This window comes from Vicugna pacos, chromosome 35 (assembly GCF_048564905.1).
Source record: "Vicugna pacos chromosome 35, VicPac4, whole genome shotgun sequence".
In the NCBI taxonomy this organism is placed as follows: domain Eukaryota; kingdom Metazoa; phylum Chordata; class Mammalia; order Artiodactyla; family Camelidae; genus Vicugna; species Vicugna pacos.
In genome coordinates this window covers 19,823,106-19,895,194 of record NC_133021.1, presented here as the reverse complement: position 1 = coordinate 19,895,194, position 72,089 = coordinate 19,823,106, and the positions used below count along the sequence as shown (strand labels likewise).

The following is a 72,089-nucleotide window of genomic DNA, read 5'->3' as shown; positions in this document are numbered from 1 at the left end:
TAAAATTTCATAAGTGACAATCTGTACATATCGTTTTGCAACTAATTTTGTTATCACTTAACATTATGCTTTTGAAACTACTATGTGATGATTCACTCATTTTAATTAATATATCAATTTCATTGAATGATTATACCAGATTTATATATTTCTTTATTGACATATATATATTTTTTAAGTTCTTAAAACAGCTTTATTGAGCATAATTGACATGGGAAAATATACAATTTGATAACTTTTCCCCACTTTTTCATTAATACAATGTGCATTGAACAACATATCTCTTGTGCTTATTAAAGTTTCTTTAGATTGCATATCTGGAAGTGAAATTACTGGATATGCACATCCTCAACTTTACTGGGAATTATTGTCAAATTGCTCTCTAAGGAGTTGCATCAAAATATATTTCCACCACCAAAATATAGGCATCTTACTCCCACATATTCATGTCAATGTTTGATGTTATCAGGACTTTAAATTTTTGCCTATTTGGTGAATGCAAAACTGTATCTGATTGTTTCTTCAAATTACATTTGCATGGATCCTGTTAAGATTAATCATCTTTTCATGTATTTATTGGCTATTTAGCATTTCTTTTCCATAACTGACTAAATTTATCACTTCGTTATTTTTCCGTTGAGTTACTTTGCTATTCTTATTTACTTGTAAGATTTATTAAACATTCTGTATATCAATGTTATTTTTGTTAAATGTTAACAAAATGTTAAATACATTTGTATAAATTTTTTCATATATAAAATGGCTTGTGGCTTCCTTTGTTGTGTGGAAAGTATTAACTTTAGTGAGACCAGATTCCCCAGTTTTTCTTTACGTTGAGTTTTTGAGCTTTGTTTAAGAAATCTTTTTCTATCTAAACATAGCCTACTTTACTTTTTAAAAATTTTTTAATTTTTTCTGTTCTTCAACACTTCTTTGCAATGCCCTCTTTGCCATATATGTATAATATGCATGTGTGTATGATAGGTCTTGACATCCAGTAATTTACATCTTTCAGTTGTATTTTCATCTATAAAATTTCTCTGTCTATTCTAGGACTATTGGTGAAGCCATTTCTCTGGTTATAAAATGCAAATTTCATAATTAGCTTGTTAATTTCCACACAAAAATAGTCATATTCTCATTGTTATTGCATTAAACTTATGGAACATTTCAGGGACAGCCAATATCTTTGCCATGTTGAAACTTTGGATCCATAAGCATGGCTTATTCCTCCATTATTTATTCCTCTCACAATAATGTTTTGTAGTTTTTAGTGTAGTAATATAATGTTTTGACATCATTTGTTAGATTTATTCCTAATTGATATTTTACGTGCTACTATAAATGATAACATTTTTGTAAATATTTTTGTCAGTGGTATATAAAAATATAACTGATTCTTGTGTTTTAACCTTATATCTAATGATTTTTGTAGGTTTGTTTATTAATGCCAGTAGATCGTCTATAAGCACAAAAATTTTATCTGTAAATAATAGCCTTTTTTTCCTTCTTTATAACCCTTGTAATTATTTGTCTTATCTTACTTATCTTGGCTAAGATGTCCAGTATAATGTTACAATCAACTGATAATAGCAGGTAACTTTGAGTCTTCATTTCAGGAGAAAATCTTCGAATAATTCCTTATTAAACATGAAATTTTCTATTGGTTTTATTTATAGTTACTCTTTATTGAAATAGAAATTTTACTATTATTCTTGGTTTATCAAGAATTTTTATCTTGAATAAGCTTTGAAGTTTGTCACATAGTTTTTCATCATCTAGCAAGCTGATCATATTCTCCTTTTGACATTTAAGGTGATCAACTAAATAATTTATCAAAAGGAAAGCTACCTTATATTCCTGAAGTGAGTCTTGGTATTCTTGTATTATCTTTATCTATACCTCTGTATTAAAGCTACTAATATTACATTTCAGAATTTTGCATCTAATGTCATGATAGGGATTAACCTTTACTTTCACTTTTTTGTAATGTCCTTGTCAAGTTTTACTATGAAGTTTATTCTGACTTCATAAAAAGAATTCGTAAATGTTCCTCCTTTTTGCATTCTCCAAAAGTCAGTATGTGATGATGTGATTTCTTCCTTAAATTTGTGAAATAATTCACCAGTAAAGCCATCTGGATGTGGAGTTTCCCTTATGAGATGGTTTTTATTTAATTTAATGTCTTCAACATAAGTAGAATTACTCAAAATTTCTATTTCTTTTGTTTCTTTAGAAATTTCTCAATATCCAAATTATTAAATAATTATAAATAAAAGATTCCTCATATCTTTCCATTACACTTCTAATGAAAAATTGTTATCTGGAAATAATGTCCAGCTTTTCATTCCTGATGTGGTAATTTGTGATTTTACTTCTCGTTAATATTTCCAAGGAGTCAACTTTAGGTTTGCTGAATTTTTTTAATATTTTCTATTTTTTAATTTCTGTTGTTATTTTTATTTGCCTCTTTCTGCTTTGGGTTTGTTTGTAGGGTTCTTTTTTCCTATCTTCTGGAGCTAGAAGCTGAATTAACTCACTTTTAGTCTTATTCTTTCCAGGAAATGAATTTAAGATTGTAAATTTCCCTCCAGGCACCCATATCCCACAGTTTGAAAATCATTTATTTCAATTATTTTCTAAATTTCACTTTTATTTCCTTTTCTGTCCTTGGGTTATTTAAAATAGCTTGATTTTTTTAGTCATTTTGACATTAATTTCTAGCTTACCTTCTCTGTCATCAAATAACATGCTATAAACTATTTCAATTAAAAATTGTCTTAGGATTTCCGTTCTGGGCCGCTCCGGAGCCCGGCCGGCCGCCGAGCTGCGGCTTCCGGGCAGCAGCGCCACGGCGAGGCTCGGGGCGCGACCCGGCGGCCCGGCAGGACCCCTGCACGGGCGACCGGGAGGATGGAGGCGCTCGGCTTCCCGGTGCGTCGCGCTCCGTGCCTGTGTGGTGCTGCCGCTGCTCCCTGGCCGCTCATTTCAGAAACTATAGCGACACTGAAACTGAACCTATAATCATTGTGAAATATCCCTATTTATTTCTGGGTTTGCCTCAGTCTTCCATGACAGTTATTAGTATGGTTGTTGGAACTTCCCTTTGGTTTGTGTTTGCATTGTTTACCTTTTTCCGTTACTTTTTCCCAACATTTTTGTGTTCTTGTACTTAGGATATGTTTCTTATGTGCAGCTTAGATTTGTTTTTTATAACCAGTCTATCGATCTTAGTCTTCAACTTTGGATTATATAGCCCATGTAGACTTAACGTATTACAACATAATTTGTGTTTAAAACCACAGTCTAAAAAGTGTTCTCTGTTTGTCCCACTTTATATTCTTTCTGTTTTACTGACCAGTAAATGTCTTATTATTTAATTTTCCCCTTTATTAACTAGTTAGCTCTACATTATTTTTCTCTTCTTTTCATGGTTGCCTTACAACTCACATTATGAATACTATACTTAATAAAATCTTTTGCAAATTGTTATCTGACCACTTTCAAGATGATACTAGTGTTTTAGACCACATCAGCTCCATTTACCCTCTCACATCTTTGTATTATCGTTGTAATACAGTTTAGTTCCACACATATTTTTCCAGTTTTATTGAGAAATAATTACATACATCATTATATAAGTTTAAGGTGTACAGCATCATGATTTCATTACATATATTGTGAAATGGTTGCCACAGTAGGTTTAGCTAACATTGTCATCTTATACAGATACAATAAAAAGACAAAAGCTCTCTTTGTGATGAGGACTCTTAGAATTTACTCTCTTAATAATTTTCCTATACATCATACAGCAATGTTAACCATAGTCATCATGTTGTACATCACATCCTTAGTACTTATTTATCTGGAACTGGAGGTGTGTACCTTTTAACCACCTTCCTCCAGTTCCTCCTCTCCCTACCCTCCACCTCTGGCAACCACAAATCTGATCTCCTTTTCTTTGAGTTTGATGGGGTTTTTTCTGTTTCATTTTAGACTCCTGATGTAAGTGAAATCATATAGTATTTGTCTTTCTCTGTCTGACTTGTTTCACTTAACATGATGACCTCAAAGTCCATCTATATTTTTACAAATGGTAAGATTTCCTTTTTATAACTGACATTTCCTTATCCATTCATCCATCAATGAACACAGGTTGCTTCCATGACTTGGTTATTATAAATAATACTGCCATGAACATGGAATTGTGTTAGTTTGACTAATGTTCTTCCGAATGGTTTCCTTTATATTTTTCCTACCTGAGGCTTGCAGAACTTATTGAATCTATGGACTGATGTTTTTCATCAGCACTGGAAAATACTGGACATTATATCTTCAAAAACTTCTCAGCCATAATCTCTATTTTCTCCACTTTGGGACTCCAGTTAGATAATTTGAAAGAAATTTATCCTTTACCTCATGTTCTTTTTTTTCCTTTCCTTTTCTTTTTATTTCTGTGTCTCAGTATATTTTCTACTGATCTGTCTTACAGTTTGTTAATTTTACCCTTCATATCTGTTTTTTTTTTAAGTGTTTTTTCAAAGTCTTTTATCTATTTTTAATTGGGTTGATTATTTTTCATAACTGAATTTGGGGAGATCTCTTTGATGCTAAATAGATGATCTTTATAAAAAAAGTGTTTTGAAAATATTTTCTCCCAGTTTCTGGCTTGTCTTTTCATTCTCTGACAGTGACTTACGAAGTGCAGAAATTCTTCCTTTGCTGAAAGCCAATTTACTATTTTTTATATTGTGTTTTACTATCATACCCAAAAAAAATCAAAACTAAAGCCACAAAGATTTATTCCCATCTTTACTTCTTTAGCTTTTATAATTTTATACCTTACATTTTAAGTTTATGATATATTTTTAAGTATTATAATATAAGGAGCAAGATATGGATCAAGATTTACTTCTATCCATTCGAATAATCAATTGTTTCAGGACCGTTTATTACCTTAAATATCCTTTCTTCATTGAATTGCTGTTTTCCTTTTGATGAAAATCAGTTGACCAGGTATGTGTTATTCTGTTCTTCTCCACTGATTGATGTATCTATTCTTTCATCACTACCACAATGTCTTGATTTCTGTATCTTTACAGTTAAATTTTGGAATCAGGTATTTGGATGTTTTCTAGTATTTTTCTCTTAGCAATTACTGATTTCATTTTTTGTGGTTAAAGAAAATACTTCGCATGATTTCTCTTCTTTTAAATTTTCCATTTTCATTCATGGTCCAGAATAGTTTGTATAAAGTTTTATGTGCGCTCTCAAGCCTGTTTATTCTGTTCTTATTCAGGGGAGCACGCTATGAATGTCAGTTAGATCAGATTGGTTCATACTGTTGTTTGCATCTTCTATATTTTTGCTGATTCCTTGCCTACTAGTTTTATTGAGAGAGAAACATAAAGTTTCCCAGTATAATTGTGGTCTTATCTATTTCTCTGATCAGTCTTAAGTATTTACCTCAGGTGTTTTTAAGCACTGCTTTTAGGTGCATATACATTTTGAATTTGTATATCTTCTTGATACATTTGTCTTGTAATGTTGTGTAATACTCTTCATTATCCTTCAAAAGATTTCTTGTTATGAAATCAGCTTTCTCTTTTTATTATGATTACTTTGGTTTTACTTTCTTATTGTTTAAATGGTTCATTTTATACCATTCTTTCCACTTTTACCTATCTGTGTCTTTATAGTTTTAGTAGGTTTCTTGTAGATAGTATGTAGTTAGGTCATTGAATTTTTAAACCAGTGAGACAATCTGTCTTTAATGGATGTACTCATACTACTTATATTTAACGTAATAATTGATATTAATTTAAATGGACCATCCTCTTAGTTACTTTCTATCTGTTTTGTCTTTTCTTTTGTTTTCTTCCTGTTTTTCCGCCTCCTATTAGGTTGATTACTTTATGATTCTACTTTTATCTCCACTATTATCTTACCATTTATAGCTTCCAAAAAAGACATTTATTGCTTCCCTAGAGTTCATATACACATATTTAATCACAGCCTACCTTCAGATACTGTATAATTTCACATGTAATGTAATGCCCTTACAGTAGTCCCAATTACTCATTTCAATCTTTTGTGCTATGATTGATGTATACATTTTTTAAGTTTGCTATGCACAATACACACAATGCTAATACACAATACATTACTACTATTTTTGTTTTCAACAATTTTCTATTAGAGCAATTTCAATAAGCAAAAAATAAATTATATATATATATTTACATATATATACATTCATTCAGTATTTTTTCTTTATGTAGGTTCCAGTTTCTGTCTGGTGACATAACCTTCTGCTTGAATAAATTTCTTTAACATATTTTGTAGCATGTGTATTCTGGTTCTGAGTTATTTCTGTTTTGGTTTGTCTTCAGACTTCATTTCCCTTCCATTATTGAAAGTTATTTTTATTGGATATAGAAATTGAGATTGACTATTTATTTTTGTTTCTAATACATCAAAGATCTCAGTAAACTGTTTCCTGCCTTTCATTATTTCTAAGGATAAGCCTGATGTAATTCTTAGCTTTGTTTCTCTGGGTGTAATCTGTCTTTATTTGAGATGCTTTTAAATCTTTGATTTTCAGCAGTTTGACTGTTTGGGTATATTTCTTGGGTATTTATCCTGCTTGGTTTCCTCTAAGCTTTTTGCAATTGTGTTTTGGTGTCTTTGATTCATCCTGGAAAATTCTCAGCCATTATTTCCTCAAATATTTTTTTTGCCCCATTCTCTTATCTGTTTCTTCTTGAATTCCTATTACATGTATGTTAGATTGTTTGATATTGTCTTACAGCTATTGGATGTTATAATTCATTTTTCACTTTTTTTGGTTTTGTGCTTTGTTTAAATAATTTATATTGACCAATATACATTTCACAAAGCCTTTCCTCAACCTGTATCATATTCTTTCCTTCTGATGAGCCCATCACAAAAGAATTTTTCATTTCTGTCATTGTGTATTTGGTTTCTATATTTTCACTTAATTTTTTTCTTTAGACTTTTCTCCCCCTGTAAATTCCCATCTATTCACATATATTATCTATCTTTTCCACCATAATGCATTAATCACAGTTATTTTAAATCCCCTGTGTGACAGCGCAAATACCTGGATCATACTGGAGTCTGGTTCTGTTGATTCCCCTGACAACATGTTATTTTTTTTCTTGTCTCTTTTTCTCATAATTCCTGTTTGAATGCTAGAAATCTTGTATTGCACAGTAGTGTGTGAGCTAAGCAGTATTTGTGTCTGCAAATGGCACACATTTTCATTTGGTACATTATTAGTATGGGGGTTGAATCAGTGTAGCCATGATTTGACTTTAATTTGGGTTATTTCAGCTGTGGTCACCTTTAGTGTACCTTAAGATTCAAATTCCTCTAGTGGTACTTTGAGTTTAGAGTACTGGCTGCATTTCTGGAGTATTTATTATTAATGTTTCTGTTCTACCATTAGCCTTACGCTTTCCTTATGATCTCAGCTCTAATTCATTCAAGAAAGGTCAGGATTTTGTAGACTAGCCATATTTTTCTTATTATAAAGGTGGTAACAATATTCTTTTCAGCTTTCTTCATTTTAAATATAATCCCTAAGTACTTGATTTTTAAGTATTTCTCAGACTACAAGATTCTGACACAATGTCAAGACCAGGACATCTCAGAAAGAGATTGTCCAGAACCCTTCAAGAGAAACTGGACAATGAATTGATAGAAGGTGTTTTGCAAAGGTTTTCTGGGTGACTACAATTTTAACATGTGACCATAATTTATGGGCATCTGGTAAGAAAATCCAACTATAAATTAAAACTAATAATAATAGTATTTATCAAGTGCTTAAAATATATTAAGCACAACAAAAGGTGTTTTACATCTCTCATATCATTTAATTTTCTTACCACCACTAAAAGACAGGAAATGATACGATCTCTACCTTATACCAGAGGAAACTGAGGTTCAGAAAGCAAGTGACCTGCTCAATACTACAGCACTACTAAGTGCTCTGTCGAGTTACAGAAGTCCCAGTCGTGATCACTATGCTGTATTCTTTCCTTTTGGTATTATCAGGTTATTTTTTTTCTCTTGTGAAAGTACTTTCCTTATCTGTTTTTATGTATTCCTTTTTTGATATTTTTAAAAGAAGAAAATGCTTATGAGTTGGGCAAAATATCATATCTATCACTGGTTTTGACTTTATTTTTCTGTTACAAAAGATTGATGAGTTGCCTACCTTTTATACCTTGTGCATTATTTACTGTATGATATAAAATTGGTAAAAGTTTTGAGAATGGGGTACAGAAAAAAAATCTCTATTTTTATTCTGAAACTATCATGTTTAGCTCTCAGTTTTAGGAGAGTTGGTCTTCTCATAAATTCCATCACTCTCTTGCTGCTATTTCTGTCTAGCAAATTATTCCTTATTCACGAGGCAATGAAAGGTCACTGGAAAGAAGAATATAATATTCACTCTCATAAAATAAAGTTAAACAGTATTTAGCATTTATATCTTTCCAGTATAGTAAACAAAATATGGTTTATTTGACTCAATGAAGACCTATGATACCAAAAAAGATAAATCTAATGATTTGTTTGAACACAGGAAGATAAATCTTGCACAGCATGCCCTCAGTGATGACATGTTACTATTGTCCTAGTTCTCTGTAAAATTAGATAGAAAGGCAAAGCAGGCCTTCTTTCTTGTTCCCAAACATCCAGAGCCTAGTCTAGGGGTACAGTCTAAGGAGATCAGCTGAATGGTATAATTAATTTCTTTGTTTACTTGCTGTACTTTTTATGCTACTTACTGAAATAAGATTGACATTGTGTTCTATATTTACAAGAGAGGGTAGAAAAAGAAAAGGTCAATTATTCTTTTTAATTTGCTTTATTTTTCACTGAGTGTCTGAGAAAATGTAAAATTTTCTGACCTTTCTTCACAGATGTCGCAAGATAATTATTTCCATTTTTATGGACATTCATATCTGTGGTTAAAAATTTTCACAGGTGCATTATTAAAACTGATCTGGAAATTTCATATAAATGCAAATGCATTAGTTTTATAAAGTGTCTGTAAATTTTATTTATAAAAATATATTGTACAAAACTTGGCTTCAGAAAATGTTTCTTTATAGTCCCAACCACTTTTTTGCCATAATTTAAATAATATAACCAAAATATAGTCAGTTAGTGTCTTTGAAAAATACAGAAATCAAAATAATGCATTTATCCTTGTAAACTACATGGCTTTAAATATTTTTACACAGAGTTCTATTCAGTAAGAAAACAGTAATAAAAAAAACTGGAAAAGCAAAGGAAAGAAAAGCAATAGAAGTAAATGTTTAACACTATAAAGGGGCTGGCTTTGGTACCCTATTTATCAATCTAGGCATTTCCAAAAGGTTTTGATGCTTTTCTATACAGTAAAAGTAAATCTACCTTCAAAATATGCCAATTTCCTCTAAAGTTATTTACAAAAAAAAATCAATCTTTTTAAGTCTTTTTTCCAATTTCTTTTTTACACATTTTGTTTCTCATTATCAAATAAAAATCTGTCTCATGGTTTTATAAGGCTTTTACAAAGGACTCCCTTCACTGAATCGCAGAATGTGGCCTTTTCTTTTTATCTCTCTAATTAAAACATAGCAACCTGGGGAATCTATCAGTTAGTTCTCAGTGAATGGCACTTATTTTGATCTCCTTTGGTAGAACAGGAAAAATGGTGAAGTGAACAGAAATGTCCTGGTCCCTAAAATTAGATATAAACCCACTAATATGCAACCTACAGACTCTTCTGGGTCTACAGAAATGGCACCCAGTAATTTATTTTGACATAAATCAACTTGCTTTCACTCTATAGTTCAGCTGTGCTGAGATCATTTTTCAAAGGAACTTAACAGTTCAAGATTGTTCATGCCTTCTGGAATCCTACATCTATATTTTCCTTCTTAACTGATTCTCTGAAGTTTGAATCAAAGACCATATATCATGATATAATTCTAGTACTTAGTAGATTCATCTTTCTGGCTACGATTTTGTATTGCTTCCCCCTAAGTCTTATAGTAGTTGGTCAACATGGTTGTCTGGGATTATTAGAATTTTGGGGAGTTGGGGGGATTGTTGTTTGTTTTTTGCTTTCAACTGAAAAGTCTTATGCTCTATTGTCAAAGGCATAGGCAAAATCTTAATTATTGTATGAACCAATGCCTCTACACCTTTTCCTGGGGCAAGCATGACAAGGGTATCAATAAGGTCATATGTAATGGACATACTGACCTGGTAATGGTTGCCTATAAAAAGATTTCTTTTGAGGTAAATTAATTCTAATAAAGAATACCAAGCAAGTGGCATAATCAAATTGTGTTTGAGTGTTTACAGGATAATTAAGAAGCAATTTCCTAAGAAAATTAGTTTCTAGGATAAAGGGGCCAGGGCAGGTTTTCAGAGAGGCAATATATGTTTGGATGGTTCGTGTATGCAATTCGTATCAAAATATTTACTAGAATACACGATGAAGTATATCTAACCACATGTGTGAGAAAACTAGTGTAACTGGATGTTGTGTTGGAAGTACTCAATTCATAAAAGTTGCTTACATAGAAGAAAAGGGGCCAAATTGATTTAATACAACAAAATTTAAGCTCTAGTTCAGAAAGGAAAGCATTGGATTTAGGTAGGAATCTTAAATGTCATTCCTAAACTTGGTCACTAAAAACTAAGAAGCATTGATAAAAAGAATTAAAGAAGGCAAAAATATATAGAAAGACATTCCAAGGTCATGCATTGAAAGATCTAGTATTGTTAAAATATCTATATTTATCAACACAGTCTACAGATTCAGTGCAATCCTTATCAAAATCAAATGACATTTTTCAAAGAAATAGAAAATACAAATATAAAATTTATATGGAACCACAATGCACTCTAGAGAGCCAAAGCAATCTTAAGAAAGAACAATAAATGGAGGCATCACATTTCCTCACTTCAAAATAAATCACACAGCTACAGGAATTAAAACAATTTGGTCTAACTTACCAGCTAAGAGAATTACAAAAAGGAGAGCAAAAACCCCCAAAAGTCAACAGAAGGAAGGAAATAATAAAGATCAGGGAGGAGATAAATAAACAGAGATTAAAAAAAAAACACAAAAATCAATCAAACCAAGAGCTGGTTTTTTAAAAGAGTAAACAAAGTTGACAAATCTCTGGCCAAACTCACAAAGAAGAGAAAAAAGAGAGCACAAATGAACAAAATAAGAAAGGAAAATGGAGAAATTACAACAATACCACAAAAATACAAAATGTAATATGAGAATACTATGAACAACTATATTGAAACAAAATGGACAACCTAGAAGAAATGGACAAGTTTCTGGAAACATACAGTCCACCAAGACTGAATCAAGAAGAAACTGACCACTTGAACAAACTGATCAGTAGAAATGAAATCAAACTAGCAATAAAAAAAAAAACCTCCCTACAAATAAAAGTTCAGGACTGAATGGTTTCACTGGGGAATTCTACCATACAAAGAAGAACTCATACCGGTCCTTCTCAAACTCTTCCAGATGATTGAAAAGAGGGGAGTACTCCCAAACTCATCACTGTCACCCTGATACCAAAACCAGACAAAGACACTACCAAAAAAGAAAATTACAGACCAATATCACTGATGGACATAGATGCAAAAATCCTCACCAAAATATTAGCAAACAGAATCCAACAGCACATAAAAAATATCATGCAACATGATCAAGTTGGGTTCATGCCAGGAACACAAGGATTGTTCAACATTTACAAATCAGTCAATGTAATACACCACACAACAAGAGAAAGGACAAAAACCACATGATCATCTCAATAGATGCAGATAAAGCATTTGAAAAAAGTCAACATCCATTTATGATAAAAAACCCTCACCAAAGTGGGTACAGAGGGAACCTACCTCAACATAATAAAAGCTATATATGACAGACCTACAGCCAGCATAGTATTCAGTGGTGAAAAACTGAAAACCTTCCCACTAAAATCTGGGAGAAGACAAGGTTGTCCACTCTCACCACTCCTAGTCAACAAGTCTTGGAAGCCCTAGCCACAGCAATCAGATAAGAGAGAGAAATAAAGGGATCCAAATTGGAAAAGAAGAGGTAAACTTTTCACTATATGCAAATGACATGATGCTATATGTAGAAAACCCTAAAAGTTCCACACAAAAACTACCAGAACTAATAGAAGAATTCAGCAAGGTAGCAGGATATAAAATTAACTGCATTTTGTATTGATGCATTAATACAAAATTAATGTACAAAAATTAGTTGCATTTCTTTACACTAATGATGAATTAACAGGAAAATAAAGCAAACAAAAATCCCTTTTAAAATAGCACCCAAAGTAATAAAATACCCAGGAATAAATCCAACCAAGGAGGTGAAATACTTATACATGGAGACTACAAAACATTGATTAAGGAAATTAAAGAAGACTTTAAAAAAAAAAAAAAAGGAAACATATCCCATGCTTCTGGATTCGATTTGCATTAAATCCCTATCAAATTACCCAGGACATATTTCACAGAACTAGAACAAATCATAATAAAATTTATATGAAATCACAAAAGACCCAGAATTGCCAAAGCATTACTGAAGAACAGGAATAAGGCTGGAGGAATAACCCTCCCAGACTTCAGACAATACTGCCGAGCTACAGTAATCAAAACAGCATGGCATTGATACAAAAACAGACATATGGATCAATGTAACAGAACAGAGAGCCCAGAGATGAACCTACAAACTTTTGGTCAATTAAACTTTGACAAAGGAGGCAAGAATATACAATGGAATAAAGACAGTCTCTTCAGCAAATGATGTTGGGAAAACTGGACAGCAGCATGTAAATCAATAAAGCTAGAACACTCCTTTACACCATACACAAAAATAAATTCAAAATGAATCAGAGACTTAAACATAGGACAAGACACTATAAACCTCCTAGAAGAAAATATAGGCAAAACATTATCTCACATACATCTCAAAAATGTTCTCCTAGGGCAGTCTACCCAAGCAATAGAAATAAAAGCAAGAATAAACAAATGGGACCTAATGAAATGTACAAGCTTCTGCACAGCAAAGAAAACCATAAGCAAAACAAAAAGACAACCTACGGAATGGGAAAAATTTTTGCAAGTGAAACTGACAAAGGGTTGATCGTCAGAATATATAAGCAGCTCATATGACTTAATAAGAAAAAGCAAACAACCCAATCCAAAAATGGGCAGAAGACCTAAACAAGCAATTATCCAAGGAAGAAATACAAATGATCAATAGGCACATGAGAAAATGCTCAATATCACTAATTATCAGAGAAATGCAAATCAAAACTACAATGAGGTGTCAGCTCACACCAGTCAGAATGATCGTCATTCAAAAGTCCACAAATGACAAATGCTGGAGAGGCTTTGGAAAAAAAGAAGCCCTCCTACACTGTTGGTGGGAATGCAATTTGGTGCAGCCACTATGGAAAACAGTATGGAGATTCCTCAAAAGACTAGTAATAGACTTACCATGTGACCCAGGAATCCAGCTTCTGGGCATATATCCAGAAGGAACCCTACTTCAGGATGACATCTGCACCCCAATGTTCATAGCAGAACCATTTACAATAGCCAAAACATGAAAACAGCACAAATGTCCATCAACAGATGACTGGATAAAGAAGCAGTGGTATATTTATACAACAGAATACTGTTCAGCAATAAAAAATGACAACATAACACCACTTGCAGCAACATGGATGTCCCTGGAGAATGTCATTCTAAGTGAAGTAAACCAGAAAGAGAAAGAAAAATACCAAATGACATCACTCATATGTGGAATCTAAAGAAAAACAAAACAGAAATACAAAACAGAAACAGACACATAGACATAGAATACAAACTTGTGGTTGCCAAGGGGGCAAGCAGTGGGAAGGGACAGACTGGGATTTCAAAATATAGAATAGATAAGCAAGATTATACTGTATAGCACAAGGAAATATATACAAGATCTTATGGTAGCTCACAGCAAAAAAAATGTGACAATGAATATGTATATGTTCATGTATAACTGAAAAATTGTGCTCTACACTGGAATTTGACACAATGTTGTAAAGTGACTATAACTCAATAAAAAAAAGTTTAAAAAAAAAGAGAGAAACACTGCCATAAGTGACAATATGAATAAAGCTGGAGGACATTATACTAAGTGAAATAAATCAGTAACAGAAGGGCAAATATTGTGTAATTCTACTTCTATAAGATATTCAAAATATTCAAACTCATAGAAGCAGAGAGCAAAATAGTAGTGGTCAGGGGCTGGGGAAGAGGAAATGGGGAGCTGCTGTTCAACATGGCTGAAGTTTAAAGTTCTAGTTATACCAAGTGAATAAGGTGTAGGGATCTGTTGCACAAAATTGAATCCCTAGCTAACAGTACTACTATACTATGCATTTAAAAACTTGTTAAGACGTTAGATCTTATAGTAAGTATTCTTACCACAATAAAAAAGAAAAATAGGAAAAAAAAGAAGAAACTTATTCAGTCCTATTCTACTTTTTTTGGCCATGAGTGAATAAGGGAAAAAAAAATCTCTTCATTTGTGATTTGTTGTAAATACCCATCCATCCAGAAAACTCCACCTGGATATTCCAGGTAGATTTCCTTTTATCTCCATATTTGTCAAGGTCTCCCATCCACTCGGGAGATGGTGGCTCTCAGTCCCACCAAAAGGAAGAAAATTTCAATGCCTTGATGCCATCTTATCATACAACTTAGTGCTTCCCAAGAGGAAGTGAATCAAAATATGTGGCCGTCTATAAACTCTTTGGGGTTAGCAAGGGAGACCAGCCATGGAATGTTGATTTAATTGCTAAAGTCCATCTGTGGTTTCCTGTTGATCTCTGGAAAGATGTTAAGGTCACTAAAACATATTTTGCTTATAAAGTTTCTATTGGGTCGACACAGTTATCATGGGAAGAGTGCGTGTGACACTTCTTTTGCTTGATTAAATTTCAAAAGTCCCTTCATTCATGCCTGAGAAAACTTGATTTAAAGTAAGATCTGCTGAAAGGTGCCCACGAACCCTTCTAATAAGCAAGTATAATTTTTTGTCACTTGCGGATAGCGCTCAGTATGCTTTTGGGAGCATTTTCAGAGGAGACTTCTGCATGAGGTTCATTCTAGCAGAAGAAATACTTCCTGACTACTGACCTGAAGCAACTCTCCTGGATGCGCATCCTCTGTGGCAGATGCCAGATTGGCCTGTTTCCATTCCTGGGGGCTGTTCATAAAAACAAATTTCTTTGTCTGAGAGACTCATGATGTTTGACCATCCCTAGACATGGCAAGGGCATAGACATCTCTGCCTTGCCTGCAACTTCTCCCGCAGACTCTTCTGATTTCTCTGTCTTTTCTAGAGACTGCTCCTTATATGCATAGAATAAAGTCTACCAACATGCCCCCATGCAATATTGAACACACCATCAACCTTCATCAAAGCACTTGTGGTCATGATGCATTGATAATGTAGAAGGAATTCACCAAGAGAGATTGTTGTAATGTCTGTAATGAACATATTTGATTCAACAAACATTTATTGAATACATATGGGTAACACACTCTGGGGAATTAAAAAATGAATAAATGAAGAAGGTCCATTCTCACCTTATCATTGAATTACAAATACAAAGATAATCTTAACTGAGGGTAGGCTATAACAAGTTCCTAAAGGAGGTAAAAGCAAAGTGCTTTGGGAACACAGGGAAAGCAGCTGTATTGCCCCCTAGAGGAGCCAGGGAAATATTTATGGAGAAGTGGCAAATGAGCAGAGCCTTGAAGTATGGCTAAAATTTCATTAAAAGGGGAAGAAAGTCCCTCTAATGACAAAGAGAGGAGAGCAGTTTGCGCAGAAAGTCATGGAGCAGGTAGTCTGCTTACTAGGATGAAGGTAACTTAGAACAAGGTTGGTGTGAGAAAAAAAAACAGGAAAGTATATTGTCACTGCCTATAGAAATTCCTTAGGAGTGACCTTTGTAATACAAGCAGAGAGGAGTCATTGAAAATAATCAGCAAAGAAGTGACACGGTCAGAGTTGTACCTTATGAACAGCACTGCAGCTGTGTGTCAGGACGGAAGGCAAAGACTCTGAAATAGAGATCAGACAATAGGCCTCTGTGATGTACTAAGTGATATAAAGGGATTAAATTAGACGAAGACCAATAGGAAAAGGGGGGAAAAGAGAGCATTGAGAGTCCTGGTGGCAGGATTAAATGCTGCATTGATTTTTGCATTATGCATGTAGTCAGTCAACAAACAGTCACTGAGCAGCCACTAAGTGAGAGGCATTACATTGAGTGATGAGGACGCAACAGGGAAAGGATATATAGTTTTTGCTTCCAGGATCTTACAGTCTTGGATGGGACAGTAATAAACAAACAAGTAACAACACAAGTAAGAGCAGTAAAGACGAAGCAGTGTTCCAGAAGGGGGAATGGCACATAGAAAGTTCAAAGATGGGACAGAGTACGCCTGGTATATTTAAGGAACTACAAGTAATTCAGCCTGACTGAAGCATGAAGTGTAAGGCAGCAAGTGGAAAGAGACTGGAGGTGTGATTAACAGGGACAATCATAGATAACAATGGATTCTGTAAAGCACACTGAGAGTCTGTGATTGATACCGAGAAGGGAATGGCATGACATATTCTGCTTCAAAAAGTGAAGGATTTTAGGAAGAGGACATGAGTGGCTGAGATTTAAAAAATAAGGGCAGGGGGTGAGTGGAAAGGAAGAAAGTCAATGGCAATTAGAAACTTTTAAAAACCCAAATGTTTTAAAAATTTTACCATTAGGAACTCAGGATTTTCAAGAAAAAAGGGCTTGAGAAGAGAAAGGAAGATAGGTGTTACCATATCATTTTTTAAGAATTTATGAAACCAAAGGAGAAAGGATGGATTAGATAATTGTAAAAGAAGTAGCAAGATCAGGGAAAGGATTTTCTTTTGTTCAGAAAGAGCAGAGACATGAAGATTTTACCACGTGAAAGGAAGAAGCTCAAAGAAGAGATTGGATGCAAATGATGTTGAAGAAAACACTGGATGGAGCAGAGAAGGAATGGTGTCAAGATGTAATAAGGACCTTTTTCTCTCAAAAGCTCAGATTCTAAGCTAGAAAAGCCCTATTGTGATTACCCATACTCATTTAAGAAAAAATTAAATAAATATAAAATATTTTTCAGAAATGTTACTGCAAAAAAAAAGAATCTGATGGAGAATTCCACCACATAAAAGATTCGCTTAATAAAACCTTGGTGTTAGTTAGAAGCCTACAGAACTATGCAGGGTCCATCTTCCAGTTTTAAAAGAAGGTGATTTCAGCAAGGATTATTTAATGTTTTGGCCAAAAAAAAATATCCAAACAAACAAAACCTGCAAAAGAGGCATTATACTTTTTTACTCTTAAGTTGATGAAAACCTATTAAAGTTTCCTCCACCCACCCAAAAATGATTTGTAAGGTTTAGATCATGGTTCCTGCTCCATTAAGCTTAATTGGACAATACGGTGTCCTTGCTGGGTCTTTCCTTTCTTACAGGATACAAAAGATACCTCAGGCCAGAAGAATAAGACAGCCAGCTGAGAGCACAGCTGGAGGTCTGGACTGTCTGGCCTGGCTGTCAAGGATCAAATGTCCTTCCTTTGTACTCTGTCTTTTTTTTTTTTTTTCCTGCCAGGCAAACACCCAACACTTGAAAAATGTTTTGATGGGAATACACCCAACACTTGAAGGAGAAGTGCCTTCCAACAACGATGTACTGGTTGGAGATGGATCCTTCATCTCGAGTTAAGCCTTTAGATGACTGTAGCCCCAGCTACATCTATTAAAAAAAAAAAAACACTTTATTGAAGTATGATTGACATGTAATATATACGAATATATTTAATGTATACAACTCTACGAGTTTGGGAAAAAGTATACACTTGTTAATCAATTACTACCATATTTGTCACCTCCTGAAAGTTTCCTCCTGTTTCTTTATTTTTTTGTGCATTAGGAACCCCTTAACATAAGGTCTACTCTCAGCAAATTAAAGTATACAATATAGTACTGTTAGCTGTAGGCACTGTGCTGCATAGCAGATCTCCAAAATTTGTTTATCTTGCATTACTGAAATTTTCTGGGCTTTGACCATCACCTCCTCATTTACTCCTTCTCTCAGCCATTGCAGCAACAGTTCTATTCTCTGCTTCTATGGGTGTGACTATTTTAGATTCCACATGTAAGTGAGATCATACATCATTTGTTGTTCTCAGTCTGGCTTATTTCACTTAGCATGATGTCCTCCAGGTCCATTCATGTTGTCACAAATGGCAGACTTTCCTTCTTTAAGACTGAATAATATTCCATTGGATGTACAGAACACGGTTTCTTTTTTTATTACTTTCTTTAGTATTCTTGAGGTACAATTGACATACAGCACTGTATCAGTTTAAGATATACAGAATATTGACTTACATATATTGTGAAATGATTACAACAGTAAGTTTAGTTAACATCCACCATCTCATATAGATATAAAAAAAATGTTTTTTCCTTGTGAGGAGATCTTTTATGAGCCACTGTTAGAAGCCTTCAAATATATCATACAGCCTTATGAACTATAGTCACCATGTAATACATTATCCTCTAGTAGTTACTGATCTTACAACTGGAAGTTTACACCTTTTGGCCAGTTTCTTCCAGTTTCTCCACCCCAAGCCCCTGCCTCAGGTAACCTCAAATCTGACCTCTTTTCTATGAATTTTATTTTATTTTTAGATTCAACATGTGAGATCTTATAATATTTGTCTTTGTTTTATTTCACTTAGCATAATGCTGTCAAGGTCCATCCATGTTGCCATAAATGGCAAGATTTCTGTCTTTTTTATGGCAGAATAGTATTTCATTTTATATTTTTACCACAACTTCTTTATCCATTTATGCATTGATGGACACTTTAGGGTGTTTCCGTGTCTTTGCTATTGTGAATGATGCTGCAATGAACAAAGAGGTGCAGATATCTCTTAGAGATAGTGTTTTCATTTCCTTTGATAAATACCCAAAGTGGAATTGCTGGATCATATAGAAGTTCTCTTAATTTTTTAAAAGAAACTCCATACTGTTTTCCATAGTGACTGCACCAATTTATATTTCCACCATTAGGGTACAAGGTTTTTGGGGTTTTTTGTTTTTTTTCTTGCCAGCATTTGTTATTGCTTGTATTTTTTTGATGATAGCTGTTCTAACAGGTGTAAAGTGATACCTCGTTGTAATTTTAATTTGCATTTCCCTAATGATTAGTGACACTGAACATCTTTTCGCATATCTGTTGCCCATTTGTATACCTTCTTTGGAAAAATGTTTATTCAGTTTCTTTGGCCTTTTTTTTTTGAATTATTTGGTTTTTTGCTACTGAATTGTATGAGTCCTTTATATATTTTGGATATTAACCCCTCATTATATCTAGGATTTCAAAATATTTGTTCCATTCCATAGGTAGACTATTCATTTTGTTAATGGCTCCCTTTGCTGTTTATAAGTGTTTGAGTTTGATGCAGTCCTACTTGTAAAATTCTTATTTTGTCACCAGAACTTTAGGCGTCATATCTAAAAAATATCATTGCCCAGACCTATGTCAAGGAGTTTTTTCTATGTTTTCTTTTAGAAGCTTTGTGGATTTTATTCTTACATTTAAGTCTTTAATGAACTTTGAGTAAATTTTTGTGAGTGGTATAAGTTAGGGGTCTAGTTTCATTCTTTTATATGTGAATATCAATTTTCCTGGTACCATTTATTGAAGAGACTCTGTTTTCTCCACTGAATATTCTTGACTCCCAGGTCATTTAAATTGACCTTATATGGATGGGTTTGTTTCTGGGCTCTTGATTTACTTCTGTTTTTCAATGTGTCTTTTTTTATGCAAGGGCCACACTGTTTTAATTACTTCAGCTTTATAACATAGCTTGAAATCAGGGAATGGGATGCCTCCACTGTATTCCTTTTTTTTTTTTTTTCCTTCAGAATTGCTTTGGCTATTCAAGGTCTTTTTTGGTTCCATATAAATTTGATGTTTGTTCCTTCTACTTCTGTAAAAAAAAATGCCATTGGAATTTTGATAGTGATTGCATTGAAGTTATAGGTGTCTTTGGATAACATAGGCATTTTAACTATTTTAATTCTTCCAATCTGTGGCACTGGATACTTTTTCACTTATTTGTGTCTTCTTTGATTTCTTTTATCCATGTCTTACAGTTTTCAGTAACAGATCTTTCACTTCTTTCCTTAAATTTATTCCTAAGTATTTTATTATTTTCCATGCTGTTATAAATTGAATCATTTTCTTTATATATTTTTCAGATTATTAGTTGTTAGTGTATAGGAACTACTGATTTTTGTATGGTAATTTTGTATCCTGAAATTTTACTGAATTCATTGATTAGATCTAACAGTTTGTTAGTGGAATCTTTGGGATTTCCTAAATATAAATTCATGTCATCTACAAATAGATACAATTTTACTTTCCCTTTTCAATTCTGATAACTTACTTCTTTTTCTTTCCTGAATGCTCTGGCTAGGGCTACCAACATTATGCTGAATATGAGTTGTGAGAGTGGGCACCTTTGTCTTATTCCTGATCTTAGAGGGAACGTTTATAGTTTTTCACTACTGAGTGTGATATTTGTGAAATTCTTATATATAGCCTTTATTATATTAAGGTATATTCCTTCAATACCTAATTTGTTAAGAGTTTTTATCATGAATGGATGCTGAACTTTGTCAACTGCTTTTTTCAACATCTATTGAGATGATGATATGATTTTTCTTTCATTCTATAAATGTAATGTATCACATTTATTGATTTGCTTATGTTGGACCATCCTTGCATCCCAGGCATAAATCCCACTGGATCATGGTGAATGATCCATTTAGTGGAAATTGAGTTTGTTGGTATTTTATGAGAGTCTTTGCATCTATATTCATCAGAGATACTGTACTGAGATTTTCTTTTCTTGTAGTGTCCTTTTCTGGCTTTGCTATTAGGGTACTGCTGGCATCATATAATGAGTTTGGGAGTGTTCCCTCCTCTGATTTTTTTTGGAAGAGGTTGAGAAGGGCTGGTATTAAGTCTTTTTAAAATATTTGGTAAATTTCACTAGTGAAGCCATCCATTCCAGAACTTTTCTTCACTTGGAGATTTTTGATTACTGCTTCAATATCTTTACTTGTAACTGGACTGGTCATATTTTCTACATCTTCCTGATTTGTTCTTTATGAGTTGTATGTATCCAGGGATTTTTCCATTTCTTCCAAGTTGTTCAGTTTGTTGGCATATAGTTCATAGTAGCTTCTTATGATCCCTTGTTTTTCTTGGGTATCAATTATGAAAATTCCATTTTCATTTATAATTGTGGAGATTTGGGTTCTCTTTCTTATTTCATTGGTTAATCTAGCTAAAGGTTTGTCAATTCATTTATCTTTACAAAGAATCAACTCATAGATTTGTTAATTCTTGCTATTGTTTTACTGTTCTCTATTTCACTTCTTTCCACTCTAATCTTTTGTTATTTCCTTTCTTTTTAACTACCTTTGGACTCAGTTTTTTCTTCTTTTTCTAGTTCCTTGAAGGATTAAATTAGGCTGTTTATTTGAGATCATTTATGCTTCTTAATGTCAGTGCTTCTTGCTGTGAACTTCTCTCTCAGCACTGCTTTTTCTACATCCCATAATTTTGGTATGTTGTGTTTCCATTTTTCTTTCTAAAGATACTTCTTATTTCCTTTTAATTTCTTCTTTGATCCATTGGTTGTTCAATATAATGTTGTTTAATTTCCACATACATATAAGTCCCCATGTTTTTCTCCTGTTACTGATTTCCAGTTTCATACTATTGTTGTCAGATAAGCTATTTGGTGTGATTTCAGTCATCTTGAATTTGCTGAGATTTGTTTTGTGACCTAACATATTGTCTACACTAGAAAATGTTCCATGTACACTTGAAAATAATACGTATTCTATTATTGTCAGAATGTTTTGTATATGTCTGTTAGGTACTTTGATAATCCATTCTCAACAATGGATAGGTCATGCAGACAGAGAATCAATAAGGAGACGGTGGATTTGAACAACACTATGGACCAAAGTCCCCAACTAATACTGTATTGCTAGTTATATCTCCTTTTTGTTCTGTTTTTATTTTATAAGTTTAGGTGATCCAATGTTGGGTTCATAAATATTTAAAATTGTTATATCTTCTTGATGGATTGACCCACTTATCATTATATAATAACCATCTTTGTATATTTTTAACATTTTTAGATTGAAGCCTATTTTGTCCAATATAATTAAGCTACCTTTGCTTATTTTTGGTGACCATTTGCTGGATATAGCTTTTTCTGTCCTTTTACTCTCAGTCTGTGCATTTCTAAGACTAAAGTGGGTCTCTGTAGTTAGCATATTACTGAATCTTGGTTTTTTTTTTTTAATCCATTCAAACATTCTATATCTTTCAATTGGAGCATTTAATCTATTTACATTTAAAGTAATTACTGTTAGATTAAGACTTAATATTCCCATTTGTTTATTGTTTTATGGCTGTTTGGTAGATTCATTTTTCTTTGTTTCTTATCCTGCTGTCTTATTTGTGTTTTCATGTGTTTTGGTATTAGTATCCTTTGACTTATTTTTTACTGAAATATAGTTGGTTTACAATGTTGTGTTACTTTCTGGTGTACAGCATAGTGATTCAGTTATACATACATTGATATATACTCATTTTCACATTGTTTTCCATTATCAGCTATTCCAAGGTATTGAATATAGTTCCCTGTGCTATACCGTAGGGCCTTGCTGTTTATCTATTTTATGTATAGTTGTTGGAATCTGAAAATTCCAAACTGTCAATTTATTTCTCCACCCATTCCCTCCTGGTAATAAGTTTGTTTTCTATGTCTATGAGTCTGTTTCTGTTTTGTAAATAAGTTCAGTTTGCTCACTTTTTTAGATTCCACATATAAATGATATCATATGGTATTTTTATTTATCTTTCTGGCTTACTTCATTTAGAATGACAATCTTCAGTTCCATCTATGTTGTTGCAAATGGCATTATTTTATTTTTTGTGGCTTAGTAGTATTCCATTGTATACACACATACTTCATCTTCATTATCCAATCATCTGTCAATTAACATTTAGATTGTTCCCATGATTTGGCTATTGTAAGTGCTGCTTCTGTGAACACTGGGGTGCATGTATCTTTTTGAATTAGAGTTTTCTCTAGCCCTATGCTGAGGAGTGGGTTTGCTGAATCATATAGTAAGTCTATTTTTAGTTTTTAAATGAATATCCATGCTGTCCTCCATAATGGCTGCACCAAAATATATTACATTTAGGAGGATTCCCTTTTCTACACACACTCTCCAGTATTTATTATTTGTGCACTTTTTAATGATGGCCATTCTGATTGGTGTGAGGTGATACCTCATTGTAGTTTTGATTTGCATTTCTCTAGAAAAAAATGAGCATTTTTTCATGTGCTTATTGGTCATTTGTATGTCTTCATTGAAGAAATGTTTGTTTAGGTCTTGTGCCCATTTTTGGATGGGGTTGTTTATTTATTTTTTGTTATTAAGTTGTATGAGCTATTTTACATTCTGGAAATTAAGCCTTTGTCAGTCGCATCATTTGCAAATATTTCTCCCACTCCATAGATTGTCTTTTTGTTTTGTTTATAGTTTCCTTTGTTGTACAAAAGCTTATAAGTTTAATTAGGTCCCATTTGTTTATTTTTGCTTTTATTTCAATTGCCATGGTAGACTGCTTTAGGAGAACATTGCTAAGATTTATGTCAGAGAATGTTTTATCTATGTTTTCTTCTAGAGTTTTATAGTGTCTTGTCTTATGTTTACATATTTAAACCCTCTTGAATTTATTTTTGTGTATAGTATGAGGGAGTGTTCTAACTTCACTGATTTACATGGCAGCTGTCCAACTTTCCCAACACTGCTTACTGAAAAAACTGTCTTTTCTCCACTGTATATTCTTGTCTTTTTTGTGCTTTGACTTCTTAATCATGCTCTTTTATGTAATGTACAGGTTTTACCCTTGTGGTCACCATGAGGCTTACAAAAACACCTTAGAATTATAAAATCTAATTCTAAACTAACAACTTAATGCCTACAGCATCCCTAAACTTCTCCTCTCCCTAGGCAGTTTAGGTTATTGATATTACAGTTTGCAGATTTTCTTTTGTTTATTTAATAACACATTATTATAGTTATTGTTATTTTTACTATTTTTTAACTTTCAAACGACAGTTGTAACTGAATTAGGCAACAATTACCACATTGCAGAATCTAACTTTCACTATATATTTACCATTTCCATTGAGTTTTATGCTATCTTCTTATGTTTTCACCAGTTAGTGTCTTTTTACTTCCACTTAAGGAACTCCCTTTAGCATTTCTTATAAGGCAGGTCTTTTAGTGATGAATTCCCTCAGCATCTGTTTGTTCAGAAAAGTCTTTATCTCTCTTACATTTCTGAAAGACAGCTTTATGGGTACAGAATTCTTGGTTGACATATTGTTTCTTCTTCCCATATTTTGAATATAGCATCTTATTTTCTCTTCTGGCCTGAAAAATTTCTGTTGAGAAATCTGCCTTATTATTTTGAGGGTGTTCCTTTCCATGCAACTTGTCTTTTCTTTTGCTGCTTTCAAAATGTTTTTTTTGTCTTTGACTTCTGACAATTCAGTTATTATGTGTCTCAGTAGTAGCCCTATTCAGGTTCAACTGATTTGGTTCTTTGGACATCATGGATCTGAAAGTCCACTTCCCTCTCCAAGTTTGGAAAGTTTTCAGCCTTTATTGCTTTAAATATTCTTTCTGCACCTTTTTTCTCTCTTCTCCTGGGAGAAATGACTCGTGTCCCTTGTTCTGTGGCCAAATGGGGACACCTGCCTTGCTCTGCTGACAGTCAGTGTTGTCACGTGGGCTCTCCATTTAAGAGCACCACTCAGGAATTGAATTGCTGGGTTATAGAACTCCAAGATGCTCAGGTCAGACTTCCTGGTTGGGTGAGGCTGGGATCTACATACTTAGTGATACACAAAGCTCTGACTCAGCTCCACTGCCTGATGTGGGTAGGAGTGGGGGCAAACCAGGCTCCTGGGCCAGAATGGCAATTTACCTGAACTCCCAAAACAGAAATTCCTGTGGCCCATGGAGTTCCCAGATCAGATTGCATCACTATCTTGGCTCTACCATTGAACAAAGATGCTGGTTGGTACTACCACTTAAGCACTGCAGGTTGGAACCTGTTCTGCCAAGATCTGAGTGCTGATTGTTACAAGTCCCTTCCCCCTTCACCATCGCATTCAGTTTGCCAGTGGTCAAGACCCCAAAGAGCTTTGCCAGCCTTGGAGTTGGTTCTGCCCCCCAACCTGGGTAAGGGAGCTAATTCATTGCCCTGCTCACTGCTGAGGGTAGCTTCAAGGAAGTCTGACCAGAAAGTCTATTCAACTGGGCAGTGCTGGTTTATAGTGAATATTGATCAGGGATTCTTTTATGTAGAAGTTTTTCTGCCTTTTCCCTCTATCCAATCTGTAATCTAGTCTTTGAACTATTTTTTAATTTAACTGTGAAATATATCACATTTGCAAAACATTATATATAAACTTCATGTATAGTTTAAAGAGCAGTCATTTAAAAAATACCCATCACTGAACTCAAGAAGTATAATGTTGCCAATACCTTTGGAAAGCCCTCTGTGACCATCCCTAAACACGTTTCCTTTCTTTCCCTTCAGGGTTAAACACTATTTTATGTTAATTGTTCCCTTCTTTTCCTTTATGATTGTATTTTCTATATGTACGACTCTAATCAATTGATTTTACTAGTGTTACCTCTTTCTGAACTCAGATAAATGTGTACATTTCTGTGTATTTCTCTGTTCCTTAAAATAGGGTTCATACATGTTGATGAAAGTCATTCTTCATTTCATTTTTAGCTCTTGCATAGTATTTCTGTATTTTGATATTCCACAATATATTCACCCAGGTTTCTGTCATTAAGCATTGTGGTTTTGTTTTACTTTGTTTTACTATTACAAACCATGTTGTTGTGAACTATGAGGATACAGTTCTCCATTCATCTCTCCAGCTGCAAAATCTGTAAGCTCTAACAGCCCATTTGCTCCACTATTATTATTTTAGGAATAGTTGCATAAGTAAATATCCCTGGATAGATTGGGTTAGTGACTTACTCTAGAACTAATTCACTTATGTTCTCATATACTAAAAGTAGAGGCTTCCCCTTCCCTGAAGACATTCCAGGGTAAAAAGGATATAGATGCCTCCTTCCTCTCCCCTGAGAGAAATGCTTACATTTCAGGCTAATAAATAGTGTCACTCTCTGGAAGGGAGAACAGACAGGTTTGTCAGCAGCCCTTATATAGGATTAGAGTTTCTTACGCTCAGCGTTCCTCCACATAATGCATTTTTATTTCTTATACGAGCAGCACCCAGCCCTCACCATATCATCCTGTGGGAATTGAGGGCTACAGTATTACTTTGTTACTTTTGCTGTGAATAATAAACTATCTTTCCTCTTAATTCTGGTGCTTCATGTCTTTCTAGTAGCATCTATGAAACTGACTGAACTTGTTAGCTTGCAAGCAAGATGAAATTTCAGTTGCTTTCACGGTTCCTGACTTGATGGTTTAACAAGAACATTGTGGTACATGTCTTTTGAAGCACTTATTCAAGAATTGGGGGGGGGGCGTGTATACCTAGAAGCGGAATTGCTATGCACTAGATAATGTCAAGTTGTTTTTTAAAGTGGTTAAATCAATCTACACTGCACTCAAGAATGTTAAAGAGTTTTTGGTTACATATCTCCACCAAGCTTGGAATTCTCACTTTATTCAGTTATTATCAACCCATTTGGTGTGAAAAATCATCTTGTTGTGGTTTTAATATGCTCTTTTAATGCAGCTAAGTAATTTTTCACATATATAGTAGCTATTTTGTTTCCTCTTCTAAGGAGACTAGTTCATGGTTTTGTTCCATGTTTCTACTGGGTTGATTGTCTTTATCTAGTTAATTTCTATGAGTTCTTTATATTTTTTGGAGCCTAGTCACTTATTAGTTAATGGCTTGCAAATACCTTCCCCTAGTTTTTTCCTTTCATTTTCTGTGTCATGTCTTTTGATAATCAGAAAATCTTACCATTAATATAGTAAAATTTGTCAGTGCTTTTCTTTTTTATTTTTGCTTTGGGGTCTTACTTAAAAATCATTCCCTACTCCTAAGATTATAAAAAATATACATTGTCTTTTGAAATGTAATGTTTTGTGTTTAACACTTAAATCCTTGAACCACCTAGAATTGATTTCTGTGCATGTTATGGGGGAAGAATTGACTTTAGTTTTTCCCATGTGGATAAGAAATCATGGAAGTACAACTTATTGGATTGTCTGTCCTTTTCATGCTGAGCTATACTGCCAATTCTATCATATATCAGATTTTCACATATACATCAGATTTTCACATATACATCAGCTTGTTTCTGGACTGTTATGTTCCACTGGTGCATTTATCACTCTCTGCCTCAATGCTAATTATTATACATTACTATAGTTACATAATTACTGTAACATTATAATAAGCCTTGATAGCTGGTATGTCAAATGTGTCCCTAACTCTTCAAATATGTACTTGCTTTTCTAAATATATTGTAGAATCAACTTGTCAAATTCCACAATAGAAGGCAACTATTTTAATTAAATTTCTTTTTTTTTTGGTGTACGTTCACATTTATTATAACTAATTGGCGATGTCATAAGACAATGCTCACGTGGCCTGAATATTGGTCACAATCACAACAAAGCTTAATCCAGCCCAGCATACAAATGAAAGTGTCAACTGTGAAGACATGTTTACATATATAGGAGTATGTATAAGAGTGACACTGAAACAACTGTATAGCCTTAAAAAATATAGGGCCCACTAATGCCATTTTATCTCATTCAACTCAACTTTCGTATGAAAGGTGGTGTTTATGGCTTCTGATAAGTGGGCAGTGTCGTGGAAAGGAAGGAAGCTGCCCTAAAATTTGCTCTAAGTGGAGAGAAGCAATAGGGGGGCAAAATAAATTTGGCTGTAACAAGCACCCTTGCTTTAAACAATGACTTATGCAACACTTTGTGAAGAGAATAACACACTTTCATAAGAAACTGTTACTAAAAATCCCTGGTAAGTCAACATTTCCATTTTATTTGGGGGTCATCAAAAATAGTCCAACTAAGTGACTAAATGATTATGACCACAAAAAATTTCTCTCAGGAGTCAAATATTCTTTGGCCTTAAAAACAACATACTTACTATTATTGAAACAGCTGATCTCTGTTCCCCGTCCCAGGTTCAGAAGTCTTTTAAAGAATTTTTAGTGTAAAACAGCATCATTCCATTTTAGTCTTTTGTGGATTCCCTTTGTTTTAAGGTATTTAGTTTCTAATAAGGGTCTTTGGTATAAATTTATTTTTCTTTAAAGTTTCAACATACAGTGAAATTTTCCTTCATTTGATATGTGACATGTCAATTCCCTTTATTCTCATATATACTGAAATGCGGCACTGGCCTTTGGTTTCATAAAATCAGGTTTCACATAATTTAAGTTTCTTTTGCCAAAGACAGTAAGTAATAAGTTGCCTGATCTTGTCATTTTCATAGATGCACATAATCAGATTAAGAGAAAGAGGCCTATAAACTTTAAAATAGGAAGAAAAGTTACTTTTCTTTTTCTGCATTCATTCTAATTCCTATGTAAGTCCCTTGTTATCGCTTCATTAACCAAAGTTCCCTTTAAAAAAAGGTTGTGTAGGCCTGAATGAAGCAGCTTAGCAGAACAGTAATGCTGAAAAGACGTCATCTTACACCATTAGCTAACATGGACATGAAGGCAGTGACCGTCTACAGGGTGTGAAATGCCACAAGAAGTCATCAACAGGGGAGGAGAGTTATGTCAGTCCAATTTCTTCAAGAACACTACGTGGGGTTTCAGCTTCCTCCTGCAGTGGATCAGCCTGCTCAATTGCTTTATGGACATTTTTCTTGGATGTTTCCTGAACTTCCCCTCCGAAAAGACACTCATCCGAAATAAAATCAGCCTTCTCAAAATTAGAGATGATATCAAGTTCACACACACTGCCAAAATACTTGTCAAGTAATTCCACATAACAATGAATTATTTCCAGGGTAATTAGTTCATTGTCCTGATCCTCAATAGCACAGCAAAAATACAGACTGGCATATCTTTTGTAAACAATTTTCAGACCTCGCCATTCAAGAAAGCTGCACATTTTAGGTTTCCGTGCTAAAACGGTTTGAACAAGTTCTCTTGTGATCTTTTTCTCCTCTTTGTCTGATAATGGGACTTACCATTTCTGCAGTCGAAGCTTTCCCTGACGACTAAAAAGCAACATAACCTGCACGGCGGCCGCGGGCCGCGGGCGCGGCGGGGCTTGGCCGGCGGCGGCGGGGGCTGAGGGCAAGGCCCTGTCGCTGAGCTGAGGAAGGGAAGTCGTGTCGCGGTGGGGAGCTTAATTAAATTTCTATTAGAAACGTATTTAGTCACACATTGATTTGGAGAAAATTGCTATATTTAAAATATTGCTTATTTCTAACCATAACCATGTTATATCTCTTCTTTTATTTAGATTTCAGCAGTAACTTCTTGCACATCTTTTGTTAGATTTGTACTGATACTTTATCTTTGATGTTGTTGCTTTTACTGTCGAAAATGGCATCTTCTTCTTAAATTGCATTTTCTACTTTATTGCTAGAATATTGAAGTCAGTTGAACTGATACATTAATATTGCTAAACTCATTAATTTTAATGATTTGTCAATTATTATGAATTTGGATCTAAAAATGTGTTCCCTACTAATGGTGATGTTTTTCCTTTCCTTTCCAATCCTTGTGATTTTTATTTATTCCTCTTTTCTTAGATTACTGACTAATACCTTCTGGAAAATACTGTATAAAAATGGTGATAGCTGACTTTCTTGGTTTTATTTCTCTGTTTCAAGGGAAATGCTTTTCAAATTTCCCATTGAGTGTGGGTGTAACATGCTTCTTTTAAAAGTTAAGAATATTTCCTTCTATTCCTGGTTTGCTGAGGGACATATGAATTTTGACTTTTATAAAGTGCTTTTTCCTTATCTAGTGAGATAACCACTCATGTAGCAAATTCCCCTAATAAAATGAACTCTCCAGTGTTGATACAAAGTTACATCTTTGCACTAAACACAACTTAATTTTTTATATATTGGAGAATTTGGATTGTAACTTTCAAAGTTTTATATCTATTTTTATGAATTGGAAGCTTTATGTCTAGTTTTAAGAATTGAGAATTACCTGTGGATCTTTTTTTCTCATGTCCATTTCTAATTTGAGCAACATGGTCATTTCAGCTTCATTTAATTCAACATCAGGCTTTTGAATGCCTTTTTTTGTGCTAAGCGCAGTTCTGATGCTTTGGAGAAAGCACGTTAAACAGTCAAGATCCCTGTCCTTACCATTTAACATAGAAAAACATAATAAATGATAAATGGAATAAATAATTAAGCTCTATAATATATTAGAAGATGATATGTACTTTGGAAAGAATAGCACATGGACAAAAAAAGGATCAAGGAAGCAAGGGAGGGAGGTGAGTTACAATTTCTAATAGAGTGGTTAGTGGAGTTGTCATGGAGAAGGTGACATTTGAGCAAAGCTTTGAAGAAGGTGAGGACATGAGACATGCGGGTATCAGAGACAAAAGCATTGCAGACAGAGGGTCAAGTTACTACAGAGATCCTGAGGTATGCATGTCCATCAGGTGTTCCAGAAACATCAAGATAACTGTGTGGCTGGAGAGGGTAAGTGAAGGAAAGAGCCATGCGGTATGCAGTCAGAAAGGCAGTATAGTCAGGTTCTGTAGGGCCTTGGGACTATAAGAACCTGGTCTTTCTCTGCGAGAGACCAGGAGCAGCTGTAAGATGTGAGCAGGAAGATGACATGATGTCTTACATTTTAGGAGCACTACTCCAGCCACTGTACTGAGAAAAGACTACAGGGAGGCAGAGAAAGAAGCAGGGACATGTCAGGAGATTATTCCAATGATCCAAGCAGGAGACTAGGGGAACTGGCAGTGGGAGTGATGAGAACTGCTCAGATAACAGATATTTTTTGGGAAAGTGGATCCAGTAGAGTTTCCTGACAGATTGGATGTGGGGTGTGAGAAGAAGAAAGGAATGAGGAATGGTTCCAAGGTTTGAGTATGAGCAACTGGAATGGGGAAGACCAAGTAAGTAGGGCAGGTTTGGTGGGGAGTCGGGGGAAATCAGAAACTTAGTTATAGACGTTGAGTTTGAAAAGCACCTTAGACATCCAAGTGGAGGTGCCTAGTGTCAGTCAGATGTATCAATCTGGAGTTCAGGCAGGAGAGAGGTATGTGTTTATGAGTGAATATGAACCAAGAATTGGATGTAGAGAGAAATAAGAGCTAAGCATTCAGGCCTAAGAAGTCAGGGAAAAAATGATCTCACTTAGGAAACTGAGCAGTGACAAAATTTTTGTTTTTATTTTTGGGGAACCATATATGTGATAAACATGACCAACCTCTGTTGTGCCCATCTGCTGCTCTTGCAGTTCTGCCACTATTTCGGGACAAGCAGAGCTGATCCCAAGTAACAACTTCTACCTTTTGCAAAACCCACCAATCAGCATTTACCCTACAGCATACCTCATCTACTTAACAACTTCTGCCTCCCCAGACCTGACTGAGGCCTGCTGGTGGGAAAGTTCATCCCAGCTCCCCCCTCTTTCAGACACGCCCCTTTCACTTTCAATATACCCACGGGAATAAATAACCAGGCCTGTATGCAGAAAAACGGGCTGCAGTCTAGCTGGAGATCCTTTCTGCATGTTTTCTAAAAATAGACTTGACTGTACCCTTTAACTGTCTCTCCTTCCTTTCTTTCTCTCTGACGCTGACAAAATGTAGTATGAATTCAGGCCCTAAACCATTCTGAATGTGAGCTTGTGGCAAGTTCTTAGGAAACTTTTTATGTTTGCCTTCTTCATTAAGATGCCTGCCATGGTGGGATATAGATACCTCCCGGGTCAAGTCTCCAGGCCAACCTCTTCCCTCTCTCAGCCCTCTAATGACCCAGAAAATTTTCTCTAAACATCTAAACTACTACATTGCTCTGGTCAGATTTGCTGTTAGATTGGTTTTAGGTACAAAAAGTTAAAGGAGTCCGGGATGACCACAAGGATTTTGGACTAACAAAGTAATAGAGAGTAGTTGTTTACTGAAATGGAGAAGACGGATGAATAATTTTTCCTTTATAGAATAAGCACAGAATCAAGAGTGGAAGAAGTGCAAGGTAAAACAATTGATATTTTGATGAAGATTTCAGAACTTGCAAATACATACATATAAATCGCAAATTAGAGTCCTCTACTGCAAAGCAATCACCTCGGGAAATCTTTCATTTATTCTAATGAGGCTGACATTTCAAAATCTTTTGGGGACTTTTTTTTTTTTCAAAGATTGTCATCAAAACCTTTGGAATATTTTTTAAATATCCTCTTGAGTAGTAAATCTCTGGTTTGTGAAAGTGAATTTGCTTTTTAGAAACAGTGAAAAAAAATCATCTAGTGCTGAGCCTGTTGAAAATGGTAGTTGATCAAAGTAGGGAATGATTATTTGGGATCACAAATGCATATGACCACAATTTAACGACTGGCTTTCTACTGTGATGTCTACACTGGCTTGTGCATATCTCAGCTTAGGTGATCTATGTGTATTTACTGATGATAAGACTTTACAGCATGACCAGTGACCCTGGCCAGAGTGAGTCAAAATCATACACATAAATCTGAATGAGTAATTGTAGGGCGGCAGAAGGATTCCACACAGTTTCTAATGTATTTCGCCCCTTTGTTTATCCACTGGAGCTCAGGCTAGCCCTACTGAGGATAGTGCTTGTCAGTGGTGCTGACTTTGAATGACAAAGTCTTCACATAACCTTCAAGCAAAGCCTCAGTCCAAACCTATCACCGGCAGCCCAGGGAATCCCTCAGCAGCAATAAATGTCTCATATTCATTTTTCACTGGATAACACTATGGCTCTCAGTCCTGGAAGAAAATCGCATACAGCTCTATTACATTTTAAATGCTCCTGATTCCTTTCCTTACTGGCTTCCCTTTAAGGGGGAAAAAAATTGGGGGTTTTTTGCATTTATTTTTTCATCCATTTGTGTCATTTTTGTTTCCTTTTCAGTTAAAATGTCCTAGGTAATTGTATTATAAACAATCTTAAGGGATTCTCACACCCACTTTAACATGATTTTCATATAACAAATATAGCTCTCTTGGCTTTTGTGACAATGTCGACAATTTTGAATCATTTTACCATTAAAGTATGAAGCTGGCAGGCATAATAAAATATTTCTACTTCTCTTTGCATAATATATATTTTAAGAGAAAAAACTATGGATTTTACATGATAAGTTTCTAATGCAAAAACAGCTAATGAATATGATGTCTGACTTTCTGGACTGCATAAATCATGCATTTGTAGATAGCTGAGTGATTTGTATTAAGCTTAACCAAGTTGTGTTCCTGTTTTTCCCATGAAAAGTCATGATAGTTCTGAGCTGGATTAAGAAATATAGAATTAAATACCACAAAATGATTATACTTACATTTAGAAGATAATTTTAAGATGCTATAGTTTAATAGTTAAGATGTTATTTATATTAACTCATGGTTAATTCTCATAATTCTTTATTAAAATTGAAGTATAGTTGATTTACAATATTATATTAGTTTCAGCTATACAACATAGTGATTCAATATTTTTATAGATTATACTCCATTTAAAGTTACTATAAAATAATGATTATCTTTCTCTGTGTTGTGCAATATATCCTTATAGCTTATTTATTTTATACATAGTAGTTTGTACCTCTTAATCACTTACCCCTAGGATGCCCCCCATACACCCTCTCCCCAGTGGTAACCACTAATTTGTACCTTATATCTGTGATCTGTTTCTCTTTTGTTCATTCCTTTGTTTTATTTTTTAATATTCCACATATAAGTGATAACATAAAGTATTTGTCTTTCTCTGTCTGACTTATTTCACTATCATAATTCCCTCTAGGTCCATTCATGTTGTTGCAAATGGCAGAATTTGCAACATTTTTTATTCATACATACACCCCACATCTTTTTTATCTTCTTTTTCTTTCATCAGTTGATGGACACTTAACATTGCTTCTGTATCTTGGCAACTGTAAATGATGCTGCTATGAACATTAGGGTGCATATGTCTTTTTAAATTAGTGTTTTCTTTGGATAAAAACCCAGGAGTGAAATTGCTGGATCATGTGGTAGTTCCATTTTTAGTTTTTTGAGGAACCTCCATACTGTTTTCCATTATGGCTGCACCAATTTACATTACTTCCAACAGTGTATGAGAGTTCTCTATTCTCTACATCCTCACCAACGTTTGTTCCTTTTGATGATAGGCATTCTGCCAGGTGTGAGGTGATACCTCATTGTGGTTTTGATTTGCATTGTCCTGATGGTTAATGATGTTAAGCATCTTTTCATGTGCCTGTTGGCCATCTGCATGTCTTCTTTAGAAAAAAAGTCTTTTCAAGTTTTCTGCTCATTTTTAATTACTCTTTTATATTGAGTTGTATGAGTGATTTATATATTTTGAATATTAATTCTTTATCAGTCATATTAATTGCAAATATTTTCTCCCCTTCAGTAGGTTGTCTTTAGAACAAATAACTCTAAAATTTATATTGACCCACCAAAGACCTTGGATAGCCAAAGCAATCTTGAGGAAAGAAAAAAGAACAAAGCTGGGGGTATCAGACTCACTGACTCCAGACTATAACTCAAGGCTACAGTAATCCAAACAGTATGATAGTGGCACAAAAGCAGACACATAGATCAGTGGAACAGAATGGGAGCCCAAAAATAAACCCATACACCTAAGATTATTTAATCTATGACAAAGAAGGCAAAAATTTGCAATAGAGAAAAAGACCATCTCTTCAATAAATGGTGCTGGGAAAAATGGACAGCTACATATCAAAGAATAAAATTAGAACATTTTGTCATGCCATATACAAAAATAAAATCAAAATGATTTAAAGACCTAAATGTTAAGACTAGAAGCAATAACACTCCTAAAAGAAAACAGGCATAAACTCTTTGATGTAAATTGTAGCAGTATTTCTTTGGACCTGTCTCCTAAGGTAAAGGAAACAAAATCTAAAATAAATGAAATTGGATGTAATTAAACTTAAAAAATTTTGCACAACAAAGGAAACCATCAACAGAAGGAAAAGTTTCATAATTCTTTTTTTTTTTAATTTTGGGATTTTTGCTATATGAAATACAAAACTGACACTGAGAATTTAGCAAAATTCACCTTATAAATTGCACAGAGATTCTGATGTCACACCAACTCAATGTACACATTTCAGCAACTTGCTTTTTAATTTTTTAAAAAATTTCTGTGATACACTGGGAGGGCAGAAAGGAGTCCAGGCAGAAATGTGGTTAGAAGGGCTCACCTTCACAAGAAGGGGTCCTGGACTTCCAAATGCTAGTGGCAGTGGGTCAAAGGTATCAGTCTCCTGATCATCAGCACATCCACTTGGCAAGGTGAGATGTAAATATTGGAAAATAAGTGAAGGGAAGTGACTTTAGGTGATTTCAAATTTCACGAGTGAATTCCTAGTCATGGTCAGTCTATGTGTTCAAACTACAAAGAAATTACGGCATGGACCATGTCTGCCTCTTCATCAGCTAATGGACGTAATACAAGATAAGCTAATCTAATCTGGAATCTAGTTGTTTTCAAAATTTTACATGAGAAAATCAAAAAATTGGAAATGTGTAGGCCATTGTGTGTTTTAAGAGCTACACTGAAATTTTGACGAATGTGTAATCTACACTCACACAAACACACTTTCTCAGGTGCTTTACACCAGATACAAAGGATATTGATTCACTTCAGCTTAACAAATATCCATTAAGTAGTTACTCAGGAAGGAAAGAAATAGAAATAAATGTGATTTTAATCTATTCTTCAATGACAAAGTATTATAGAATGGTAAGAATTCATTATGAAGAGGCACAGAAACAGAAACATTTATTATATTAAATGCAAATAAAAAATACCAAAATCCTCATAAATTTGAGTGAAGGTATGCAAAATTTACATACATCTGGACAAGAACTAGAAGATAATATTGAAAAATAAGAAGTTACAGCACAGTTACTTACACATTTATTCTCTGACCTAGCAATCTGATTTTAAGAAATATATCCCAAACGTACACAGGCAAAAATGCAGAATGGCATATATATGAGATTATTTATTGTGGCTTTATTTATAATAGCAGAAGACTTGGAAACAACCCAGATGTTCAGAGAAAGAGGACTTGTTGAGTAAACTATGGGACATTCACAAATAAGAATATTCTATAGCTATAAAGAAAGAAAGAATAATGATCAATATTGATATGGGACAGTCTTTAAAATTTATTATTAATTAAAAAAGCAAGGGGTAGAATAGCATTAATAGTTAGGAAATTAGAAAAATATCAATATATTTATTTATAGTTATGTTTCACTTATTTTTTTAACAATCACTGGCAAAAACTAAGAAAAGTGCTGAGCTACATTGGGAGAAAGAGCAGATGGAGGGGACACAGATTGAACTGACATTTCATGAAAATAATTCATTATTTTGGCTTTGGAATCTGTACATGCTTTATGCAAACTAAAAAATACAATCAAAAGGCAAGAAAAATAATTCCTAAATACAAAAAATAACCTGAAAGGAATTATCCTGTACATACAAATAAAATATAAAGTTAATGGTATAACCACAATGGCGATTGAATTTCTTCACCTGACTTGAAAGCACAGTGTTTTGAAGGAATTCTAGAGACATTGCATGAAACAGTATGTAATCTACCGTGGACTACTTCTATAAGTAGTTTTAATGCACCCTCTCTTAGTCTTATAATTATATAAAACACAAATTTCATGAACCCCTAGTAAAAGAAAACACTCAAGAAATAATAAAATAGTTTGAAGGACAGAAAAAATTGGTGACTTTTTGTTAGTATTTCTTTCAGAGACTATATCAAGAAGAAAGGTTAAAAAAAAAACACACTATTTTCAGACAGTGGGCTAGTATCTCCCCCTGCAAAAAATAATTCTCATATTTAAGTACACTAAAATTTTTGCTGTATGTTAATTCCTCCTTAAGAAACAAAATTAAGCACCAATATTAATATTAGTAGAGCAGTCATCAGAACCATAATTCATCTCACAACTGCCCAAATTAGTCATTTGGAGTTTTAGACATAATTTATTGACAAATTCATTTTTAATATTTCTCTGAGATCTCATTCTTTTAGAACCACCTTAATTTTTATTTAAAATAATTTTAAATGGGTCTTCATCACCTGTGCTATGTTCTACCCAACATTCTCTTCCAAGGTGATTTTTAAAACATTATACAAAATGACAAATCAGTTGGTGAAAGTATACTTTTAAAATATCATAAATCAAAGCAAAAAAATTTTAAACCTCAAAAGAGAAAATAAAAAAGGACAAAATAATGAACTAGGTTAATAGTAAAATATGTCAAAGTAGTCTTTCAAGAAAATGTCTGAAACCAATAGTAAACAATCAATATTTTGGAAATCATTAAATTTTGTACTAATAAGAACATTAGTTTAAAAGCCTTTGGAAATTTCTGATAAACATGGCTTTAAAATTTCAAAATTTCATGATGGCAGGAGTTAATGTCTTAAGGTATGGAAGGAACCCAGTGTACACCTGAACTAACCCGAATTAACTCAAGTTCTAAATAATGTCACAGTGTAAACATCTGTTGATTTGGTATCTAGGTTATTACCTTCCAAAACAAAATAAGGAACCCTCCAAAAACAAACAAAAAGTTTGGCTTCCAATGCACTTAAAATTTGGGTATCTGCCTGACGTAAGCAGAAAAGAAATGTCTTTGACGGGTAATAGGTGACCAACAGAATGGCTCAGAGGACTGAAGTGTGAGACTATACAGCTAGGAAAACCACTGACAGGTCTGGTGAGGGCGTTGCTGCTACACTCCCAATGCCCCAGCGCTGTTCAGTCTATGCTGCCACCAGCATCACTGCCAACCACTGCCCCCACAAGGCTCCCATCTCAAAATAAATGGCAGAGGTGTTCCTTTGGAAGAATCTAAACCCTGTATTCACAACTTATCTGCAAGAGAATCTGCAAGGGAAAGGAAAGATCCAGCATGTTTAACAGTAGGAGATGGGCTTTTCTTCCTACCAAGACTCATAACAGAGGATTTCAGATGCTGGGTTGATTTAAAAAAAAAAAAAAAGGCAAATACCCTCTCCAAGATGATTCTGGCAGGACTCTGGCAAGACACGCAGATCCAGAGTTACAATAACCTCTTAGCAGGATGTATTGCATTATTTATTTACTTGTGTTTCCTCCACTAAGTAAAAGCTCCTTGAAGGTGCCAGCTACGTCTCAATCACAGTCTAACATGTTAACGTACAATCTAACATTTAGTGCTTGGTACAATCTAACAGTCTAACTTGGTACAGTCAACATTCTGAGTAAACAGAGGAATGAATGAGTGAATGAATATGACTAGCATTCTTACTCCTCAGTGGTCATAGGCTTAGGGTGGATAGCTAATTCAGTTTCCTTGTCATAGTTGTCCAGAGCAGAGGTTGAAGCTTAAAAATCCGAAGACATTTTGGAAAACTTACTGGTGATAACTGTCTCTTCTGTGATGGGTCAGAAACTCTGGGATGTGAGCCCAGAAATTTGGACATGGAAGAATGAGAATCAATAAGATAAGGGCCTCTTGAAGCAGGCAGCTTCTGGAAAATATATGGATCTTCTTTCATTTCTGATAGAGCCTGCTTCTTATTATCTCTTCCTAAATGATCCATTGCAATTTGTGTCAGAGTTGGCTCTTTGGTAAAAATTAATAATTGATTCAAAAAAATGATTCATTACATATTCCAACGAAAAGTTCTGATTAGCATGTGACTAATTGGTTCTCGTCTCTTCAAAAGAAAAACCAGGACACACAAATTGAACTTTCAGGGGGTCAAGGAAAGGAAAATATATGACTTTGCAAATTCATCTCAGGAACTTTTCTGAAAGTTGTGATTAGATGTTTTCAAATGTTTCATCATTCAAGATTAGATAGGCTAAAAATAAGTATTCAAGGATGGCTTAAGGGTCATCTTAAGGGACCTTGTAAAGAGACTCTGTTACTCAAAAAGTTTTATAGAGATGATACATAATTCATTTAAAAAAGTAATTTGCAAACCATATTAGGTTAAGCCTGTAGAATTTTAGAAATAATGTAGAAGTGTTTTCAGTTCAGGAAACTTAGACATTTACTTAAATATCTAGCTGTAACTGAAATGCACATAAAAATGCATGCTGTGTAGAGAATGGATCCACCAGCACAATCTATGCAACTTAAACATTGGAAGTATTTAAACACCCAAAGATAGCCTTGACAAAATATTTGTTAGCCAATTTTAATTTTAAAACACAACCTGCTGAACTACCCATTTACTTCTGATAGTTCCTTGAAGCTAGCCGTTCAATCCAAAAATCTCAAAAATAAATTGGAGAACAATGTGTACTTTCATTCCTGTCCTATGCTTGATTAATTTTGTAGGGTAAATAGTTGTTTTTCCCCAAGCTGAATTTGTATGATTTTATAATTTTCTGCATGACCAAAAGGACACAGAAGCTTAGAGAAATATGTTACGTGGGATTTATTGTCCGCTTGAGGAGTCTACTTCTGGTTTTGTCCAGGAGAAAGGTTCAGGTCAGTAGCCTTAAAGCTCTGACTCAGGCGCTGACATAAGGATTCTCTCAATGGTAGGAAATGAGAAAAGGAAGATGTGGGCAAGGGGCAAGGGGCAAGGGAGGAAGCTGGTTATTTGTTAAGATGTATTTAAAGAGACAGGGACCTGGTGGAAGTGTGACTTGCAGGTGCTTTGTCTGTTTGTCTCCTTTTTCCCTCATCTATTTTCCCTTTTCCTGTAATTGAATTCTATTCTTGGAGGATTTTTCAACCAATATCCAAAGACATAAGAAGACAGAAAGTGAAGACAGCAAGGAGATTCAACCCTTCCTTGGAGTTCTGTGGCAAAGGGAAATAGAAAAATGGGCATTTACCATATGGAAGCACAGGAAGCTTCTCTCTCTTTTTTTTTTTTAAGGGAGAGAGAGGAGATCATTGTTGTGATGTCTTTGAGTGGACAAAAGGGAATAGGATCCAGAAACAAGTAGAGATGTTGGCTTTAGGTAGGAATGCAGTTAATTCATGGAAATAGGTGGTAAGGCAGGATGGGAGCTTGTGGAAGCAAGATCATCTGAAAAAGTGAGGATTGCCAAGGGGGTGCTGTAGGTTGGAGAAGAGATGCTTAAGTGTAAAATGATCAGGAGAGTGAAAGAGAGAGTGAAAGAGCACACAAATGGACATAGCATTTCCAGGCATCATTTGAGGTCAGTGGTCCCATTAGCATGGCTGGGTGCTCTTCTCCAGACAGGTTCAGCGGCACAGGTATAGGCCTTGAATGGGCCAAGTATGAATTTAACAAGAGTTGAGGCTTTACTATTAAGGGCACTGGGATGAGGTGGTGGGAGGAACATGGTAGCTGAGGGTGTAAGCAATGGAGTTATAATGATGGACCATGGATGGAATCTAAGCTGGGTAAGAAAGAAAAGGGTTGAGAGACATTGAAGAGTTAGTAAGGCCAATGAGTTGTAGGACCCAAAGGGGCAAAGGATGGTTGGACATAGAGAGCTGAAGAATATGACTGCAAAATGAAAGGTGGTCCAACGGTGACCCTCGAAACTGAGATTGCAAAGGCTGTGAAGTTATTGGTAACTATAAGGTCTAGGGCATGTCTGTGAGGCCTGTTGGGGACAACAAAGTCATGCACATAAAGGAGATCAGAAACTGAGGGGTCAGGGTATTCAAATGACCATCTATTTGTATATAAAACTCACTATGAATTATTATAGGAGTAGTATTAGAAACAGTAACAAGGATCCATAGGCTAAAATCTTAGAGAAATGAGAGGAGAATCCTAGAATTCTATAAATGGCTAAAGCAAGGAAGGTTTGCTGTGTGGTATGAACTTAGATTATGGCATGAGTTCAAAAATGATGAGAATGAGTAATTATGGGGTATGGAAGGGGAATGATTTGAGAAGAGCAAGGAGGCCCAGTGGTGCAAGGAAGGTAAGAGAGAAAACACCTACCTTCTGAGGATGGTGGAGAAACAACATCGTGGAGAACAGCCACATTTCATTTAAAGTGACAGAGTAAAGGAAACATTCAGAAAGGAGTTTGAGGATGTAGAGCATTTTGCTGGCAATAGACTGTGAATTCCAGAGGGCACGGTGAAAGGGTTTTGAATGTTGGGAATGGACAGAGGTGGGGTCAGATTAGAGGATGTACAGACATATCAGATAACAAGGGAAATGTGGATACTTTGAGTTCCTTGTTGTGAGTGAAGTGAACAACTGAGGAGCAGGATGGAAACGGTCTTACCATGTGTTATCTGGTAAGTGTTTTGGTGCTAAACACTTGACCACTCCAAGAGCAAAAAGACTCTGTGGTGCACCTTACTCCTGCCAGTGTCCACCTCATGCTTTCACTGGATATCATCCTGTTCCACTAAATGTATGTCATCGTACCAGTTACCTCTGGAGAAATGACAAGCATGCTGAATGTCTACCTGTAACATACATAGGACTGGAAGCTACAACCTGAGTAAACTTTCTGGAGATCCAGTGGAGCATGTAGCAATTTACCTCCAAGGAAAAGACCATGTGGCCATCTTGAACTCCTTACTCACCATGTGCTGGGGAACTTTGGATTTTGAAGGTAAAACATGTTTCCTGGGAGACCTTCTTTGATCCATTTTCCTCTTCAAAGGGGGCCAGGAACAGTGGAATGCTTTCTAGGCAATCCAGGCTCTGCTATTAGCTGGTCTGCTGCTCAGTCCCGTGACTCAAAATACCTTAGAATATCTGATCTCTAAGTACCATACCAGGGGCAGTGGTGTGCTATAGTAAACCCCAATTATAATGGGAGCTACTGAATTTGAGAGAAAAACAAGACTCTTCACTGTGTAACTACCATCTTTTGGAGAAGCAGCTCATGCTTGTGACTGAGCTCTGTTAGAAACTCAATTGCTGCCTGAGAGATACCTGGTGTCTATGCAAACTGAGTTGTACAGAAAGTGTGAGCTCTCTCCATCTACCAAGCTCAGGTCTGAGGGTACTCAGCAACATTTTCATTTTAATGGAAGTGATATTTATGGGACCAGATACTTAAGGAACCTGAAAAGCATAAATATATTACCTACAACTTGCTACTCCATCAAGCATCCTTCCACTCATCCTCACTCAACCAGCTCTTGGAGCTCCCTATGTTAATGGGCAGAAGAAGAATATTGACTGGGCATGAGAAGATTTGACCTATGTTCAATGAAGACTCAAATCTAGTTCTCTCCACCCTGTATGTAGTTCATGGAAATTCCTACCAGTCCCTAGAAAATAGTTACTTGTTAGCCTTAATTCCACTTTGTATTGCCCTGTTTTCACCTTAGTTTATGTGCCTTAACAAGTAATTTAACAGGACCTTGGTTTATAAGTATTTATGTATTTTTCATTTGTATTCTGTATTTTAGTGGATATTTTTAATTAATTATCTTTTAGCTCACAGCCAACAGCACCGTAACTCATGCCTCAGTGAAGCTTATCTGTAAGCATACCACACCTTTTCTGTAAGCATGCTACAGTGTTTTCATGCTTTGAAACACTAGATAGCACTTTAGCACTACATTTGGAGGCCATTTTCAACAGCAAAGTTGTCACCAAAAAGCAAAAATGCAAAAAATATAGCACTAAACAGACTGTGAAAAGGACATTTTTTGACAGTATGAGGGCTGAAACAAGAAGCCACGTTCAACCTCAGCTGGCAGTAAGCACATCAGACAACTCAACTTTGTAACCACCCTGCAATTAACCATGGATGACTGCAAAAGCATTACATATGACTAGGGATTACAAATAAATTTTAGTGAGCAGGTGAATTCACAAGTGAAGAGTCTGCAAATAATGAGGATCAATGATACATTGGGAACAATCCGTGGCATGGTGTTAGTGCTGATCCAGATGTCTTATCTGAGCAAGCTAGACTTCAGAGAAGGTGCCTTGTACAATTGTCCTCCAAGCCACTCACATAGGAAAAATGATGTGAACACTTCTAGCAATATATTGATTTTAGAAAGGGAAATAATCCTATTTACTGGTTATTGGACAAAGATGAAGGTAAAGGAGAATGGTAGCACTCATTTATGTTTCCTAATTTCCTTCAACGCTGCCAAGCTAAAATACTGTCCAGATTCTCTGCTTTGGGTTGACCATGCTTGAAGATAACTCTTTGTCTTTTTGGATAGTGACTTGGCTAGTGCTAGGCCCTCTCTAGTTACTTGTTCTAAGAGAAAGTGATGAATACAGTCTTATCTTATCATGGAAACAAATAGTTGTGCCTTAAGGTTTAGCTTCAGACATCTTATAGATTATGCCCCTCCCCACCCCATATGCTTCCACCAACTCCTTTCTATCAGAAGTGGGGCACGTTCCTTCATAGTCCTCATTATGATAGTAATAATAATATCTAATGTCTAATGTTAGTTTACTACATGCCCAGTAATATGCTAACCATTGTTTCATTTACACATTATAATAGCCCTGTGAAGTATTATTAATATCTTTATTTTATATAAATAAGGAATCTGAAGGTTATAATTCTGTTTAGAAAATTTGCCCAAGATAATAGCTATTTAGCAGTAGAGCCAGGTTAAGGACTAGATGGGTATATCCTGGTAGACACTAAGTTTATTGCTTTAGAAGCAGATTGTATGAGCCAGCATAGGCTGGGTTCTGCAGCAGTAACATGCAGCCCCCAAATTGCAGTGACTTAAAATCACAAATATTTCCTTCTCATATATATACACCTTGGATCAGCTGTGGGCTTGCGCTGTTCTGCTTTCATTTCAGACTTCTTGAGGCAAATGGAGCAGTCGCTTTGTGGAATATTGCCAGAGTAGAGGGAAAGAACAAGGTATAGCAATACCACACTGGGTCAGAGAGCTTCTTCCTAAAAGTGACGTCACTGCTTCTGTTCCTACATGATTGGCTCAAATAAGTCACTTAACGAATCCTAACTCTAAGTAGTCAGGGAAGTGCGATCTTCCCAAGTTTAGATGACACGTATTAGGTGGTAATTAGCTTACTTTTAATGGTCTTTCTTAGCCTGAAGTCTTCTCAGAGATGCAGGGGTTTTCATTTCTGACTCAATGCTCTTTTGCTCTTAGAAGATGCATTCGATTTAGGTTGGAATGGGAATATTTTTATGGTCAGAACCTGTTGATCATAATATGATTATAAAATAGTGGATATATTTCTAAATCCTTATATGAATGTTTGCATAATATCCCAGTATATCACTCTTCCATTAATCATTGAACACTCCCCTATCATGAGGCTTTTCTGTTGGTATCAATCTTTCACTATTTCAACACAGAGCTGTTACAAGTATTTTCTATCAGGGGCAGTTCATGTTGTTACCATTGTCTTATTGTTTTCACTATTTGATGTTTAGTTACTAAAAGGCTTTTCCTGTTGTAAATATTGTAAATAGTATTCATGGTTTTCTCTTTGCCTTTTAAGTGTAATTACGGTATTTTCAAACAGAAAGGTTTTCAAGAACTTTGTTGAAACAGCGACATATAAGTAGATGAACACTCCATTTCCATCCTGTGCACCATCTCAATAGTCAGAGCAAATGAAATCTGATTATGAGCTTTGGGGTCCTAACACCCATAGCTGTCTTTATCTTCCAGCATTTTTGCTTGCTTGTTTTTTTTTTAATTGGATCCTTGGATGCTCTGATCTATATCTCTATAAACAGTAAAGAATAATAAAAGAAACACATGAGGAAAAAAAAATCAAGATTTAGTATTATTAAAGGAAAAAAGGGAACACTAGATTAGAAAGACAGATAAGGAGAATAGATATCCCTAAGCAATGCCAGATGCACTAAGATACAGATCATATTACATTTCTCCAAGTCATTTCTCTAGTTTTTTTTTTCCTCATTCCTTAGCCTCTAGCATTCAAGTGTACTTGTTTTTCAGCTTCAAAGCAAAAACTTCAAATGCTCACATTTGCTCACATTAGATAACATTCAAGTGCAAGTCTAATGTTTCTTTCCTTGGTGAAAAAGCAAATAAATCATCCTCTAGTAATGCAAAAAAGTTTCAAACTAAGTCTTCTTCTACTATCAATATATCCATCAAACACTGAGACATTGTGGGATTTAAAGAGCCTTGGGGTTTTAAAGTCTTGGCTTGGTGTATTTTAATGCCACATGTATTTTTTTTACAAGTGTTTCCATTTATTTTTATAAGAAAAATTAGCATATGATTAAGATATGTAAATGAATTTATGCATTAATTTTTTAAACATTTTTTAATTGAGTTACAGTCATTTTACAATGTTGTGTCAAATTCCAGTGTAGAGCACAATTTTTCAGTTATACATGAACATACATATATTCACTGTCACATTTTTTTTCACTGTGAGCTACCATAAGATCTTGTGTATATTTCCCTGTGCTATACAGAGATCGCTCATATGTGGAATCTAAAAAAAAAAAAAAAAAAAAAGAACAGAAACAGACTCACAGACATAGAATATAAACAAACTTATGCATTAATTTTTAATTGAAAACAATATTCTTAATTATTTTGTGTGATGCTAAGAAATTTCTAAAGATAAATGCAAATGGCTTTACAGTATGATGGTGGTTTGGAGCAAAGCAGGGAAGATATTTCTAGGATACTTTAAATGATACAGTCAAAGTAGTTTCAAGGTTAAATGAAATCCTGTTTTGACCATAATTTATAGGATTTCTTTGAAACACATTACTTAGCATTACATTGTTCACACTTACCTCTAGAAAACAAAACATTGAATTGACCCAGAAGATCTGTTCAAGAATTACATCATAGAATATACTTTAAAAGTAAATTTAATTTAAAAAAAGAGTAAACTTCTCAGATAACTTAAGGAATAAGATAAAATCATTTATTTACAAATCACTGACATGACTAAGTAGATATATTATCACCAAAGGAATTTGTTAGAAATTATATTCTGATTTTAAAAAATACCTCTTATTGGAAAAATGAAAATGAATTATGTTCTTATCACAAGAGGTAGGAAAGAAATATTCCATAGATGTCTTTAATGTTGTTCAACAGAAAACTTTCTGAATCATCCTATGAATATGAAAGATCTATAAAAAACAGGAATTGGGATAAAATAAGTCATCTCATGAGAACTATTTCATTACTAGATTCAACTTCTCCTGACCTTATGCTGATTATATGATAAAGTTTTATGAGGAGGTATAAAAGCTTAGCGTTGACCTCAGGTGGGGGTGGGGGGAGCCAATAGCAACTTGACTACTAAAACTACTGTATTTAAAATAGTAGCACACAATTATGGCAAAGGTTTCCAAAGGATAGAAATCATAAATATTTTTAGGATCCTGACTGATGGACATTTTTCAGTATTTTAAGATACTTCAAAATGGGTAGTATATTTTTTCTCTAGGTAAAAGCTATAACTTGAAGTTAAAATGACTGTAGTCTCAGGTCTGAACCAAGTTACAGGACTATTAGAACCATTCCCTTTTGTGTGACATTCCTAAAGAAAATGTAATGTCCCCTTTCTTTTAATAGAGACCCACTTATTACATAGCTTAACCTGACAGATCCTACTGAGGCTGTTGAATCAGAACGGACCTTGTATAATAACAGTGCAGCAACACCTCAGAGACACAGACATCATTCATCCAATAACTTCAGTTATCTAGAAAACAGCAGCGATCAGAATGTAATACATATACTTGAATAGCCAAGACAGATAACATATAGACCAAATTTTACCAGCTCTCTGCTCATGGAAGAACTCTTTAAGCCTTTACTCTCAGCACCTAGCACTAACTTGAGGCCTGATTTTAACTGCTCTGTATATTTGTTTTCCATATCTTTAGCAAATTAGAAACAATAAATGAAAAGTTGGAAATGCTGAAGGCATCAATTTGACAACAGGAAGAACCACAATCATACAGCCTGAGCATAGAGATGAGAAAGAAAACAATTAGAGCATACATTCAGAAACCCATCACCACCACCACCACCAACAACAACAACAACAATAACGATAATAGTAGTAGAGCTCTGCTGCCACTTACCGTGCCATAAATGGCCCTTCTGTCTACCATGGTAGAGGTGAGAGTCTGAGGTGTGCAAGTACTCCTGTATGAGATAGATAGTATCCTCGATGTAGAAAGCATGTCTCCACAAACTCTCACCAGGAAACATTACTGGAGGTTTTCAGTAATCTTTGATCACCAAGGAATTTTCTGCTTAGCTTCCCAGGAACATTCATATTGGGAAAAGCAGTGATGTCATTAAGAGATATATATATACCCTGTCAATGGAACTTCCACATTCAAATTAATAAATTGACTTTCTGATTTGCGTAAGTCTTGTATAATATAAACCCACTGTGAATCAAATCTTCTTTGATCTTACTAATGAAATCCAATTTTTAGACCTGCAAGTCTAAAGAGATGAACCTTAGTTTCTGGTAAAATTACAAAGCTATGCCACCAGCTGAGGCCTCTGAGCACCAGCTTTCTCCTGTGGTTTCTCCAAATGATAATTTGTCTTCAAGCAAAGTTTTAGCAAGAAAATCCTGATTTAAAAGTTTTTGCTGTATTTCCTTCAGGAAGTATTCATTTTCTTAAGGAAATTCTAAGAGGATTTCAACATTTGCATGAAGCAAAAGCTTTCTCTAGTAAGTCACAGGCTGTGGTATTTTTACAAATGGCCTGATTACTCCTATGTTAAAATCTTTAAACACTCACTATTAAACAATTTCTGGTCACACATACAGGCATTTTTTATAATTACAGAGAAAACTTTAAAAAAGCTGCCAGAAACAAAATTAAGGTTTTGATTCACAGTAGAAACAAAGTTCAGAATTTATAAGTAATTTTGTGATTTTAAAGCAACTTTGGAGGAGGTAAAATTCTGAGGTAGCATTGCAGGCACTCTGTCTAGAATAAAGTTGTGAGCTTAAAACCTATGTCTACAAACAGAAACCATGAGAGGTGGGGGTTCTAGTGATCTCCTGGCATAAATATTGACTAATGTCTTTCAGTGATATTAAATTCAGAGTTCAGTTCTTTGCCCTGCACAAAGTTATATTAAAAAGTCATGGTTTAGTTTTCCCAACACCATTTGCTAAAGAGACTGTCTTTATTACGTTGTATATTCTTGCCTCCTTTATAGAAGATTAGTTGACCAAAAGTTTGTGGGTTCATTTCTGAGCTCTCTATTCTGTTCCATTGGTCAGTATGTCTCTTTTTGTACTAATGCTATGCTGTTTTGATTACTGTAGCTCTATAGTATTGTCTGAAGTCTGGAAGAGTTGTTTCTCCAGCCTCCCATTCTTTTTCTTCAGTAATGCTTTGGCAATTCTAGGTCTTTTGTGGTTCCATATAAATTTTATTATGATTTGTTCTAGTTCTGTGAAATATGTGCTGGGTAATTTGATAGGGATTGCATTAAATCTGTAGATTGCCTTGGGCAGAATGACCCTTTTAACAATATTGATTCTTCCAATCCAGGAGCATGGGATATCTTTCCATTTTTTTAAGTCTTCTTTAATTTCCTTCATCAATGGTTTATAGTTTTCCATGTATAAGACTTTCACCTCCTTGGTTAGATTTACTCTTAGGTATTTTATTACTTTGGGTGCTATTTTAAAGGGGATTGTTTCTTTACTTTCTTTTCCTGTTGATTCATCATTAGTGTAAAGAAATGCAGCTGATTTTTGAACATTAATCTTGTAACCTGCTACCGTGCTGAATTCTTGGATTACTTCTAGTAGTTTTTGTGTGGACCTTTTAGGGTTTTCTATATATAGTATCATGTCATCGGCATATAGTGACACTTTAACCTCTTCTTTTCCAATTTGGATCCCTTTCATTTCTCTCTCTTGCCTGACTGCTGTGGCTAGGACTTCCAAGACTATGTTGAATAGGAGTGGTAATAGTGGGCAGCCTTGTCTTGTCCCATGTTTTAGTGGGAAACTTTTGAGTTTTTCACCACTGAGTACTATGCTGGCTGTAGGCTTGTCATATATAACTTTTATTATGTTGAGATGTGTTCCCTCTATACCCACTTTGGTGAGACTTTTTAATCCTAAATGGGTATTGAATTTTATCAAATGCTTTTTCTGCATCTATTGAGATAATCATGTGGTTTTTGTCCTTTCTCTTGTTGAGGTGATGTATTACATTGATTGATTTGTGTAAGTTGAAACACCCTTGTGTCCCTGGGATGAACCCCACTTGATCAGGATGTATAATCTTTTTTATGTTCTGTTGGATTCTATTTGCTAAAATTTTGGTAAGGATTTTTGCATCTATGTTCATTAGTAATATTCTGTAATTCTCTTTTTTGGTAGCAACATGTAAATCAGTGAAGCTAGAACACTCCCTTACACCATACATAAAAATAAACTCAAAATGGATCAAAGACTTAAACATAAGACAAAATACAATAAACCTCCTAGAAGAAAATATAGGCAAAACATTATCTGATATACATCTCAAAAATGTTTTCCTAGGGCAGTCTACCCAAGCAATAGAAATAAAAGCAAGAATAAACAAACGGGACCTAATGAAACGTACAAGCTTCTGCACAGCAAAGGAAACCATAAGTAAAACAAAAAGACAAGCTACAGAATGGGAGAAAAGTTTTGCAAATGATGAAACTGACAAAGGCTTGATCTCCAGAATATATAAGCAGCTCATACAACTTAATAAGAAAAAAACAAACAACCCAATCCAAAAATGGGCAGGAGACCTAAACAAGCAATTCTCCAAGGAAGAAATACAAATGGTCAATAGGCACATGAAAAAAGTGCTCAATATCACTAACTATCAGAGAAATGCAAATCAAAACTACAGTGAGGTATCACCTCACACCAGCCAGAATGGCCATCATTCAAAAATCCACAAATGACAGCTGCTGGAGAGGCTGTGGAGAAACGGGAATCCTCCTACACTGCTGTTGGGAATGCAGTTTAGTGCAGCCACTGTGGAAAACAGTATGGAGATTCCTCAAAAGACTAGGAATAGACTTACCATGTAACCCAGTAATCCTGCTCCTGGGCATATATCCAGAAGGAACCCTACTTCAAAATGACACCTGCACCCCAATGTTCATAGCAGTACTATTTACAATAGCCAAGACATGGAAACAGCATAAATATCCATCAACAGATGAGCGGATAAAGAAGCAGTGGTATATTTATACAATGGAATACTACTCAGCCATAAAAACTGACAACATAACGCCATTTGCAGCAACATGGATGTCCCTGCAGAATGTCATTCTAAGTGAAGTAAGCCAGAAAGAGAAAGAAAAATACCATATGAGATCACTTATATATGGACTCTAAAAAAATAAAAAACATAAATACAAAACAGAAACAGACTGATACACATAGAATACAAACTTGTGGTTGCCAGAGGGGAGGTGGGTGGGAAGGGACAGACTGGGAGTTCGAAATTTGTAGATACTGACAGGCATATGCAGAATAGATAAACAGGATTATACTGTATAGCACAGGGAAATATATACAAGATCTTGTGGTAGCTCACAGTGAAAAAAAATGTGACAATGAGTATATGTATGTTCATGTATAACTGAAAAATTGTGCTCTACACTGGAATTTGACACAACATTGTAAAATGAGTATAACTTAATAAAAAATGTTAAAAAAAAACTTTAGTTCTTGAATGTGTTTGTTATTATAACTGTGCTGATGGTTTGGTGATTATATGTATATGTTAAATTCATCAGATTTCAATATGTGCAGTTTATTGAGTATCAGTTATAACTCAACAAAGTTGCTTTGAAAAGTAAATAGAAAAAAAAAGAGTCATGGTTTAGATACAGAGATTGTGATTACCAGAGGCAGGAGGATGGGGGCACTGGGAGAAAGGGGTTGAGGGGGTCAAAGGGGACAAACTTCCAGTAAAAATAAATGTCATGAAGATGTAATGTACACCATGGTGACTATAGTTAATAATTCTGTTGTACATATTTGAATGTTCTCATCACAAGAAAGAAAAAACTTGTAACTACGTAAGGTGATGTTAACTAGACTCATTATGGGGATCATTTTGCAATGTTTACAAACATTGAATAATGATTTAGTTTTACACCTGAATGTTTTATATCTGAAACTAATATGTTATACGTAAATTAGACCTCAATTTTTTTTAATTCTTAAAAAATAACACTTAAAATTTAGCCATGGTTTTTCCTTATCACCTTAGACAGAATTTACAAGAACAATTGTATTTTAAAAGCACACTCAGAGGCTAAGGGTGGATCTCCTTGTCTTTATCTCTAAGTATACTTGTGAGAGTTGCATTTTTAGATAGGGTTGGGGCAGTAGAAAGTAGTCTTCTCTTTTCCGATTTATCAGACAAAACTTCACAGTGATGTTAGGAGGAAAAAAGGGGAGTAACTGTTGAGTCGTATGCCATTTATTTATATTCTAGTCTATAAACCATTTAACAAAGATGTTTGCACAGAGCAGCCCATGATAAGAGGCAAAGAGTGGGTGTCATTCTACAAATGCAAGTGTATATAACCATATCCACAATGCAAGAAAACATGCCTACCTAGACAGCCTCTTAAGATATGTGCCTGTGCTCAAGATGAGAAAAAAACTAATGAGAAAAAATCAAGTACTGCCCCCTCAACAAACTCTGATGTGTTTTCAGTTATCAGAAGACATGTTTAGAAGATGATCTTGTGTGTGATAATCTAAAGGCATCTTGTAGACAGAGAACTAAGCTGCAGATCTAGAAACTGAAAGCCAGTGACAGCCCTGCAGAGAGCGTGGCGAAAAGGACTGAAGTCCAATGTCATTGTCCCTTTGAGTTCTTACTAGTTCTACTTCTTTGTCAAGCCCCTGTTAGTACAAGAAAGTACAGTCTGGTTTGTTCAGATCATTTTTAGTGGTGAATAAAACATTACTCAAAGCTGGGTTCTATCCTTCACAGCTAAACACTTAACTCCCCTATGCATCACTTTTCTCGTGTTAATTAAGTGTAATAATGCACACTTTCCCAGACTGCAGGCAGTGCTAGAGGTAATGTATGTCATACACCCAGCATGGTGCCTGCCATAGTAGATTCTCAATAAATGGAAGCTGTCATTCATAGCATTTTAGTAAGACTTCATCCTCTGACTGTTTTTGCTCTCTAAACATTATATCCTGACTTAACAAACATATAAAAAGTTGCCAACTTTACTTTTTGTTGGTTTATCCATCTATAAAATAGGGCTAGCAGGCCAGAGAGCATATTTAAATCAGACAAAAATTACCTTTGTAAACTGTTTGAAATCACTTGAAAGACATTCTGAATTGCATCCTTGATATTTTAGTAGAAATAAAATGCTGTCTTAGGGGTAAAGTTTCTCCTTTAAATATTATAAAATACTCTTCTATTAGACTGAGTGCTTTGACAAAGCCTTCCTTTATTACTGGAAGATTGTTAAAATAACACATGCAATCTGTGGTGAAGAAATAAGCCATGACTCTATACATTGATGGCTTTATATGTAGACAGATTCCCTAAGGAAAACCTTTGAGGAAAGTTCAGAAATCAGAGAACAAGAGAAATAAATTAGCTCAAAATAGATTTTTTGAAATTTTATTCCTCATTTGCTTCACTTTGTCTTATACAAGGATTCAATGATTGGGAAAATTTAATCAGAAATATCTATTTTTTTTGGCAACTATGTGTTGCTAGATTGGATATCTGTATAGGCTTATTTGAGGAGTTAGTAAAAACTGATGGTTATAATAATGAAAAGAAACTCAGTAACAAAATTATTTTACAGTCAGGATGCTCATGATGGCAAATAGATTATCTCTTATATTTATGATTTGTAAAAGTATTTGAACACTTCAAAATATACCCAGTCATTTAATTTCATAAAAACCATTTCAAACTCCTTCAGAACTCTTTCTAAAAATTAAGTTTAAAATATGAAGAAACAAAGTTGATATATTAAAAGATTTGACGACTTGAAGATCAGAAGACAAAGTCTGTGTTTCATACCATTTAAATGAAATTTAGAGACAACTAAAGGGAATTTTCCACCTTATCTAGCCCAAATAAGAGGACAAAAGGGTAGAGAGTCCAGACTACAAGCAGTGACCTATAAGATTAAAAAGAAGTCTCTTTGTTGCAATTTTATCATCACTTGTAAGTGATAAAGTGCCAAAAGACAGGCTTGTGGCAGTAGCAATACATTTTCTTCAAGGCAGTAAAATCATCAACAAGGTGTCTGTGTATATGTAGCCCTGCTTGAATATGAAAGCAATTTTCCAAAGCCCTGTCTGTGGCTTAATTCTATTGTTTTCATCAAGAACGAATATTCTAGATCACAATTTTCAGTGACTGATTGCAATGGACGCAGCTTGAAAAATAGATGAGGAAGTTTCCCGAATGATTACTAGACAAGAGTCCAATGCCGTCAGCAGCAATATTTGCATTTATCTAAAAAGAGATTAAATGCTAACTGGACTACTATACATTTATCTGTATAGCATCCTTGCATGCTTCTATTAAAATATAGTACGCAAAGGGCAAAATTGGATTAGAGTAAAAATAAGAAGAAAATCTAAATAAAACAAATATAAGTAAAAGTTTGAGGCTGTTATACAGTAAAACAACAATTAATAACATACATTAGACTAAAATGCTGAATTTTTTTAAATATTCTCTTATTAGAAATAAAACAACTCCATTGAAAGATATAAGTGCTCTTTAATTATTATCACTTTCAGCAAGTTCATTTTAGGCTAAGTTTTCAAGTCTAAGGCAAATCCAAAGTTGGAAAATATTAACATATCATCTTTTAAGTATGTAATTCAGTTGTGACCAAAGGCAATTTTAATTATTTAGTTTCTGAACAGCTTTTTATGGGTAATTTTATGGTCAATAGCTTTGTAGGAATGTTGCTTAGAAAAGAGTAATAACTTTTATGTGTGAAGAAATAAGCAGATTGTCATGGGCCAAAAAATTAATTGCTCTGTCTGCTCTTTTGTGCCACTTAGTGTGATTGGGTAAGTTCATGCTTTGGAGGTTTTTTTCCTCCTTGGAAGGGTTTCTTTGTTGTTGGCGGTAGTGCCACAGAGGGGCGTACATAAATGATGCTCTCAAATCAGAGCTTGATGATACTCATTTTACGACATGCATAAGTGTGTGTACTTAAAAAATTGGCAGGGTACTTGAGTGGCTGTTTTAGAGACACACAGGGGATACCAAATGACAGGAAAGTTTAAAAGACTGTGAGACACAGGGGAAAAGGAATAGCAGAACATTAATGGCCTGACAAGTTTAACTCAAATACTTTGGAGGACAGCTAGGCAGAAAACAGTAGCATAGAATTCTCAGAACATAATATGCTTCAGTTAATTGAGTTTCTAGAACAATTATAAGAAAGACTTTATTTCAGTCCTTAACTTTGAAGATATTTCTCACATAGGATGGTTTGTTTCATTAATTAGCATAGTAAGTAGTGTAGTTTCATATTTCATTTGCTCTGTGATGATTTAAGGTCTTGCAGAAGCTCCTTCTGCACTTCAAATATCACTATAAAAATTCTATAGATGTAGAGAAAAGAAGGGATAGAAGATTGGTTTTAATGTGGGTAGATATTTCTAAAAAGCCAATAATGTCATAAACCTCTAGTGTTATCTTGCTTTCTGGAGATTTGCTGTCTGATTTTTAAAAGCAGGGAAAAATTGTCGTTCATAGGTTTTCCTATCTTTCAAGGTTTCACTGATCTTTAAACGTATGACAGAGAGAAACAAGCAACCTGGTTTTGTAAAACTCTCACTACACTAACCACACATTTGAAAATTCTTGCTAATATAAATTACAGACAATAATGGTGAAACTAAAACAATAGTCATATTTTTTTCAAGACACTATTTGATTAAAAAAAAAAATCTTGCAATCTCTATTCCTAAAAATCCTCTAAGTGATTAGGCAGTAGCCTGGCTGGAATGGTTTAGCAGTAGTGTTCCCAGAAGGAAAGGGTAGCGCAGAGGAACTTTCAAGTACTTCTTGCAACCAACTCTCTGAATCTACCCTCCATAAAACAGAATTTAAATGCCTTTCTTATTTGGGGAAAATATTTCTAAATTCTCTATTATTCCCCCTGTCCTCATACTGATTCCTCAGAAGAATTCTGACTCTGACTTTTTAATTACCCATTTTTGGTAAGAGTGATTTCTCCACATTAAAATATAGTGCAAAATTTTAAAAGAAACTTTTATCAAGTCATCTCGTCTGTCCTCTTCATTTTATAGCAAAAGGAACTGAGACAGGCACCAATCAGATGACTCATTCAAGACAACACAATGCCTTGTATTGCCAGAAGCAGAACCAAAATTTTTCTCTGCCTAGTACATGAGTCTTCCACATTTATTGCAGAAAGTGGTTTTGAGTTAGTCTATGACCAAATTACATATCATAGTGTACTCAAAATCTACAAAAGCGTCCCTGCATTATATGACATATGCTCCTTTACATTATGGCTTTTTTATTCCTCTATCCATTCCCCTACGCACCTCATGATAGGGTCAAATAGTCCAGATTCCAATATATTCATAAAGGATTTGTCATTCTGAAACTACAACAGATCACACTCTAGAAAGTGAGTGTGTCCCTGGAAGGAAATGAATGTTATTCCTGATGCAGAAAATGAGTTAAACCTTTAGACTGGGGTAAGGAGGAGTTTACTTCTTTCTGGATTAAATATTCTAATGTATAACTTCCTAGAATGTATTTATTTTCATTCATTAAAAGCCCAACATGATGTTAATTGATTTTGGTTTGATTTCATATATTAATCCCTAGAGTTTAAGAAATAGTATACTTAAGAAGATGAGCTGCAATATCACTAATTATCAGAGAAATGCACATCAAAACTACAATGGGGTATCACCTCACATTAGTTAAAATGGCCATCATTATTAAGTCCACAAACAATAAATGCTGGAGAGGGTATGGAGAAAAGAGAACCCTTCTGCACGGTTGGTGGGAGTATAATTTGGTGCAGCCACTATGGAAAACAGTATGGAGGTTCCTAGAATTACCATATGATCTGGGAATCCCACCCCAGGCATATATTCAAAAAAGACAAAAAGTTTAATTAGAAAAGAGACATGCACCCCAATGTTCATAGCAGCACTGTGCATAATAGCCAAGACAAGGACAGAAGAAGCCTAAGTTTCAGGAGAATGGATAAAAAAGATTTGGTATTAAACACACACACACACACACACAGTGGAATACTCCTCAGCCATAAAATAATCCCATTTGCAGCAACATAGATGGACCTAAAGATTATCATACTAAGTGAAGTAAGTCAGACAGAGGAAGACAAATATCATATATTTATCACTTAAATGTGGAATCTAAAATATACAAATGAACTTACTTACAAAACAGAAACAGACTCACAGATATAGAAAACAAACTTATGGTTACCAAAGGGGAAGAGGAAATAGATACATTAGGTGTTTCGGATTAACAGATAAACACTACTACATGGAAAATAGATAAACAACAAAGTCCTACTGTATAGCACAGGAAACTGTATTCAATATCTTGTAACAGCCTATAATGAAAAAGAATATGGAAAAGAATATACATATATGTATAACTGAATCACTATGCCGTATACCAGAAACCAACACATTGTAAATCAACTATACTTCAATAAAAAAATTAAAATTTAGAAAAATATCATCAAAACAATTTTATGTCAATAAACTAGATAATCTAGATGAACTGGAAGAATTCCTAGAAAGAAACAAACTAGTAAAACTGACTCAAGAAGAGATAGAAAATTTGTACAGACTTATAACAAGTAAAGAGATTGAACTATTAATATAAAAATTCCCATAAAGAAAATCTTAGGCACAGGTGGCTTACTGGTGAGCCCTACACAATACATAAGAAATTAATATTAATTTTCACAAACTACTCCAAAAAATACAAGAATACAGACTACTTCCCAACTAACTTTATAATGCAAGTATTACCATGGCACTAAACCCAGACATAAACAATACAAGAAAACTTTAAGCCAGTATTCCTTATGAATACAGATGAAGAACTCCTCAACAGAATCTAGTATCACATAACAAGAATTACACACCATGAACTATTGGAGTTTATCCCAGAGATGTAAGGTTGGCTTAATGTTCAAAATTCAATTATTTTACTACACCATATTAATAGAATTAATTACCAAAAAATTATCATCTAAGAAGATACAGAAATAGAAAATTTAATCATTTCATGAAAACAACTGTTGACAAATTAGGACTAGGCATCAACAACAAACTCACAACTAACATACTTAATGGTGAAGGGCTAAATATTTTTCCCCTGAGATCAGAAACAAGACAGGAATGTACTCTCACAACATCTATTCAACAAGATGATTCAAGGTCTATACAGGGAAATTAGACAAGAAAAAGAAATAAAAGATATCCAGATTGGCTCCGCAGCCAGTCCTGCCCAGTCCACGTGTGTCCCGCAGCCGCCCACCACACGCACCGAGCATGAGGGAGATCGTGCACATCCAGGCCGGCCAGTGCGGCAACTAGATCGGGGCCAAGTTCTGGGTGGTCATCAGTGATGGGCATGGCATAGACCTCAGTGGCAACTACGTGGGGGACTCGGACCTGCAGCTGGAGCGCATCAGCATCTACTACAATGAAGCCTCTTCTCACAAGTATGTGCCTTGGGCCATCCTGGTGGACCTGGAGCCGGGAACCATGGACCTCGTTCGGTCTGGAGCCTTCGGGCACCTCTTCAGGCCTGACAACTTCATCTTTGGTCAGAGCGGGGCTGGCAACAACTGGGCCAAGGGCCACTACACAGAGGGTGCTGAGCTGGAGGACTCGGTCCTGGACATGGTGCGGAAAGAGTGTGAGAATTGTGACTGCCTGCAGGGCTTCCAGCTGACCCACTCACTGGGTTGGGGCACGGGCTCAGGCATGGGCACACTGCTCATCAGCAAGGTCCGCGAGGAGTACCCTGACCACATCATGAACACCTTCAGCATGGTGCCCTCGCCCAAGGTGTCGGACACAGTGGTGGAGCCCTACAACACCACGCTGTCCATCCACCACCTGGTGGAGAACACGGACGAGACGTACTGCATTGACAACAAGGCGCTGTACGACATCTGCTTCTGCACCCTCAAGCTGGCCACCCCCACCTATGGGGACCTCAACCACCTGGTGTCGGCCACCATGAGTAGCGTCACCACCTCCCTCTGCTTCCCCATCCAGCTCAATGCCGACCTGCACAAGCTGGCCGTGAACATGGTGCCCTTCCTCCGCCTGCACTTCTTCATGCCCGGCTTCGCCCTGCTTACCGCCCGGGGCAGCCAGCAGTACTGGGCACTGACGGTCCCCGAGCTCACCCAGCAGATGTTCGACGCCAAGAACATGATGGCCACCTGCAACCCATGCCACGGCCGCTACCTGACCGTGGCCACCGTCTTCCGAGGGCACATGTCCATGAAGGAGGTCGACGAACAGATGCTGGCCATCCAGAGCAAGAACAGCAGCTACTTCATGGAGTGGATCCCCAACAACGTGAAGGTGGCCGTGTGTGACATCCCGCCCCGCGGGCACAGGATGTCCTCCACCTTCACTGGCAACAGCACGGCCATCCAGGAGCTGTTCAAGTGCATCTCTGAGCAGTTCACGGCCGTGTTCCGGCACAAGGCCTTCCTGCACTGGCGAGGAAGGGCGAGGGCATGGATGAGATGGAGTTCACGGGGCAGAGAGCAACATGAACGACCTGGTGTCCGAGTACCAGCAGTACCAGGACGCCACGGCTGAGAAGGAGGGCAAGATGTATGAAGACGATGAGGAAGAATCCTAGGCCCAGGGCCCCAAGTGAAGCAGCTGGAGGGGTGGGACGTGGCTACGGCCAGGACCAAGAGGTCTGTCCCCAGAGCCATGAAGCCACTGACCCCCCCCACCCCCAACCCTCACCTCCACCAGGTCCAGTTACATCACCCTAGGGCTCCCGAGTGTTCGTCCTTCAGTATTTACAGCATCCCCGCCCTGCGTGAGTCCACTTGGCTCAGTCTTCTACCATAGGTCATTTCCATTTTTGTGTGACCTGTTTGTCTCTCTGCTTTATTGTCAGCTCCAGGCCTGATGTTTTATGGCTTTTTTCTTTCGACTGGTTTGTGTTTATATTTTGGGGTGATACTTAATAAATTTATTGCTGTCAGGAAAAAAAAAAGCTATCCAGATTGGAGTTGAAGAAGTAAAATTATCTCTAGTCATGGATGACATGATGTTAAATATAGAAAATCCTAAGGAATCCACAAAACTGTTAGAATTAATAAATGAAGGGGAGGCATGTGCGGAGCCGCCGCCTGGGCTGGGAACCCACGAGGCCTCAGTGCCCTGCCCTCGGAACAATAGGAGTCGGCTCGCGAGGCTTCTTGGCCGTGCTGGCCCTGGGGGCAGTGCTGGTGACAGCGCTGCTGAAGATGGTCGCCGACAGCAGGGACTTGGACGAATCTCCAGGCACAAAGAAGTCTATGCCTCCAGAAGACTCTAATGCTGCCCGAACAGGGAGTACCCTACAGGTGCCTCTCAGCCATACAAATGAGTCCTCCACCTTGCCCATGAAACCGTCATCAACATCTCCAGTTTCCTCAAAGAACATACAGCCACCACCTTGAAACCCACAGCAAAATCATCAATTCCAGTTTCTTCAAAGAACACGACAACCACCACCTTGAAACCCACAACAACGTCTAAAACGACACCACCAGTGATCTCAAGAAACACGACTTCTCCCACTGCAGGATCTACACCCAAGACAACAAGTGCTTCGCATCCACAGTGACCACAGCCCACAATAGTTCAGTGACGTCTGTTTCTTCACCTGTAACAATCACAGCAACTATTAATTCTAAGGAAAACAAGGGATCCAGATTCGATACTGGCAGTTTTGTTGGTGGTATTGTATTAACACTGGGAGTTCTATCTTTTCTTTACATTGGATGCAAAGTGTATTATTCAAGAAGAGGCATTTGGTATAGAACCATTGACGAACATGACACCATCATTTAAGGGTTCCGAGCACCAACGGAAAGAAGAAAGACTGAAGCAGCCCAGTTGGTTTTGGTTTATTATTAGTTTAAAACAGGATTCTCTTCTTGAAAATAGCATAAACAGGCCATGCATATAATGTACAATGTATTATATAAATATGTAAAGATTCCTCATGATTGCTGAAAGTAAAAAGGGTTTGGTTTGGGGTTTTTTAATGAACATATGGACCCTACAGTTAATGCAGTGGTTAGAATCACTTTTAGAAAATACACAGCAGGACAAGGCCTGTCCCATTGTTTTGCGGCATTAGTTGCACAGGGCCAGTAATTAGAAGACATCGTCACCGAAGGGCAGGATGCCATCTGGTCACACTCGTAAGAGCTGAGTTTATCCTAATTACTAAAGTCACTAAAGAATTTATACAGATAAACCAAATCTTAAGTGTAACTTTAGCTTAGGTGTCTCTTCTTCAGAAAACATCAATGTTTCATAAGTTTAAAGCTTAGTTATTTGGTTTAGAAACAAAACACACACCCTCTCCACCAACAAAAAAAAAAAATCAAAACCGGAAGTACCTACGCTTGGCCTGTCAGAAAGCCATCAGAGAGCCTGCATTTTTAAGACCATCTTTTGAGCTTTCAATGGCAGTTGATATAATTACTTTTTTTTCGTCTAATTTCAGTAAATTGAAATGATTAACATGATAATGTTTTAAAGACTTAGCTGTTAGTATTAAATAATAGATTATGTGCTACTGTGAGAATACTGTCACCACTGGAAACTGCTTTATTTCATTTTCAGCTGTTAATTTTATATTAAGTGAATATTTTTCAGAGATGTAGAGCTGCTTTCAGTATCTAGAAATGATTAATGTAGTGTAAACATACCTAACTTAAAAAAAAAAAAAAAAAAGAAGACCCTTAGATGGTTTCCAAAGCAACATCTCATCAGAACTAGGGATGAATGCTGTGTCCAGGCAGCTGAGGATTGTGGGGCCCCCTCGGGCTACTAAACCTGCAGGGGGGGAATGCTGTATTATCATACACTTTCGATATCACTCAGAGATTTGAGGAAATAGCATTTTTGGAATAAAATACACCAGTGTATTTTGGAATAAATTAAGTTTTAAAGCAGGAGACTTTTAGCTGGAAATGTCCCGTTTCCTTGCTTGGGTGTTCTTCAGCTGCCCCTCTTCCTCCCTGCTGGAGAGGCGGCTCTCTTACATGTGCTACATTAATGGAGACAAAGAGCACAGTACTGTAGGGACACCTATGTTAGCTGTCGTATTTTGGAGTGTTTTCGGTTTTACAGTTTATATTCCAGCGCTCAGAATTCAGGGTCCGTTTTGACAAAAGAGGTATTTAGTCATACTATGTCCTAAGATACTATTTCTTCTACCTTAGGTGGTCAAAGTAACTGATGCCAACTTCTGACAGTCTGAAAATGAGCTAAGAAGTCCTAGTGAATATGTACCTACATTTAATACTTTTGTGATCAGCTTTTGGTTTGCAGAAAATCAAGAATCCTGATATAAAAGGATCATTTCTACTCACTGTGCATTATGGACAATTGATGTGATGAATGATGGATGGATAAAAACTATCCAAAATATGAATATGATTGGATGGATGATGTGGCACATGCAATGTGGAAGAAATATTATGAAACATGTGTGTTTACATTAGTTTGAAAAGAGATGTGGGCTGATAGGGCCACATTAGTAACATTCAACTTACCTAACTGGTCTTTTACCCACTGCTTGCATTTCTTTGCAAAATACACTGAAGACACATTTTATAGTAATGGGGGCCTTTTAAATTTAACTTGTTTTGTCTCCGCGTTCTTGATACTTCAGTACTTCCAGCCAGTCAGAACTTTGTAGACAGGCCTGAAATTTTCTTGAATACTTGTTTCTTTAGCACTTTGGAATTGTAAAACCACTTTTTAAGTACTCAACGTCATTATTCGCCTTTAAAGCTTCCTGTGCTTTGGGTTTGAAACAAATTAGTTATGTCTTTTTTCTGTATATATGTTGTGTAATTTGTTACTTTCAAATATCAGTACTTCACTGCAATCAGGTTTTTTTGGTTATCTGCAAAAAAATGAGGGAAACAGTGATGGCAAACCAGTATTTCACTTTGGAGCATATATTCTTAGCATAAAAGTTTATCTTCCTAATTATGTTTACTTAAGCAAATGTTCAGTTTTATTTTGTAATCTTTGAGAATGTATTTACTTGAAGATAAAAGCAATTCAGATGTTTGTCTAAATATTAGGCAGAATTCAATCTTTGATTTTAAAATTTCCTCGGATAATCCATAGAATGAATAATTCAAATAGAGATAAATGAGAGCTGGCTGTATACAATGGTGATAATTTTGTATTTTTCAGAAAAAAAATGCAAAGCAAATTCCTGTTACTTTTTTTTTCTTTTTATTGTAATGACCAGCTTATGGTATTTCATTGTTATGAGATCTATTTTTAGAATAAAACTTTGTTCTTTAAGAAAAAAAAAAGAATTAATAAATGAGACTAGTAAATTTGCAGGATACAAGGTCAATTAAATATACTAGCAATGAACAATCTGAAAATAAATTAAGGAAAGAATTCTATTTACAACAGTATCTGAAAAGAATAAAATACTTATGGATAATTTAACAAAAGAAGTGTAAGACTTGTATACTGAACACTAAAAAACATTGAAAAATTAAAGATTTAAATAAATGGAAAGAAATCCTATGTTCATGGATGATAAGACAATATTATTAGGATGGCGATACTCCCCAAACTGATCTGCAGATTCGTGCATTTCCTATCAAAATCCTAGATGCCTCTTTTAAAGAAATTGACAAGGTGATCCTAAAATTCATTTGAAATTGCAAGAAGTCTAGGGGTCAAAATGTTCTTGAAAAAAGAACAAAGTTGAAGAAATTTTATTTTCTGATTTCAAAACTTACTACAAATCTACAGTAATCAAGACAATATGATACTGGCTTGAGGATACACATATACTCCAATGGAATAGAATTGGAGTTTATATGTAAACCCTTACATTTATGGTCAATTGATTTTCAAGAAAATTAATAGGAAAAAAATAGCCATCTTAACAACTGTTGCTGGAACTACTAAATATTTACATACAAAACAGTGAGGTTGAATCCTACTTTACATCATCCCCTCAAATTAACCCAAAATTGACAAATCTCAATGTAAATCTTCATGAGTTTGTGTTAGGCAATAATTTCTTAGGTATGACACCAGAAGCATAAGGGACAAAAGAATATGTTTCTTTGCTGGAAGTTTTTTGATTACTCGTTCAATATCCTTACTTGCAATGTTATGTCTATTCTATTTCTTCTTGAGTCAGTTTTGGTACTTTGTTTCTGGGAATTTGTACATTTCACCTAATGGCTAATATTTTTTAATAATTATTTTTATTTCTTTAAGGTTGGTAATAATATCCCCACTTTATTCTTGATTTTAATAATTTGGATGTGTATCCCCACCCCCACCTTGGTCATTCTATTTAAAGTTTTGTTAATTTTACCAATCTTTCCATTCTGGTTTCACTGATTTTCTTTTCTATTGTCTATTACATTTATCTCTCTTCTAATCTTCATTATTTCCCTCCTTCTGCTAGCACTGGCTTTACTTTGCTTTTCTTTTGCTATTTTCTAGTTCCTTAAAATGGAAGGTTATGTATATTGGTATTCTTGATGTTGTCTCAGAGATCTCTTAAGCTCTGTTCATTTTTCTTTTTTTTAACATTTTTTATTGATTTATAATCATTTTACAGTGTTGTGTCAAATTCCAGTGTTCAGCACAATTTTTCAGTCATTCATGGACATATACACACTCATTGTCACATTTTTTTCTCTGTGATTTATCATTAACACTTTGTGTATATTTCCCTGTGCATCTGTTCATTTTTCTTCATTCTTTTTCCTTTCTGTTCCTCAGACTGAGTAATCTTAGTGGCCAATCCTGAAGTCTGCTGATTCTTTTTCTGAATACTGACATCTGATGTTGAGCCCCAGAGAATTTTTAGTTTCAGGTATTGTACTTTTCAACTTCAGAATTTCTACTTGGCTCCTTTAAATAACTTCAATCTCCTCATTGATATCCTTTCTGGTGAGTCATTGGTCTCCTGATTTCCTTTAGTTCTTTGCTCATGGTTTCTTTCAGTTCCTCCAGCATATTTAAAAGAGTTGATGGAAAGTCTATTAAGTCTAGTCTATACTTCCTTAGGGATAATTTTTATAAATTTCTCTTGTTCCTGTGTATGGGCCATGCTTTCTTGTTTTTGTCAGCCTTGTAATTTTTTGTTGAAAATTGGACACTGATTAACAGTCACTTGTGTATAACATAGTGTGGCAAGTCTGAAAATCAGATTCACCTCCCAGTCAAGAGTTTATTGTTGCTGCATGTTGTGAATGCTGTTGTTTATTTACTTTCCCCAACTAACTTTATAAAGTCAGTATTCCTTGTTGTGTGTGGCCACTGAAGTCTGTATTCTGTTGGCCTAATGGTCAGTTAGTGATCAGAGATTTCCTTAAATGTCCAGAACCAAAAAATGAAGAAAAGCTTCCAGTCTTTGTCAGTGGGCTCTCTGTATGTGTTGGGTCATACCTTGAACATTCAGCTGGGCAATTGACATTTCCTGTTTGAGCAGAGCCTGAAAGTTAGCCAGAGTTCAGGGCCTCTTCAAGACTCTTCTGAGCATCTACCCCTCCCAGATGTGCACGTGTCCTTTTGGATCCCCAAAATACCTAGGAGCTTTTAAAAATTTTTATTCTTCAAATTATCACACCTCAGCCATCCCTTCCAGGCCTTTTGGTGGGTCAACTTAACTGTTATTTCTTTTCCCACGTGGCGGCAGCTAACAAACTTGCCTTCAAAAGTTTTTTTGACAAAAACCTGGGTAGTCACCTTTCTGCCTTGGGAGAGTTTCAAGTTAAGCAAAATAAAGGCAAGCCCTTTGCACTAGTCCTTCAGGGAACCACCAGACAGGTCAAAATAAACTACCACAATTCTTTGAGTACAAGATCCAATCTGCTCCCTCTGGGACCAAGAACCTACACTAGAAATGCAGATTGTTGTCTTCAAAACTGCCACTGAGCTGGGGATGAGAAAACGGGACCAGGACAAGTTTAAATGACACAAATTTTTCTACCGAGATTCAATCACCTTTTTCTTGATTAAGTGTTTTCCTAGTTATTTCAAACGTTTGACTCATTTCCACAGTTCACATAAATTTGATTCTGACAGGTTGTGCTAATTTATTTGCTGTTTATATGAAGGGATGGGTCCTTGGGAGTTCTGTATTCACCATTTTTGCTGATTCACCTCCAAGGGACTGATTCTTGAAGAACATCAGCATCTGGTAGTGAAGATGAGTCTGTTGATGAAGCACTGCCTCAGGAAACCCCATTTTGGTGATGTTATGAGTGGAGATGTTAGACTACTTCTAAAGGCCAATGACTGAGCTCTGGGCAGCCCAGCCCGCCCAAGGCTGGCCACGCACTCAGCTTCCAGCTTGTGGCAGGTGCCGAGGCCTGGCTTCTGGCTCCCAGGAGCGGGCCTGAGGGAGCATTTCCCGTCACAGCTCCTGGACGAAACTCCCTGGCCACCATCTGCCCACCCACCTGCCACCCAATGAGGGGGCTCCCGACCAGCCAGCCTGAGCCCACCGGAGCAGGGGTGGTGGCTGGCCTAGACTTCATTTTTTTAAGAGCAGTTTCAGGTTCACAGCAGAAATGAGCAGAAAATAGAGTTCGCACATAACCCTCCCATCCACACATATATACTCCTGTACCCTCAGCATCCTTCATCAGTGTGGCATATATGGGACAATCAATGAACAAACATGGAAATATTATTATCAACCAAGGTTCATAGTTACATTAGGGTTAGAGGTAATTAGGTTTATTTGTTTTTAATGGAGGTACTGAGGGTTGAACCCAGGACCTCATGCATATATAGAGTTACCATTGGGCTATACCCTTCCCTGCCCATTGTATAGATTTGTATAGTTTGAAATCAGAAAATTTCAAATTTGTTCTTCTTTCTCAAGAATGGTTAGGCTATCCAGAATCCTCTATGGCTCCATATAAATTTTAGGGTTGTTTGTTCTATTTCTGTAAAAAATGTCATTGGAATTTTGATATGGATTGAATTAAATATGTAGATTGCTTTGAGTAGCATGGACATTTTAGCAATATTTATTCTTCTAATCCATAAGCACATAATTGTATTCCATTCATTTGAGTCATCTTCCATTTCTTTCATCAATGTCTTAGAGTATTCAGTGTACAATTCTTTCATTTCTTTGGATAAATTTATTCCTAGGTAGTTTATTCTTTTTGATAAGTGGTTGATATCCAAAATATGTAAAGAACTGTTAAAACTCAATAATTAAAAGACAAATAACTCACTTTAAAATGGGCAAAGGATTTGAACAGACTTTTCTCCAAAGACATACAAATGGAAAATAAGCACATGAAAAGATGTTAAACATCATTATAATTATGGAATTCAAATCAAAACCACCATGAAATATCACTTCACTAAGATGGCTGTATTCAAAAAGAGAGATTGTAAATGTTGACCAGGATGTGTAGCAATCAGAATCCTTATACATTGCTGGCTTGATTGTAGATTGTTTTGAAAAATGATTTGAAATTGATTTGGCAGTTTCTTAATGTGTAAAATATTGAGTTACCATTTGACCTAGGATTTCACTCCGAGGTACATACCCAAGAGAAATAAAAATATAATGCATTCGCTCAAAAACTTGTACATCACTGCTCACAGCAACATTATTATTCATAGTCAAAATGTGGAACAACCTAAATGTTCATCAACTGATTAATGGATAAACGTGGTACAGCCATCCAGTGGAATATTGTATCTCAATAAAAAGGACTAAATACACACTATAACATGAATAAACTTTGAAAACAATATTGTAACTGATAGAAGCCAGTCATGAAAGACCATATATTTATGATTCCATTTATATGAAATGCATAGAAAAGGAAAATCCACAGAGATAGGAAGTAGATCAGTGTTGGCCCTGGGTAGGGGAGAGGGGAGGAAGGAGAGTGATTGCTAATGGCTAAGGCATTTCTTTTAGGGGTGATGTAAATGTTCTAAAATTAGTGGTGATAACTGTACAACTCTATGAATATGCGAAAAAGCACTGAATTGTACACTATAAAATGGTTATTACAGTCTGTGATGAGTTGTATTTCAACAAAGCTGATATTCAGAAAAAAATAGTTTTAAAAATTACACCCCAGTCTATGGCCATACTACCCTGAACACATCCAATCTCATCTAAAATTTACACCCTAGACCTAAGACCTAAATCTGAACAAAACAAAACAAAACAAAAAAGTAAATCAGGAAATGGGAAGTTTTAAATGTTGAATAAGGCATTATCACCAAAAAAAGTGATGATATCGTAAAAATGTAACATAACATAGCATAATATAATATAACATGAGTAGAATATGGTAACGCAACATGAATATACTAGACTAGAAAGTGATATGACGTGACATAACATGATACTGGGGTAGATACTGGAAATACAGCTAGGGAAGTCTCCCACCAGACAACTAGGAAATTGACCCTATAACAGTGTTCTGGAAGTCAGAGATATGAGAACAGTAGTTTTGTCTGTCTTTTGCTCCACTCTGTTTCTCTTCCTTGATGTTATCATAGGAGGAACATATTCAGAACCACAAATAATTTTTCTGTGAAAGTCAGATCGTAAGAAACCAAACACAGTGAGCTAAAACCATAGGCTTTGGACTACCCTCCCGTGTGGGGACAGATGGTCCGACAGATAATCCGGAACACAATGGACAGACATGCCTTCAAACTCAGGCTGCTGGTGGGTTTCTTTTTAATGGCATGTAACAGTAAAATTAGAACTTACTTAACATACCTTTTTGTATTTAATTTCTTACTACGTATATAAGTAAATATACATACACATAATTCAGAACACCTAATATGTATGCATATTCTCCATATGTACACAATTTTACATAAGTGCATAAGCATAACCATGCATGCATTTATTTCAAGTATACATTTTTGACTTATTTTTTCTGTTTGGTTTCTCCTTCCCTTGTGCTTCCTTCTTCACTGATGTCAAATATGCTCCCCCAAATAATCCACATTTAAAATCTAATACTATCCGTATTTCTTTCTGTACTCCTACAATCCTGCGTAGTTATGCGTAGTCACACAATGGGGATTATCCTGATTTTTTAAAATGAAGTCATGGTGCACTGGTTCTCTATATCTTGATTTTCATTCTAAAATACTTTGTGGAAATTCTCCCAAGACATCTGATATGGTTTTAATTTATTCTTTTAAAGCTGCTTAATATTCCTGATTGTCCGTGCTGTGACTGTGCTGTAACGTTTTCAGCCATTCCATCACTCATGGACATTCATTTTGCTTCCACTTTTTTGCTACTGTAAAAAATGCTGCAATAAACAACTTCAATTCTTAGAAATATATGTCCTATGTATGTTTTAGTTCTAAGGCACCAACTCCCAGGAGTAAGATGAAATATATAATTATATAGAGAGATAAATGAAGTATATATATAAATAAACATGAGTGGGTGTTGCAAAAAAGACTGGAGCACTTTATGTATCTACCTCATGTTTACATATATGCTTTTCCCACAGCCCCACCTATAATAAGAATTCTTATTCACTTTTGCTAGGTATATATTACCTATTCAATTACTAAGGAGTCTACCCATTATAAATTTCAAAAGAAATCTACCTGACTGCTTAACGAAAAGGGAATAGATGTGCTCACACAGTTATACAATATTATTAAGACTTGGTTTATCTCTCTTTCTCTCTTGCTTTCCCTCATCCCTGTTGATTTCTTTTTCAGATTGTCTCTCCCTTCCTGGTCACATGATGGTGGCCAGCAGTTTCTGGAGCTACCTTCTTCCTTCCAGCTTGAGATCTGATAGGAAAGAGACAGAGCCTTGTTCTAGCATTCCCAGCAATGTTCTGAGGTTGCTCTGAAGTTCGCTCCTACTGGATCAACTGTACATATCTTTGAACATAATCGTATGGTTGTGAAAATGTGATTCCTTGATTGGCTTAGGTCTGGGTCACATGCTTTACCCAGGGCTAGAGGTAGAGCCTCAAACTGCCTGTGATGTGGATGGGAGGCATGGGGAGGAAGCATTCCCTCCAAAAATAGCAGAGTTGTTGGCAAAAGAAGTAAAAATAGCAACACAGATATCCACCACATTTTTTTTCTTTTTTTTTTTTTCCCCATTGGACTATAGTTGATTTACAATGTTGTGGTAGTTTCTGGTATACAGCAAACTGATTCAGTTTTATATATACATATACTTTTTCTTTTTTAATATGTGAAGTACAATTACATCTTATTCCTATTGCAGTTGTTACAAAAGGATGTGTTCATCATAAGTCAAATATGGTTCACCCCTTTACATAGCTGTAAATGTCAAAATTACAATTTTAAACTTTTGTTGAAAATTTTATTATAGTATATCTTAAATGATAATCTTATCCCCTATGTTCTTATTACTTCAGAGTAATTATTAGAAATCTCTGTTGTTACAATGTGCCTAATTCCAATATAATTAGGGAATATGAGAAACATAGGGCCATTGGCTCTCATGTCTTAATGTCTTAGTCTTAACTTATGTTTTCCTTCATTTCCCCCTTTTTCATAACATTACTGTACTCATCTGTATCTTCTTCTACTTCAACTCACCCACCCTTGAAACCTGTCACTTACAATATAAAGTTGTCTGGAAAACAAGAGGCAAGAGAGAAAACCCAAGGTGTTCCTCCATGAGGGAAAATTACGAGCTTCAGTACAAAGACTCTGGGTCAGGTTGAGTCAGTCCTGATCACAATTGTGTATGAGCACCTGGAGTCTCACTTAGTTATTGAATGAATAAAGTTATTTAGGGTACTCAGAGCTCTTTTTTTGCTCACTTCCTGGTCCTTAGTTCTATCAAATAGGTGAGGTTGTCAGGTAATTAATTCAGGGTGAGTGAAGCTTCAGTGTCTGTGTGTGCGTGTGCGCACGTGTGTGTGTGTGTGCACAAGCACATATACCATACTGTATATTATAAATATACAGATATAATGGGAGCACAGGCTCTGGAATCTGTCTATGTTCAAAATGTGGCTTCAGCACTTACTAGCTGTATGACGCGGAGTGATGCACTAAACCTCTTCTGCCTCAGGGCTCCTATCTGTAAAATGGCAATAATAGTAGTATCTCCTTCAACGAGCTGTTCTGAGTATTGAGATCATCTTTATGAAACTCAGCAAGGTGCCTGATTTATAATGCATTCCAGTACTGATAATTGGTATTATGTGTTAAATTTTTCCTCCCCACTACATTGGGAGTGATAATTGTCTCAAAACCTAGCACAGTTCCTGGTACATGATAGGTGACACACAAATATTTAATAAATTATTTGAAACTATAAGGTACTTTTCCTCTGTTCATAGATATGTGCATGTATATTTGCAACATCTCAGACAGAAACTACTATCTTAAATACTGCCAGACTAGGAATCAACAGGTAAAAATGAAATGAAACTGTATAGACGTGGGTTTATAACAAAGCCATAATAATTCCTGAAAGTTGTGCTGAGCAATCCTTGAAACGGAATTATGTTTTCCTGTTTCCTTTTAATAGGCTACTCATCTTTCTGATCAAAAACTCTTCTTCCAGCAATATTTTGCATGGAGGGATCATAACTTTTAAAAAGAGAAGTCAAGAGGGAAAAGAGTGTTTAACAGGGTGAGTGCAGAAATAGCAGTTTTTCTTTTTCAGTAGGCTCTCAGCTTCTGATCTGAGAGCTTTCCAGCTTTTAAATAACATTACCTCAAGTTACCTGGAGATTCCTTCCTGAGCACGCTGACCCTGGAATGTCTTTGGGATGTCTCCAATACTTTTTTATACTGTAGTTTCTTTCCCCATAGCTCCACTCCCCCAGTCCTCAAAAGTACCAGATTTGTTTAAAAAATCAAACGAAAAGAAAATCAAGATTATACAGAGATGTTAAGAACCAAAGCTCGGCCTTCAACTTTCAATCCTCTTATTAAAACTCATGTCATGACTCTTGTCGAGGGAATGATTTGGTTTCAGTGTCCTCAATCAGCGTTCTCTCAGTCACTTTCATTAGGAGCCATGTTTCCTTGACAAAGGATAACAAATGGACACTGTTGGTCCCTAATGGGCTTTTGACTACAGATCCTGTGCCATTTCTCCGTGAAGCAATTGAAATTATTTGTCATTTTAATATGACTTGGCAAGGAGGTCCGAAAAACATGGCTATTATTCATCAATATGTATATTTTGTACTTATATTAGTATTAGAATATCATTATTACTCGTCTCACATTGTATGAGCAAGATAGAATTACACCGTGTAAAAAATGCATTAAATTCTCTTCGGCTGCACTCG

General features: G+C 35.5%; 2 pseudogenes; one reads left to right on the top strand and one right to left on the bottom strand.

Annotated features, from left to right (window-relative positions):
• Positions 1-28,959: 28,959 nt before the first annotated feature.
• On the bottom strand, positions 28,960-39,144 carry LOC140691412 (AP-1 complex subunit sigma-2 pseudogene; annotated as a pseudogene).
• An 18,912-nt stretch (positions 39,145-58,056) lies between these two features.
• Positions 58,057-59,392, top strand: LOC102527810 (tubulin beta-3 chain pseudogene; annotated as a pseudogene).
• The last annotated feature ends 12,697 nt before the right edge of the window (positions 59,393-72,089 follow it).